Raw genomic sequence first — 71,864 nt, 5'->3', positions numbered from 1 at the left:
ACTTTCTCCCTTTTTTGTCTTCTCCACATAACCCCCATCATCATATTCTATTCCACCCATAGTGCTATATCCATGGCTCACGCTCATGTATTGCGTGAAGGTTGAAAAAGTTTGAGATTAATAAAGTATGAAACAATTGCTTGGCTTGTCATCAGGGTTGTGCATGATGAGAGCATTCTTGTGTGACGAAAAAATGGAGCATGACTAAACTATATGATTAAGCTTGGGGATGCTTGATACGTCTCCAACGTATCTATAATTTTTGATTGCTCCATGCTATATTATCTTCTGTTTTGGACATTATTGGGCTTTATTATTCACTTTTATATTATTTTTGGGACTAACCTATTAACCAGAGGCCCAGCCCAGAATTGCTTTTTTTTGCCTATTTCAGAGTTCCGCAGAAAAAGAATATCAAACGGAGTCCAAACGGAATGAAACCTTCGGGAACGTGATTTTCGGAACGAACATGATCCAGGAGACTTGGACCCTACGTCAAGGAAGCTTCCAGGAAGCCACGAGGTAGGGGGGCGCGCCTACCCCCCCCCCCCAGGCGCGCCCTCCACCCTCGTGGGCCCCACGTTGCTCCACCGACGTACTCCTTCCTCCTATATATACCTACGTACTCCCAAATGATCAGATACGGAGCCAAAAACTAATTCCACCGCCGCAACCTTCTGTACCCACGAGATCCCATCTTGGGGCCTGTTCCGGAGCTCCGCGGAGGGGGCATCGATTACGGAGGGATTCTACATCAACACCATAGCCTCTCCGATGATGTGTGAGTAGTTTACCTCAGACCTTCGGGTCCATAGTTATTAGATAGATGGCTTCTTCTCTCTTTTTGGATCTCAATACAATGTTCTCCCCCTCTCTCGTGGAGATCTATTCGATGTAATCTTCTTTTGTGGCGTGTTTGTTGAGACTGATGAATTGTGGGTTTATGATCAAGTTTATCTATGAACAATATTTGAATCTTCTGAATTCTTTTATGTATGATTGGTTATCTTTGCAAGTCTCTTCGAATTATCAATTTGGTTTGGCCTACTAGATTGATCTTTCTTGCAATGGGAGAAGTGCTTAGCTTTGGGTTCAATCTTGCGGTGTCCTTTCCAAGTGACAGTAGGGGCAGCAAGGCACGTATTGTATTGTTGCCATCGAGGATAACAAGATGGTTTTTTTATCATATTGCATGAATTTATCCCTCTACATCATGTCATCTTGCTTAAGGCGTTACTCTGTTCTTATGAACTTAATACTCTAGATGCATGCTGGATAGCGGTCGGTGTGTGGAGTAATAGTAGTAGATGCAGGCAGGAGTCGGTCTACTTGTCTCGGACGTGATGCCTATATACATGATCATACCTAGATATTCTCATAACTATGCTCAATTCTGTCAATTGCTCAACAGTAATTTGTTCACCCACCGTAAAATACTTATGCTCTTGAGAGAAGCCACTAGTGAAACCTATGGCCCCCGGGTCTATTTTCCATCATATTAATCTTCCAACACTTAGTTATTTCCGTTGCTTTTATTTTACTTTGCATCTTTATCATAAAAATACCAAAAATATTATCTTATCATATCTATCAGATCTCACTCTCATAAGTGACCGTGTAGGGATTGGCAACCCCTTATCGCGTTGGTTGCGAGGATTTATTTGTTTGTGTAGGTGCGAGGGACTCGCGTGCAGCCTCCTACTGGATTGATACCTTGGTTCTCGAAAACTGAGGGAAATACTTACGCTACTTTGCTGCATCACCCTTTCCTCTTCAAGAGAAAACCAACGCAGTGCTCAAGAGGTAGCAGAGTGTAGCCTTGGGTGACGAGACGTGCTTTGTTGCGGACGACTTGACCATCTTCGTCTTGCTTGTTGCGAAACACCCATTTGGTACCAATGATGTTGTGGTTGTTGTCGGGCTTCTCGACCAATGTACACACTTGATTTCTCTCAAAGTTGTGTAGCTCTTCGTGCATGGCATTTATCCAATCCGGATCTTCCAATGCTTCTTCAACCTTCGTAGGTTCAATGCTAGAGATGAATGAACAATGTTCACAAAAGTTAGCCAAACGAGTTTTAGAGGGAGTGATTCTCCCGGTTTGAATATCTTTGAAGATTTGTTCGACGGGATGGTCTCTTGAGACTCGTGCTCGAACTCGTGAGAGCTTTTGCTTGGGTCGGGGTGGAACATCTTCTTCATCATCTTGTCCTTCTTCTTGGCCTTCTTCATTGTTGACGGTGTTGTTCTCTCGTCGTGGTGGAGAAGGAGGTTGATGTGGTTCATCTTGATGCATTTCCTCGTTTTCTCCATATTGATGTGTCCCACTTGTGGATGCTTCCATGTCAACTCTTGGTTCACCTTGTCGTGAGGTAGAAGCTTCCACTTGGACGGACGAGGTACTCTCCTTCACCTCCGTTGGACGAATCTTGCCAATAGACAAGTCTTGGATTGCTTCCGAAGGGTCTTTGTCTCCTACATCAATTGGCAATTGCTCTACTTGCGAGCCGTGAGATTCATCAAACTTCACATCTACCGTCTCTTCAACCTTTCGGGTGAAATCATTGTAGACACGGTAAGTGTGAGAGTTTGAGCCATAACCAAGTAGGAAACCCTCATGAGATTTAGGAGCAAATTTAGAACGACGATGCTTATCAAGAATGTAGCACTTTGAGCCGAATACTCGAAAGTATCCAACTTGGGGTACCGGTGAGGAGCTCGTATGTCGTCTTGCCGAGTAGCTTGTGAAGATACAAGCGATTTGTTGCATGACAAGCCGTCTCAACCGCTTCTGCCCAAAAGTGTTTTGGAGTCTTGTACTCATCAAGCATCGTTCTCACCATCTCAATAAGAGTTTGGTTCTTCCTCTCAACAACTCCATTTTGTTGAGGTGTGTACGTAGCCGAGAACTCGTGTGAAATCCCTTCTTCGTCAAGAAAGGTATCCACATTTGCGTTCTTGAACTCCGTTCCGTTGTCGCTGCAAACCTTCTTGATCTTCACCTCAAATTGATTTTGGGCCTTCCTAGCGAAATTCTTGAAGATCTTTTGGACCTGCAATTTATCATCAAGAAATAACACCCACATAAATCTTGAAAAATCATTGACTATAACTAGACCGAATGAGTTTCCACCGAGACTCTTGTAGGCATTGGGACCAAAGAGATCCATATGAAGTAGCTCGAGCGGTCTTCTCGTGGTCATGATGTTCTTCACGGGGTGACTTTCTCCAACCTGTTTTCCTGCTTGACAAGCACTGCACAATCTATCCTTGTCAAACATAACATCTTTTACTCCAAGGATATGATTACCTTTAATAAGCTTATCAAGATTTCGCATGCCCACATGACCTAGCCTTCTATGCCACAACCAGCCTTTTGAAGATTTAGCAATTAAGCAAGTTCTAGGTTGAGCCTTTTTAGTGAAGTCAACAATGTAAAGATCACCTCTACGTATACCAGTAAAGACCATTTTATGATTATCTCTATGAAACACTTGTCAATCTACTTCAGTAAATAGGACATTGAAACCAAAGTCGGCAAGTCTAGATGCGGAAAGTAAATTGTAGCCAAGAGATTCAACGAGCATAACATTTTGTATGGAGCTATCATGTGAGATGGCCACCTTACCAAGGCCAACCACTTTACCCTTTGAGTTATCACCAAAAGTGACGTACTTCCGAGGGCCGTCGTTTTCAGCAAGCTCACGAAACATATCCTTGTCTCCGGTCATATGGTCGGTACATCCACTATCAAGGACCCATTCCTTTCCTCCAGCCATGTAGCCGCGAAGATTAGCCATAAGACCAAAGTGTCTCATAGACTCATCGAGATCAAAATCACTATCATCATCCTCATCATAGTATCCATGTTCAACATCATCTTGTAATTGATCATTTCCTAAAGAAGGTGATTTATTAGAAGTATGATCGTAATAATGTTCATATCTATGGATTCTAATGACTTCGGAAATGATATTGCTAATAATTCCAACATCTCCTTTGGCACGCATGAGATCATGAAGCTCAAACAGGCAATCATCAAACTTGGGATCACTAGTACTCATCCTATTCAAGGCAATAGACTTATGGAGAATCTCATCTAGATTCTTCAAGGAATAATTTGGTAATCGTTCCTCAAGAAATCTCCATATGGTGTAAGCATAATCAAGAGCAGGTAAGCTAGCAATCAAATTTTTAGGCAATCCTCTAATGATAAGATTGATAGTTCTAAGATTGTGAATCATGTCAAGATCCTCATCGGGAGTGAGATGCAAAGGATCACTAGGGGGAATGCAAGGACTAGTAATGTACTTGTTCAAGTGATATTCATTGAAAATCTCAAGCATCTCATTTTTCCACTCATGAATGTACTCTCCATCAAGTATATGCACTCTACGTCTAAGACTCCCCAACGTAGACTCATCCATCTTCCTCCAAAGGTGTTTAAACCAAAGCAATGGAGACCAATGCTTTGATACCAATTGAAAGGATCGAGAAGAGGTGTCTAGAGGGGGGTCAATAGACTCTTAGCAAGAAAAAGTTGCAGTTTTTAATTTCTTCAAGTTGGGGTGGAGTTTTAGCACAAGTTTAAACATTCACAATACATATCAAGCAAGCATGACAAGAGTATATGAGCAGCGGAAAGTAAAGCATGCAATTTGCAAGAATGTAAAGGGATGGGATTGGAGTGTGCAAACGTAATTGGAGACACGGAGATTTTTGGTGTGGTTCCGATAGGTGGTGCTATCGTACATCCACGTTGATGGAGACTTCAACCCACGAAGGGTAATGGTTGCGCGAGTCCATGGAGGGCTCCACCCAAGAAGAGTCCACGAAGAAGCAACCTTGTCTATCCCACCATGGCCATCGCACACGAAGGACTTGCCTCACTAGGGTAGATCTTCACGAAGTAGGCGATCTCCTTGCCCGTACAAACTCCTTGGTTCAACTCCACAATCTTGACGGAGGCTCCCAAGTGACACCTAACCAATCTAGGAGACACCACTCTCCAAAAGGTAATAGATGGTGTGTTGATGATGAACTCCTTGCTCTTGTGCTTCGAATGATAGTCTCCCCAACACTCAACTCTCTCTCATAGATTTGGATTTGGTGGAAAGATGATTTGAGTGGAAAGCAAGTTGGAGAAGGCTAGAGATCAAGATTTATTTGGTTGGAATGGGATATCTTGACCTCAACACATGATTAGGTGGTTCTCTCTCAGAAAATGTATGCTGGAAGTGTAGGCATGTTCTGATGGCTCTCCCCACGAATGAAGAGTGGGTGGAGGGGTATATATAGCCTCCACACAAAATCTAACCGTTACACACAAATCACCAAACTCAATGGGACCGAATCAGCAAACTCGGTCGGACCGATTTAGTTCATAATGTGACTGTTAGGCATTTCGGTGGACCGATATGATCAACTCGGTGGGACCGATGTGCTAGGGTTAGGGTAAAACCTCATCTCGGTTTGACCGATTACACAAACTCGGTGGGACCGATTTTTGTAATAAGCTAACCAGAGAGTTGGTCAGGCAAACTCGGTGAGACCGGTTACAAATCTCGGTTAGACCGAATTTATTGCAATAGGGACCAGAGAGTTTGCAAGCCCATCTCGGTGAGACCGGGATCCCATCGGTGAGACCGAATTGATTAGGGTTTCTGGCAGTGGCTATGTCAAGTGAAGTCGGTGGCGCCGGATAGAATGTTTTGGTGGGGCCGAGTTTGACTTTTGGTTTGGGACATATGTGGATATGAGAAAGTGGTTGAGGGTTTTGTAGCATCTCACTAAGCATTTTGAGCAAGCAAGCCATTAAGCAACACCTCACCCCCTTTTAATAGTATTGGCTTTCCTATGGACTCAATGTGATCTTGGATCACTAAAAGTAAAATGTAGAGTCTTGAGCTTTTGAGCTTGAGCCAATCTTTTGTCCTTAGCATTTTGAAGGAGTTCCACATCCTCTTGTCCACGCCACTCCATCTGTTGAACTTGTCTAAAATATTCTAGATAAAACATTAGTACAACAAGAGATATGTTGACATTAATTATCAAAACCACCCAGGGAGCACTTGTGCTTTCAAAGACGCTGATTCATGACCAAGTGAAGAGCACTATGTTGGTGGACATCTTGCTTTGGGCCATGAATCAGGCCGACTCCGGCGATGCTGGTCAGAGAGCAAGATGGGCCAGGTACAGGGGGTACAAAGCTCCTCAAGACAAATGTGCCACGACATTCTGGGCTAAGATAGAGGTGGCACTGTAGATCATCACTATGGAGCTGGAGGAGGAAGAAGAAGCGGTGGAGGTGGTGGTCAAGGCGCTGGAGCCAGGGCACCATAGTATGCCAATCGATCTGGACGATGACGAGGATGACAAGAGGGTGCATGCTATGGTCGAGGTTTGAAAGAACTACAAGGTCAAGGGGGCCCGCCGCTCCAAGCACCTCCAGGGTCGCCGCGGCTAGGATTTACCGCTACTGTGTAAGATTAACCTCGAATCCCAATCCTGATTGGAACCCTGAAATCCATCGCTAGTAGGATGGCAATGGGGCATGGGGAATTCATCTATTAGGGGGTGGGGATGGGTGAAAATTTTCCCCATGGGGATATTTACCGAACTAATTTATTCCCCATAGGGTACAACGGGGATGGGGACGATATCCTATTCCCCAGACCCAATACCCATCGGGACCCACTTTTAACTATGATATCGTGGTCAACCTTAAAACATTCACAAAAAACCTTTCCAAAACAAAAAAACTGAAGAAAACCTTAAACCTACCTCACATCCTCATCTCACTCGCCACCATGACCAAGAAGTCAATACAACCTAGATCAGCATGAGCAAGGCAAGGACAACACAATGTATATATGTTGATTATAGTTTGTCATATTGTGTATATTAATATCTATTTATGGGGATGGGGACCCTAATGGGGCCCCGTTCCCCAGGGCATGGGTATGGGGAAATTTCATCCCCAGTCAGGTAAACAGGGATGGGGATGAGATGAAGGGGAATAGATGGGGATGGGGATGTTCTTGGGGTCCCCATAGGGGATTGTCCCCATTGCCATAGTACTCATGAAGAAGTGTTGATCAATACTATGACTATTTATCCTGATTCCCCATTCCCCTAGGACGCAGGTCGAATCTAAACGCGGATCGGATACAAAAATCATAAGCTAGGAGGTGAAAATAGGGCTTACCGCCATTGCCGAAGTGTTGCGGGAGATGTTGGTGATGCCCCTGATGGAGGCCGGTGGTCGCCTTGTTTTTCTCCGATCCGTTGATCATCGTCGCCGGTGTGAGAGGGGGAATGGAGAGAGAGAGCGGTCAGGGAAGGTGAGGGTAATTATTGTCGGTGCTGCAAGAAACAATGTGACGTCTCAAAACGTGGTTCCACGCGTGCAACCGCCATCGCCCACGTGCAAATCGCGGGCCTGGCTGTGGAAAAACTTTTGATTCGACGATTCCCACCAGGCCTGGCCCCAAGGTGCTTAAAGCTTTGTGCAGTGCAGGCCAAACAGTGAACGCAGGTAACCAAACACCACATTTTTTTTCTGTGCGGGCCTGGTTGGTCCTCATGCGGGTAACCAAAGACGTCCCAAGTTGCAACATTGAGCAAACCAATGAAATGATTACCCAGTAGAGCAACAAGAAGCAAATCTTATGGGTTCTTCGGATGACGCGCCCCTTGGTCACCTTATTTGCAATTGTGCAATACACACAACACAATGCTTGTTGGCGGTTTTTCTGAATGGCATGCCATCGATAGAGTACCGACTTCACACCGCAATCATGTTTCACTTTCACATTGTAGGGCATGTAGTGCTTGTGCTCATTGAACCAAACATGCATGTACACGTTGCCAAAATGTCACGACATTTTGCTTCATGCCTTGAAACTCCACACTTATGTCCAACCATGCCTCACACAACAATTCACCCTCCCCCTTCCACCGAGTACGTTTCCACCGTGTTCGTTTCAAAGTAAACAACGGTAACGTCAAAAAAATTGGAAACGACATTTGACCGAACACTTGCCGAGCGTGGTTTCAGCCATGTCCGACATCCACAAAGGGCGGAGGATACCTGGGTTGCGGCCGGATCCGGGGTGGAACAGCGGCTTAGTCCAAGGTGGGCAGGTGAGTAGGTGCGGTGGGGAAGTTCCGGCAAGGCTTGAGCTGCGGCCGGTGTGGTACAACGGCGGCGGCTATGAGGGTGCGGATACGGAGCGCGTGGGGAGGGACGGCATGGGGGTGAAAAAGGCTACGGATAGGGTATTTTGGTGGGCCGGGGGTGTCGGAATTCGACGTGACGAATGTCCTGACTCCCCCAAACCTCCCTAGGTTTGGTTCTGATTTGTGGGATTTCGGATGTAAGTCCAAACAATTTTGATGATCATCATTGGATGGTAAAAATGTCCGGGCTACCAGATCCGAATATTTGGAGACTGATTAATTATCCGCATTGGTGTCTGCATTGGACTATCGACGCTCACTACTCCGTAAGTCTTGGTACAACACTGTCAAGGTCTTGGGGGTTGAACCGGCGTCGCGGAGGGGACTACAACACCGGCCAAGGTGTTGACAAATCAGAAGAGACCATTCTTGGAATAGTTTTCGCCTCCCATTATAAATGAAGCCACAACGCCGAACAATACAAGGCAGTGATGAATCTCTTCTACAAGCAGATCAAGGAATGAACCAAATAGGGTAAACCGCATTGAAAAAACGCACAAGTCCACTACAAATGGCAAGGCCTCGTTGTCGGGCATGAGCCCGAAGACGACGCCATGCCACGACCCAAGGCACATGAGCTTGACGAAATCTCAAAAGAATAACAGCAAAGCGTCGCCGCCGCCGAACCCAAAGGGACAGACATGGGTCCTGGTGGGTCGCCTCTGCTCCGGTCGCCCTCTTTTCGCAAACCTTATGCATAAGGTCCTTGCATGGCCAGATCCATAGCAAGACCACCAGCCCGGGAAGGACTTCATGCCCACCGTTTGGTGGATTTGGAGGTATAGAATGCCGCGGTCTTCAGCATCACACAATTCATCATCATCAGTTTACTTCAACACAATCAAAGCCCGGAATTTGCTCCTTAGACAGTTGGGAGTTGTAGATTGGGAGTATTAGCCATGTCAGCAATGCAAGGCAGCTTCTGCATTTCCTCATCAGGAGAGAAAAATGTGCAAGTGCGAGGTGTTACCAGTATCAGCAACCATAATTCTTATAAGAAGGTAATATAGATGCCATCACTCATAATTCTTACGTAGCTATAATCAGTGTCAGATGTGTATAGTCTCTTTCTGGTTTATCCCCATTGTATAAGGGGTTTCCTACACTTTACCACACATGTATATGTATTGGCCTTTGGCCCTCAGTAAAGTTAGTTGCCCATTCCTAACATGGTATCAGATGCTTAGGTTCCTCTCCCGCCCCCGCACGCTCGCAGCTCCGTGCCTAGCTCCCCCGTCGCCGGCCTCCCTCTACCTCGTCGCCGGCGCCGGCCACCTCCTCCCTCGCCTCCGGCTCTCTCCTTCCCCGCCGCCACGCCGTCTCGCCCCGGCCTGCGCTGCCCCGAGCTCGGCCGCGGCCTGCCGTTGCTGTCCCGCGCCGCCCCACGCCTTCCCGTGCTCGGCCGCAGCAGGCAGCCACCTCCCCGCGCCTCCCCGCGCCCGGCAGCCACCTCCCCGCGCCCGGCCGCGACCTCCCCGCGCCCTGTCGCCCCTGGCCGCCTCCTGCTGCAGCCGGTGCTGCCCAGGGCCGGCCACTCCCACGCTCGCCCTCCCCCCCCCCCGCTTCCTCCATCGGGGCTGGATGGAGCCAGCGCGAGCCCGATCCCGATCTGGATCGGGGTCTCCTGTAGCAGTCTACTGTAGCAGTTGACAAAAAAGAGCTCCTCATGTCTTCTTCGGGCTATGTCGCCGTTCCTCGGTGCTCGGTGATCTTCGATGGCACCAACTATGCCGAGTTTGCGGGGTTTGTGCGTATCCACATGCGCGGTCTCCTTCTGTGGGGTGTTCTCTCTGGCGAGGTCCCCTGTCCGCCTTGCCCTATTGCTCCAGTGGCTCCTACCCCGCCAGCACCGCTGGTTCTTGCTGCTGATGCTTCTCAGGCTGATCGCGATGCGCCAAGGCTCTCGATGATACTGCAGTTGATGCCTATGATCAGCAGATGTCAGCCTATTCGGATGCCCTTTCTGCCTATCGTGATGATCTGTCTGCTTACACTCAGTGGTGCAATGATCTCGTGCTGCTGCTGTTCTTACTGCGAGTGTCCTTCCTCAGTTTGCCTCGGAGTTCATGGGACTTGGCACAGTTGCAGCGATATGGTCTTATCTCTGTCAGCGCTATCAGCCCTCTGGTGATGCTCTCTACCTATCTGTGGTGCGTCAGGAGCATGCACTCCAGCAAGGTGATTCCTCTATTGATGAGTTATATTCACAGTGCTCTGCCATCTGGCGTCAGCTTGACTCTCTTCGGACCGTCATTTGTGGAACTTGTCGTTGCTGTCAGACTACACGGTCCGATTTGGAGTTTCAGCGGGTTCACGAGTTCTTATCTCGTCTTCGCTCTGAGTTCGAGCCTCACCGTGCTCACCTTCTCGCTCGTGGTCGTGTTCCTATCTCGGAGGTACTTGCTGAGCTTCGTGCTAAAGAGACCCGCCTACGCTCTACTGGGTTACTTGTGGTTCCATCAGTGTTGGCCACCCGAGCTCCTCTGCCACCTACTCGCCTCACTGCTCCACCGCTCCTGCCTACTCCTTCAGGGGGGTGGGTCGTCCTTCTTATGCTGAGAGGGGCCGGTCGCGCCGTGACACCTTTTGTGGCTACTACTCTCAGTCAGGTCACCCAGAGTCTAATTGCCGTGAGAAGAAGCGAGACCAGAGGCGCTCCTCTTCCAGTGGGACTCCTGGATCCTCCTCGACCCCGTCACTCACTGACCAGGACATTATGAGGCTCAAGCGTCTCTTAGCTTCCTCAGGCTCTTTGTCGACCGGTTCCGCTGCTGCTGTGACTGCAGCCACTGCCCCCCCACCGCAGGCATCTACACAGTCAGGTACATCTTCGTGGGTTCTGGATTCTGGCGCCTCTTTTCATATGTCTTCTGATTCTTCTGTGCTGTCTTCTCTCCGACCTCTTGATTCGCCTGTTAATGTTCTTACCGCTGATGGCACACCTCTTCCTGTTGCTAGCCGTGGTCTTCTTTCCACTCCATCTTTTTCTGTTCCTAGTGTTTCACATGTTCCTCGCCTCACCATGAATCTTTTTTCCGCTGCCCAACTTACTTATTCTGGTTGTCGTGTCATTCTTGATACTGACTCTTGCTCCATTCAGGATCATCGCACCAAGGCTTTGATTGATGCTGCCCCCCGGCGCCGTGAGTCAGAGGGCCTTTGGGAGGTTGACTGGCTTTGTGTTCCTTCCGCTGCCACCACTTTAGCCAGCTCCCATGCTCTTGCTGCCTCTTCGTCTGCGTCCTTCCATCAGTGGCATCATCGCCTTGGTCACCTATGTGGCTCTCGCTTGTCTTCTTTAGTTCGTCAGGGCCTCTTAGGGTCTGTATCTGGAGATGTTTCTTTACCTTGTACTGGCTGCAGACTTGGCAAACAGACCCAGTTACCTTATTCTACCAGTGAGTCGGTATCTCAGCGTCCTTTTGACTTAGTTCATTCTGATGTATGGGGTCCTGCTCCCTTTGATTCGAAAGGTGGTTACCGCTACTTTATCTTGTTTATTGATGATTTCTCTCGCTACACTTGGCTCTACTTTATGAAATCTCGTAGCGAGGTTCTCTCTATATACAAACGTTTTGCTGCCATGGTTCACACCCGGTTTTCCACGCCCATTCGTACTTTTCGTGCTGACTCCGCTGGTGAGTTTATCTCCCAGCTGTTGCGTGGTTTTCTTGCAGAACAAGGTACTCTTGCCCAATTCTCATGTCCTGGTGCACATGCTCAGAATGGCGTTGCCGAACGTAAGCATCGTCATCTACTTGAGACGGCTCATGCTCTGATGATTGCCGCCTCTCTCCCACCCCATTTTTGGGCTGAGGCTGTTTCTGCATCCACCTATCTCATCAACATACAGCCATCGACTGCTCTGCAGGGTGGTATTCCTATGGAGTGTCTCACTGGTCGCTCTCCTGACTACTCAGCTCTTCGTATGTTTGGATGTGTGTGCTATGCCCTTCTTGCCCCGCGAGAACGCACCAAACTGACTGCTCAGTCGGTTGAGTGTGTTTTTCTTGGCTACAGCGATGAGCACAAGGGCTATCGCTGCTGGGATCCTGTTGGTCGTCGTTTGCGCATCTCGCGTGATGTGACCTTTGACGAGTCTCGCTCTTACTACCCACGTCCTTCTACCTCGAGCTTCTCTGTGGACGATCTTTCTTTTCTTCTTCTCCCTGATACACCCTGCTATGTGCCTCCTCATGTTTTTCCTCCTTCGCCTGCACCTCTTCTTCCTTCTCCTTCACCACCGACACCATCTTCCCCATCCTCCTCCTCCAACTCTCCACCATCATCTCCAGTCCGTCGTCCTCTCTCACCATTTCCTCTTCACTATACTCGTCGCCCTCGTTCTGAGGATGTTTCCCCTGATGCGCCTTCCACCTCTGGTGCACCTCCTTTCACGCCTCCCCCGGTTCATAACCTCCGTGCTCGGCCTCGCCCCCCGCCTGATCGCTACTCTCCTGATCGGTACGGTCTCTCTGTTATTGCTGAGCCCACTTCCTATCGGACTGCCATGACTCAGCCTGAATGGCAGCTTGCGATGGCCGAAGAGCTTGCTGCCCTTGAGCGCTCTGGCACATGGGATCTGGTTTCCCTCCCTTCCGGTGTCCGTCCCATCACCTGCAAGTGGGTCTATAAGGTTAAGACTCGCTCTGATGGTTCTCTTGAGCGCTACAAAGCGCGCCTTGTGGCCCGTGGTTTTCAGCAGGAGCAGGGACGCGATTATGATGAGACATTCGCTCCTGTGGCCCATATGACCACTGTTTGCACTCTTCTTGCTGTTGCTTCTGTTCGTCATTGGTCTATCTCTCAACTTGATGTTCAGAACACTTTTCTTAATGGCGAGTTGCGTGAGGAGGTTTACATGCAGCCACCACCGGGGTACTATGCTCCTGACGGTATGGTCTGTCGACTTCGCCGCTCCCTCTATGGTCTTAAACAGGCCCCTCGCGCCTAGTTTGAGCGCTTTGCCTTTGTGGTGACTGCCGCTGGTTTCTTGCCCAGTGATCATGATCCCGCGTTGTTTGTTCACACATCTCCTCGTGGTCGGACTCTTCTCCTTCTTTATGTTGATGACATGATCATCACTGGTGACGACTCTGACTACATTGCCTTTGTTAAGGCCCGCCTTCACGACCAGTTCCTCATGACTGATCTTGGTCCTCTTCGCTATTTTCTTGGGATTGAGATCTCCTCGACCTCTGATGGCTTCTACATCTCTCAATAGAAATATATTCAGGATCTTCTCGCTCGAGTTGCTCTCAGTGATGACCGCACCGTTGTGACTCCTATGGAGCTCAATGTTCAGCTTCGTGCATCTGATGGTGACCTCTTCCTAATCCCACTCGCTATCGTCACCTCGTTAGTAGCCTTGTCTATCTTGCTGTTATGCGTCCTGACATCTCCTATCATGTTCACATCCTGAGTCAGTTTGTTTCAGCCCCCACCTCTGTCCACTATAGTCACCTCCTCCGTGTTCTACGATATCTTCGTGGCACGATCTCTCAGCGCCTTTTCTTTCCCCGCTCCAGTTCTCTTGAGCTCCAGGCTTACTCTGATGCTACCTGGGCTAGTGATCCCTCTGATCGACGCTCGCTGTCTGCTTATTGTGTCTTTCTTCGTGGCTCTCTTATTGCTTGGAAGACAAAGATACAGACTGCAGTTTCTCGCTCGAGTACAGAGGCTGAGTTGCGAGCCATGGCTATGCTGACGGCTGAGGTGATCTGGTTACGGTGGTTACTTGAGGATTTTAGTGTGTCTGCTGCTACCTCGACTCCCTTACTGTCAGACAGTACTGGTGCTATCAATATTGCGCGTGACCCGGTGAAGCATGAGCTCACTAAGCACATCGGTGTGGATGCCCACTTCGTGCGTGCTGCTGTGCAGGATCAGACTCTCGCTCTTCACTATGTGCCCTCTGAGTTACAGTTGGCTGACTTCTTCACGAAGGCACAAACTCAGGCGCAGCATGCCTTTTTCCTCTCCAAACTCAGTGTTGTTGATCCACCATGAGTTTGAGGGGGGGTGTTAGATGTGTATAGTCTCTTTCTGGTTTATCCCCATTATATAAGGGGTTTCCTGCATTTTATCACACATGTATATGTATTGGCCTTTGGCCCTCAGTAAAGTTAGTTGCCCATTCCTAACAATCAGCAACCATAAATAAGGTAATAAAGGTGCCATCACTCGTCAGTTTTCACCATACATGGACAGATGCCCCAAAAGAAGTCGGCATGTAAATCAGCCACATAATTCTACTTAAGCAGTTATATAGATAATCCTATACAAAAGGGTCCCTTAAGGCCCTGGAATGGACGACTAGCCTGAGTTTCTGCATCAACTGTCAGGTGCTACAACAGACTTAACCTCTTCGGTTTCATCATCCTAGGAAGAGCGCTGCCGGAGTCTGACTCTGAGGAAGAGCTGCCGGACGCTTGAGGCTTCACGCCTGCTACAATAGGCTTAACCTCTTCCATTTCATCATCCGAGGAAGAGCTGCCGGACTCTGACTCTGAGGAAGTCAAAGGGGTTGCCAGGAATGGGAGCTACTTCTGGCTTCACAACGCTCACTGTTTCAGCTTTCATGTCTATTTCAGTTCTAGCTCGTGCTACTTCAGGAATTTCTTCATCTGTTTCATCATCAGAGGAAGAGCTACTGGACTCGGAGGAAGCCTCTGGAGCGTAGATGTCATCGCTGTCTTCATTGTCCGTCTCCTCGAAATACTTCACGACGTTCCTGTGCCTTCTCCCGCGGCCAAGATCCACCTTGGGAGTGGCAGGCTTGAATACTTTTAAATCCTCAACCTTGGGGGAGGGAGGTACTACGTCCTCGGCACCATGAGGAAAGCTCTCGATGCCACCGAGATAACCGTTGCCATCTTTAGTGCACATCTCATCACTAGAAGGGTCTAGCTTGAGGAGATTCTCAATGGCATCGTCATCATAATGGATTGATACAGCTTTAATCTCCTTTTTGTCCTGAATTATCTTGGCTCCATGTAGTAGAATGGACTTCAGCTCATCTGCACTTGGCGGCTTCTTGGAAGAGTTCATTAAAATATTTTCAATGGCCAGCTTCTGCTTAGACTTCTGCAATATCTTCGCTTCAACAGAACATTTTGTGATAAGCTGGTAAACAACCACCGGTCGGGTCTGGCCAATCCGGTGAGCCCTGGACTGTGCTTGCAAGTCCATAAATGGATTGAAGTCTGGATCTGAACACACAAAGGAAAAATAAGTGCCAAGAGGATTTAAGGCGAATGAAGCAGATAACTAAAAACCACTCACCATATATAATTACTCTATCAGCACCAGGCTGCCATAATAGTGAATAATGTTAGTCCAGTTGCACAAAGTGGAAGAAATAAAAACCGATGAGGCTGTGAGTATTAGAATTCATACCAGGTCAATACCTATACCACCAGCACGAGTTGACATCAAGAAAATAAATGTTCCACTTTCAGCGTTGTTGTATTCTTTTATGCTCTCCTGCCTCTCAAAGAGTGTTGTCTGTCCATCAATGCTGCACGCCAACACAGATATATTAAGTGAAAAGAAGAGAGAGAAAAAAATGTCAGCTATACTCTGAAACGACCGAAGAAATATTGAGCACCACTGTAGGATAGGATAAATGTAATCATATATCCATCAGAAGATTGAATGGCAAATGCAGGCCTGATTAATGAAACATACCGTGCATATGTGTATCCCAGGAAAGAAAGGAAGTCCTCGAGAATATCAAGCATCTTCTTCATCTGGGAGAAAATCAATACACGGTTCCCTCTCTCTTTCAATTTTGGGAGCAACTGCAGATTAAGAATTGACGATTATTACATCCAAGAACGAAACATATGGAACAAATAAGCGAGCAACACCTAGATAGGATGCAGTAGTAGGTCAAGGCACCTTCTGTAAGAGTTGAAGTTTCCCTGATGCAGAAACTAGTGATTGGAGAACATCTTCTCCTGCATGTTGTTTAACATCCAATCCTGTAAACAAATACTGGAGAAGGAGAAACAAATTAGCAGGATAAGCGAGACTTAAAGTTAAAATCTATTAGTTTGCAAGAAAACATACTACAGAATGCAGAATTCAAATGGATGACACACTGCACTAAATATGTTATATCGCCACCTCACACAAATCTTTGTCAAAATGTTCCTTATCATAAAATATCAAGACACATGGAATTCCACAAGTTTATGGCAAGAAAGATTCGAGGGAAGTAGATGTAGCCTTCAACAACTAAATGGATGCAAAATCTACCGGATGATTGCAGCATTTTCGCAGTTCCATTAGTACGTTGTTCAGAGAACGCTTCGTACCTGAAAAGGTGCACACAAGATCTGTCAGCCCCAATGTAAATATTACTTGGCTAGCACAAGTACATAAGCCCAATTATAAGAACATTCTGTGAAGTTAGATAACTTGGTTCCCACCACTGAGAGATTCTCCATGAGAAAATGATAATACGGGTAATACTTCAAGGCAAGCAAGTTCCACAAGTCAAAAATGCTGTCGGTGAGCTTCCAAGATTTTGGTGGGATGCAAGGTTTTTGAGTCGCGACTTGGCGAGTCGCCGTGAGCCCTGCGGCTCAGCGTATAGTCGCGAGTCGCCCTGATTTTTGGAAAACGACTTGGCGATTAGTCGGCGACTATACAGAGACTAATCAGCGACTCAAAAACCATGGTGGGATGACCCCGCTTTTCTAGTAGTGTTGCAGTTAAGTGACTGGTGGTAAAAGCACGTACCACTAGAAGGCCATGCTAAATTGAAGGCCTAAAGAAGTTGCATTGGACAGATATCACTCGCTTTGCAAAAAATGCTCTCCTGTATTTAAACTTCACACGCATAATGCCATAATGTTAGCACAAACCAGCCACCTGGAGGCATTGCAACACCTGCATATTTTATGGGTGGAGGCTGGACTACAAGTCGTCGACAGAGACAAACTTATGGCGGCTTCACTAGCGCTAGGGATCACAGGAAGTGACTGTTGCATGCTAGACATCCAGAACTTACTAGCCAGGTTTTGCTGTTCTGTAGCCTAGTTTTTGCTTTCTTGTAGCCCTGTTTTTGTTGCTATAAGTTCCCTTTTGGTTGTTTGTCGCTGACACTAGTGGCATTGTACTAAACAACTTCTCCGAGTGTTCTCTAATACAAAGTGGCACACGTTTATATGCATGGTCAAGAATAACATTAGCAGAAACCAGCTTTATCAAGAGAATTTGATGCAGATTAAGACAAACTGGAAAAGTATATATAAACTAACGATAAATGCAAGTGAAAACTCTTCAACTGACCATCCTGAATAGCACTGTTCAACTCTGAGTAGTTCTTCTCTAGAATATTAATGTAAAGATCTCTCTGAGAATCTGTGAGCGCACACGGAACTTCTACCCACTTTTTTGTTGGCATAGAATCTTTTAGCACATTAGCTTTCAATCTCCTCAACATCCTAGCAAATCAAACATGAAAGAACTAAGAGCCACATCCAAGCTATCAAATAAACAAAGTAAATAACTTCATCGTTAGACAGAAAAATCACCTAGGCTTTAAAATCTCAGGAATGCGGGCAATTTTTTCATCTATTGTCAGACCCCGCTCAGATTCAATTGGTGAGAACAATGGATCATCCTTTGGGTCAGAGAACTCATTTGGATCAATATAATGAAGCAATGAAAACAACTCCAGGACGTTATTTTGGAATGGTGTTCCCTGTACGGCGAAGAAAAAGAGGAACAAGGTCCAACCACATGATCAGATCATTCCAGAAAAGGGCAATTAAAATGCATTTCGATGAGAAGTACTATATGCTATATATGCCTCAAATAACATTTTATTTGGTCTGTGGAATCATAGGACTGGGGAATAACTTTATAAAGCTTACTATTTAAGATAACTATTCCAAAATGCGTACGGGCAGTGTGGAGTTGAAATATTTGCTCCTAAACAACTACAGTAGGCAAATGATTCATTCCCCCAAAAGTCTATAGACCTCTTTCTGATGAATTTTTTTGACAGTGCTCTTTCTAAAAACAAGGAAATCAATGATACCAAGCTGGTATGGACACATCCAAATCGATGATATCACAAAATAAGAGTGAGCCCTTATGGTACACAATATATATCACAGCTAAAGTACAAACTTCCAAGGATCTGAGGTAAACAGGGTTTTCAGTAGTATACTCTGTAATAGTTTGCATTACACGGATGGAATTCCCAGAATTAGACCAGATGGGACAAATCATTAACTTCTCAAATTAGGCAAAAGTACACCTAGGGCTAGGGTATGGAAGACTTACTGTAAGTAGCAACCAGAAATCTGAGCTAAATTTCTTTAGGCAGGATGCAAGATTACAATCAAGCGTCTTCAATCTGTGAGCCTCATCAACTGAAACGAAAGGGAGGTGATGTACGACAGCAGAAATGTTAACTTTCAGGCTAATAACAGAGACAAATTAAGACTAGATAACCTTGATGCAGCTAAAAAAACTTACTGACAATCGTTGACCACTTAATCTTTTTTAGAACTGCTTTATCAATTTGGACAATCTCATAACTTGTCACTAGAGCATCAAACAGAGTCTTCCCTTTGGAAGAGTACAGTTCATGAGCTTGAATACACTTTCTGGAGTCCTTATCTCCTTGGTAAACAACAATACTAAGATCATGTGCCCAGCGATCAAATTCCTAATACAGAGAACATGCATCCAGAAATTACATTTGATACAGTATGAAGAGTTAAGGACAATGTTTTGAGCTCCTTCACTACAAACGTTCAGGATACTATGGCAGAAGATCATGAATGTTATACAAACCTTTTCCCATTGCAGTAGGATGCTCTTGGGAACAATGACCAATGCAGGAGATGTGGTCAGACTTCCCTTGATTATGCGGTTGAGAAAGCAAACAACTTGGACAGTTTTGCCAAGACCCATTTCATCTAAAAATAGAAAAAGAAAAGGAAAAATTTCCATTATTGTCTTTACAATATAAATGAGAAAAGAACAATCAAGAATTACGCCAAGAAACTTCTTCCAAGACATATGCATGCAGTAATTCACAAGTAACACCCTACATCAATGTCTTTGGTAAGAAAAGTAAAAGTATCTCTTCAGACCGGGTTATTTCAGAAGGAACCAAAGTTAATACTTCCTCCGTCCGGAATTAGTTGATGCTTAAACTGATGAATCGGATACATCTGTTTGAGTGTCAACTAATTCCGGATGGAGAGAGTGCCAGATTGCATCGCGATAAATTTGTACATAATAATCATTGTACATAAAAACTCCCTATGTATTAAAATGCATTAAGATGCAAAACTTTTGTTATCTCAAAAAAATATGTAAGAAGCCCTTGCAACAATATTTGAATAATACTTGGGTCATATATACTGAAATAATAGTATAACATACAAGTGCGTCGATTTTGACTTTACAGTTCATGAACATACCAGCAAGAATAACGCTCCTCCTAGATTTGAAATTGTCAAGAATCCATTGTAACCCTTGAACCTGGTAATTGTATAGTGCATTTTCTGGGACCATCACATCAATGTTCATCGGGCTTCGTACAGTATTTTTATGCCTTTGGACAAGCATAGAAACAGCTGATGGCACGCCTTCCGTGAAATACGGCTCCCATGTAGCATCACAATAGTCAAGTCCTTTCCATTTCACGAGGAACTCGTATCCCTCAAAATCTGCATTATTATCAAAACTAGCCAGGACGTCACATAAACCATCATAACCAAACTTCCGGCGGCATGCAATGGCACGATCTACTTCAAACCATTCAGGTTTCCTTTGATCCTCCAAGTATGCCTCTTTAGGTAAGCTGTTGCAATAAGTTTGTATATCCATAAGAAAGAATATAAGAGAGTATTCAAAAGAAGTGGTACCAACACAGGGCAATTTTTTTTTAAAATGGCAAGTGTGAGTTCATTACAGTTCATTATTCATTCAGGTCTTATAGAGTAACCAGAAGGAGAAAACAAATCAGTAGATAGCAGACTTAAACTGCATGTAAAAGGAATACTTGTTTGACTGTTCAAAGATTACATAGATACATAGTTCATAACACACATCAATGAAGAAAACTTTGCCTACATGGACCAACTAGATAATTGGCATCAAAAGGACAGCTTCAGATCTGACGAAAGAATAATAGCAGCAATTATAGAAGGCAAGGGGCTTACGTATTCTTGCTTATGTAGGCTCGTGCTCGTTGAGGCTCAAAAACACGAAGCCAATCAAGTGGAACCTAGAGCATGTAAAATCCAAATGTTCAGTAAAATAATTACAAATTTCACATTGATTGTACTGACATCACATAGACGAAAACCATTCTAACAAAGGAAATATATGTAGCTAACGAGACATGGCGATACATGAGTATGTGGCAATAGGGGCCGACAGCAATGCCAAGGCAGCTACAATAAACAAGAATGTGGCAAGGAGAAAAACAAACCCAGCAGTCGTGATGATGAGAAAGTGAATGCCATTTCACGAGCATTTGATACTGGAAATCTGACTCCTGAAGAATTACCCGTCTGCAACCAACAAGTGTTTGGACCTTTTTTAAGGCATATACTTCCGTCCCCTTAGCCAAGGATGCTTGGTCGATTTTGCAGAGAGGACATTCCAAAGTGCCTCTACTATCTTGCATCAGAGGACTAAGACAGAAGGTGTGGAAGCTACGAGAACAGCTTGTGTTCTGGCACTGGATCAGAAGACAGCTGCCGGCTCCACTCTGTGCACAAAAAAATCACATAAGATTGACGGATACAAGGCGATGAAAAAAACCCAGCTCGAGCAAACCTTACAAAATTCCTCACAGAAATAACATATACCTTACATATTGAGCAAGTAGGTCCACTAGAAGCGCTTTTGCAAAGTTTTACAGTGCTGCGCAATAGCTCATCATCTGGTAGAAAACAGAAAGTTCATGTTATATTATCCTCACAACAAGAACACAGGTACCCGACAGGTCATTAAAAGGCAGAAAAAATGCATGAACGTGAGTCTGCACTGTCACAGCAGCAAGCTACAGCAAGCATAATTAAGTTGGTATAGCTGCAACATCCACTGTTTATTTGTCACTTGAGAACATTAATTCATGAATGGTACATGCATATACAGACACATATAGTAATAGTTATACAAGAGTTTTAGAAATTTCTGTGATGAGTTGGCTGTCAAGTACCAACTGTGCATCTACTGGTGGCATAGTGTAGGTCCTATATGACTCTACTGTTGTCAATATGTCGGATTTTTTATCTTCTGTCAGTTTGTAAGTGTTTGGCTTTGTGCATCTTAGTTATGCAGAGGCTGGGTGTTGCTCATCATGCTTTGTATCCGCTTGATACTACATTTTGAGTTAATAAAAATGCCCTTTATCAAAAAAATACTAATTGTGCATAATATTGGCACCGTAAACCCACCACAAGGGCGATAAACTGACGGTTTTCAACAAATCGATAACTTATTTATACCTGATCCTGAAGATTTAGACGTTGACAAGATGCACAGAGAAGCTTCAGTGCAATTCTCCTAAAAATGAACAGGAAAGATTTATTACTTCATGAAGAGCAGGAGTTAACGGACTATTTTTTTGTGAATTTACATCTGAAACATGATCAGCCTTCTGTTTCTCCTGTAGGCGCTTTGACATTCTTCTGCATGGAATTGCCTTCCTATGATCTGTGGTGATTTCAAAAGTAAAATTTAATGTTGGAGAAAATTTTGTATGGCACATGATCATCTAATTGGCACAGAATAAATACAAATTACTGAATCTTAAAAGATGTGGTAGTGCTTAATCCACTATATGGGTGTGTTCATAAGAACTTAAGTCTAATCAAGAGGGGGCATCTGATCAAATGGTATGGGAAGCTTAAGTGAAGGTTACAAGTTTGAGCGAATTCAAAACCAAATCATGAAATTTATTGTGCAATGAAACAAAGACAATAAGCAAGCATGGTCCTCCATCGTATCATCTTATAAGGATCCTTGGTTATCCGACTTAGTCTTTTCAAAAGAAGAGAAATGCTTCCAAAAGGCTGCTCAATTTACTCCAGAAAAATGCATATGGAGAGTCTATGAAGCAAAACACACAGAAAAGGGAGAATCATGGTAACAAAATGTAAACAAAAATATTGATCACTGTTGTTAGGCCTTTGATGAAGGGTGTAGTTTAGATATTGGAGTGACAAGAGGGTGTTACTTGTAAGAGTGTGCTGCTGTAAAATATCTGTACAGAGAGAGGAAAGAAGGAACTTCCAGAGAAATCTTCAGTCCATGCTTCTTGCGAGTTACTGTAGCTAGGGCGATTGTCCAGCGATTCCAACATGGCATCAGAGCAGGTTGGCTTCCGGGCCTAATTAGCGGCGGTGGAGAGCTGAATCGGGGCGGCGGAGTCTCTTTCCTCTTTCTCCTGGGCGGCGTCTAGCGGGGAGCTGCGTGGGCGGCTGCGCACGAGCTGTGCGTGCGCGCCTGACGCAGGCGTGTGACGCGCGGGAGGAGCAAGCGCGGGGGTCTCGTGGCTGGTGGCGGCGGCCGGCGACGTCGGGGCTTGGCGGTGCAAATAGGCGCTGCTGAGGAGGTGCTGCGGGAGCAGCTGGGCGCGGCTGCGCAGAGGTGCAGTGAGGAGTGTGCGTGTGGAACTGCTGCTGGTGGTGGTGGTGTGCATTGCTAATGCTGGGTTGCTGCTGGCTGCTGCTACTACTGGGGGCTGTGTTGGCTGCTGCTAGTGCTTGCACTTGAGTGCTGCTGCTGCTGCTGGTTGAGGGAGAGAGAAGGACTGCTACTGCTGCTGTTGTTTGCAAGCTGCTGGGGCTCTGTGGTGCTGTGGCAGAGGAGAAGGGGAGAAGAGAAGACTGTAGCTGCCTGAAGCTGAGTTTGCTATTGCGGTTCAGGGCTGCTGCTGCTCTGCTGATTGGAGAGAAGGAAGTGGAAGAAGAGGCTGTGCTGAGGCAAGAGAACAAAGTGCTGTAGAAGAGGTACTTGGTGAGGCAGTTGGGCAGTGAGTCGAAGCTGCTGTGGAGACCTAAAGTGAAGAGGAACAATATGTTGTTTGGTGCAAATTGCAAACAGGGGGAGAATCCGAGGTTTGGAATGAACTTAAGAAATAAGAGTTGCTTTGGATACAATCAACCTGGGCAATGGCCGAATTGGTATAGCAGAAGACGTGTTGTTGGTACTAAGAAGTCTTGGCGACGAGATGGGGATTGGCTTTGTCCAAATGCAAACTGTAGAAATGTAAATTTTGCTTTTCGCAGAATCTGCAATCTTTGTGGAGTTACACGACTAGCTGGTGATAGTGGAACCACACAGCTTGTGAGTGTGAGGATGACTGCAGAAGATATGGTGAAGTGGCAGTGGTTTAAGAAGATGAGTTCGAGTGAAAACTCTTCAAAGGATGTTAGCTATGAATGTTCCTAAATATTTGTGGGCTGAAGCTGTGATGACAGCGGCTTATTTGATGAATAGAATGCCATCCCGGGTGCTCAATAACAAGACACCGATGAGTGTCTCACTGGTGAAACTACATATGTTGTGCCACCAAAGGTATTTGGATGTGTATGTTTTGTGAGGGATCATAGACCATCGGTTGGGAAGCTAGATCCTAGAGCAGTGAAATGTATATTCGTGGGATACTCTGGAAAACAGAAAGGTTATAAATCTTGGTGTCCGTCGGAAAAACGAATGTTTGTAAGCATGGATGTAGTGTTCAGGGAACATGACTCATTCTATGGAGAACCTGTATATTTGACTGATGTTTTCCCAGATTTATATATTAATGATGTTCCAAATGTGGACAGCAAGACAGGGGGAGAGGAAGGAATGGAAAGTTATCCTACTACATCGAATGAAATGGTGGTTGGAGTAATACCACATGAAGAAAGTCATGAAGATAGGGATGTGGGTTCTATAGAAGCAGAACAAGATACATTAGATGAAGCAACACGGTGGCCAAAGCCAAATGAAGAACAAGAAGTTCGGGTGTATAGAAGAAGACACCAAACCGAGAGGGATCGGTGGCCAAAGCCAAATGAAGAACAAGAAGTTCGGGTGTATAGAAGAAGACACCAAACCGAGAGGGATCAAGTGCAGGGGGAGGAGAACAATCCATTGGGACAGAATCTTGAAGTTCAAGGTCAGTCAGACGCACATGATTTAAATTCAAGACCTTCTGAAAGTGATGGTACACTCTCCTCTCCACACGATGACTTAGGTATTCCTATAGCATTCAGAAAGCAGCCTCGCACTACTGCCAGAATGTTGCCTTCGAAATTATCCTCCTATGATATCTCTAATTATGTGTCATATATATCTGTTGGCCCCCAGTACAAGTCTTTTTTAGTATCCTTGGAATCTGCTGCACGTATACCATGTAATTGGCAGGAAGCTAAACGAGATCCAAGGTGGAGACAAGCAATGCTTGAGGAAATGGCTGCCCTTGATAAAAACAATACTTGGATACTTACAACTCTTCCTGCAAATAAGAGAGCTGTTGGCTGTAGATGGGTGTTCACTGTTAAGCAGAATTCAGAAGGTAAAGTAGAGAGATATAAAGCCAGATTAGTGGCGAAAGGTTACAGTCAAACCTATGAGATAGATTATGATGAAACTTTCGCACCGGTGGCAAAAATGAATACTGTTAGAACTCTTATTTCCATTGCAGCCAATCATAAGTGGAAACTGTTTCAAATGGACGTTAAGAATGCATTTCTCCATGGGCACTTGCTTGAAGAAGTCTATATGGAGATTCCTCCAGGTTTTAGTAGTCAGGAAACTGAAGGAAAAGTTTGTAGGCTAAAGAAATCCATTTATGGACTTAAGCAATCACCAAGGGCATGGTTTGGGAGATTTAGAAAGGAATTGTGTTTACTGGGGTACCAACAAAGTAATGCTGATCATACACTCTTTTTTAGGTGTTACAATGGCAAGATTGTTATCCTTATTGTCTACGTTGATGACATCGTAATAACAGGTAATGATGATGAAGGAATATCTAAATTGAAGAAAATGTTATCTAGATCATTTGAAGTGAAAGATCTGGGGTTTCTCCACTACTTCCTGGGAATCGAGGTTGTCTACGGTGCTCAAGGTATTTATCTCTCACAGAGGAAATATGTTCTTGATTTGCTTGCTGAAACCGGGATGCTTGACTGTAGACCAGCTAGTACACCAATTGAACCAAATCATCATATTAAAGCTGACTCTGGGGATCCCATAGATAAAGGCCAATATCAGAGATTAGTAGGGCGATTAATTTACCTTTCTCATACAAGGCCAGACATTGCATATGCAGTGAGCATTGTGAGTAGATATATGCATGATCCCCGGTCCCATCACTTGAATGCTGTACACAGAATTCTGCGGTACCTTAAAAGCTGTCCTGGGAAAGGAATTCTATTCTCAAATCATGGACATCTCGAACAAACATACATGACAACTTCACTCTAATCATACATCTTCAACATACATGATATCGAATGTCACTTGCAACAGAAATGCAAACATATGAAAAAGATTCAGCCTGTATTTGGGCATGTACAGGTGCAGCTGGTGCACAGGGGCCTGAAAATCTCGGAGCCCCCATTTTTTTCTTGACTAGTGGAAATACTACTTACTATTTTTAACTGGACAATTAATGAGCTATAAAAATACAAACTAATGAAGCTTCGATATTAAAAGATAAAATAATTTGATGAGAAATATCTCATGTTAGATACAGTATCTCCACCTCACGTGTCTCTTTTACCCTACTTAAAACTCCCATATCCAGCGCATCAAGGAATAAATTAATCGCATAAACCTAACTCTTGGTGTTCTCTCTGCCATGGATAGTGTAAAGAAGCCATATTGCTCTAATCTTAGAACCATGATGCTGGAAGGATGGGACATTGCATCCTCATGTGCCACTGCCTCGTGCTAAAAGGACGGCACATTTCAGTTAATAGTTTCAAGATTAACCTTTTGGCAGGTTATAATTTGGTGACAGAAAATGTGCTGTGGTAATAAGTAAAACCAATGTTTTTATTATTTCTACATTCATGGTCTAATTTTTAGCCTCGCACTGCGTCCCCATTAATTTCTCACACACTAAGGACATTTAACAAAATAACTCAAAAGAGATATCAGTGTTCCTCCCAAGTCCCAACACACATACCTTCACCATTGCTTGGCATGACATCAGCAGCCTGCACCTCGTCCTCGTGCAACTCAGAAGTTGCGGCACCACCGGCGGCCGCTGTTCGCTTCCTAAGACGCCCGAGGTTCTTTGCGGAAACTATCATGCAGTCATCAGTTGTAAACACAAATAAGGAGTTAGTTAATGTATAGAACGTGAATGGAGCTTCGCGCCTCAAGCGACGAACTTCTAACCACACCTTCCTTCGGGGATTGGCATGGGGGCGCCTCGGAAACATCTGCCGCGCATCCCTCTGCCTGCGTTGCTGACTTCGGCTCATCTGTAAAACCAAATCGCAAGGTTACAGTACCCTTTGGACCCATCGAAAAAAAGTGTTAATCCGAACGAAATTTCGCATCTGACACGGTGATCGACACAGCAGCTGACCGAAGAAAAAAGAACATCTGCCCCCACAAAAATAAAGCAAAGACAAATCGAACTCGCCAAAATGGGGGGTGATTCGTTTCGGATCGGGGAAGCATCGATCGACGCGCCCTGGAAAAATCGATCTGTGCGCGGATACTGCAAATGCCGGTCGTCTCCAATTCCAACCAAAAGAGTAGCTCGAAACTCGCTTCAACTTCCGAGCTAGGACCTACCACCACGTGAATCCGGCTAAACGCGAAGCGAAAATCGCCTAAACGCTCGATTGAAACCAAAATGCAAAGGAAGAACAAGAAAAAAAGAGGAAGAGATCGCGCACACGCGCCTGAAGGCCAGCGGTTCACTCACCATCGCTGATGAGCTCGATCGCCTCCACGCCGCGCTCGTCCCGCGGCGGCCGAGCGGCGGCGGCGGCGGCTCCCCGTCCCACGCCTCCCGCCTCCCCGCGGCATTGCTCGGGATTCGCGGCCCGGGCGGATGGGCTAGGGTTTGCTTGCCGAGTTTGAAACGACGGCAGCGAGGGAGGATTGGGATTGCACACGGGGAGTGTGGGAGGAGGCGCGGGTTTAATAGCGGGGGATTTGATTTTATGCCACAAGTTACTTTGCTCTTTGACAATTTGCCACTAGTTACATAGTAATTGATTTTTTGCCACAACTTAGTTTAGACTTTGATCTTTTACCACTTTTTAACACAAAAATAATCTTTGCAAATGATAGACAAAATAAGTGCACAAAACAGAGGACAACTATACCCTTGTGAGTGTTTGACTCTGACATAGCCCAGCCTCTTCCTCAGTTCTCTCACGCTCCGCCACGGGAACCAGCCCGTGCGCGTGCCACCGGCCTGACCTGGCAGGGCGCCGCGCCGCCACCGGCGAGCACCCACCGCCGTTCCGCCTCCTCGGCCAGCTGCGCCTGCGCCCGAAGCACGCCCAGCATCAACGCGCGGCCATGGCCGCCGGCCACACTGCCGACCCACGCCGCCGTCCTGTGCCACCTCCGGCCGCCTCCTTCCGCGCCCGACGAGCCCCGCCTCCGCGCCGAGGTCGGCCACGCCCGCGCCCGAAGTATGCCCAGCACCGTCGCGCGGCCATGGCCGCCGGCCACACATCTGGCCCATGCCGCCGCCTTGTGCCACGTCCGGCCGCTTCCTTCTGCGCCCTACGAGCCCTGCCTCCGCACCGAGGCTGGCCACACCGCCACCACCTCGAGCCGGCGCCGCCTGGACCGCGCCCGTCGCCCGCCCTGGAGGAGCCTCCATGGACCGGCGCGTCGAGCTGCTCCACCCACCCGAGAAGGCCGGGATGAAGGATGTGCACGGAGCACCGAGCTACTGCTCCTCGCCGGCGCCTCGTGCTGCTGTTGCTCCGGCGCCGCCGTATGAGCCCGGGGACGAGGGGATGGGAACGAGCGACCCGTGCGAGCAGAAGGGGATGAGCCTCTCCCGTTCGTGGTCAATGTGTGGGGCTGGGGTATTCTGGTAATTTTATGTGGGGCCCAACTAACAGAGGGCAAAAAATCAAAGCGCCAAATAAGTTGTGGCAAATTATCAATTACTATGTAACTAGTGGCAAAATGTCAAAGAGCAAAGTAACTTGTGGCAAAAAATCAAATCTCCCTTTAATAGCTCGGGCGCGGTTGGGGGAGAGCGCAGGCGCGAAGCTCGATGCCACTGTTTCTTTTCGGTGAGATCAGCTTACGAGGTTTGGACGTTTGGGTAAACGGCGTGTGGGTCCAGTGTGGTGCGTTGGCCATGGTTTCCCGTGGGACTGGTCCATGGATGGGCGGGGAGCAAAAGTGGCGGGCGGGGAGCGGGCGGGGGAGCGGGGAAGAGAGAGGTCGGCTGCGGGTGGTGATTGTTGGGCTATCGTATAGGAGAAGGTATCCGTGCGGATTATGCGAGGTTGCCCAAAATTAACATGCTGGTGTACAGTAAGTAGGCTTGATGAGATTTTTTGTGGAAATTTTAGTTCTTATAAAAACATCCACTATCTTTTATGGAGATGTTCGAATATGCTGAAAAGACTGAGAGATTTATGTGGTTATGAAAAGTGAAAACGAGCATCGCGTCAGCAATTTTTGTTTACTACCACATGTGTTATGATTATAAACAAGGTACTACTTCAAATCCAACACATATTTCACGCCTGCGCGTCCTTGAACACACCCTGTGTGACGCGTGGGTGTTTTGCTCCACTCAACGTCTTTCCCAAAGTGTCCTCTCCCATTCACCTCTGTTGAGTATCGTGATTATTAGGAAAGCTAGGATAGCATAGGATATTATTTTACCTTTCCTTATACTCCAAAATGATCATGTACTCCTATATATATAATGTTTAAAATATGTACTCCTATATATATATGCCTACTAGGCTCAAGCAATAAAATAAAATATTCCACAATCCCTCTTTATCCCTTCTTTTTTTTGCGGGTGAAAGAAAGATTTTATTTCATCAATTAAGACATAAGTCATTCTTACAAATATCAGGGACGTCTCCTGGTCCCGAACCCAACCACACCACAGTGCGACCTTCTGTCCGTCCAAAGGAGGCTAGATAATGGCTTGCACCATTCTGTTCCTACGAACATGAGATAACTTGAACATCCTCCCTTCCCTCAAAAGCCTTTGAATTTGATCAACCAACATGGTATAGCGAGATCGGTCCCTGCCCGGGCCATTAATCATGTTAAGAGCGACAAGGCAGTCCGTCTCTACTTCTATCGGCATCTCCGTCCATTGCAGGGCGAGGTTGATGCCCTCCATGCAAGCTGAGAGCTCAGCCTCCAATGGTTCTGTACATGTGCGCAACTCTCTACAGGATGAGAAAATGATGTCGCCAGTGAAGCCCCGCAGTTCTCTATCCCTTCTAACATGGTATCAGCCTAACCGATCCAAACCCTAGCCACCGCCCGTCGCTTCCGCACCGCGCGCCGCCCCCGGGGCGGCGGTCACCATGACCGCCGCCGGGGGCCGCGCCGCCAGTACGTAGGGTTCGTCCGCTGGTCATGTGGCTACCCTAGAGAGTCTTTTTTTCGAGCCCTTGCTCCGGGTTTTTCTCTCTCCCGCCGGTCATCTTGATCGGCGTTTTCTTTTTGGTTTCTGATCTATGCTTGATCGGTTTGCGTCGCCCGCCGCAGGCGTTGACCCCTGCGCCTCGACTCCGACATCGGCATCGACTACACTGGTCGCTTTTTCATCAACCGCGTGGCAAGGCTGGACGTGCCGCCAAAGGGACGCCTTTGTGCGTCGCTGCCAGTAGCTCGTCCGCGCGGTCTCCATCGTCGGTCCATATTCGTCGTCATCGCCCGGGACATCACCGACAACGTCGCAATTGACTCCGATCTACGTGTCGTCCCCGCCATGGCGCGTACATCGCCGTCGGTCTGATCAACCGATCATGCGACTGTCTTCGCCCAGCACGTCCCCGAGCACGCGCCTACCACCGATCGAGCAACGGGCTGCCGCGGCGTCGCCCAGTCGGGCCGCAGCGCCGCCGCCCCGTGGTTCTTCTCCCGGCTGCACCGACCCGCGTTACCGCTGCGCCGCCCCTTCTGGCCGTAGTGTCGCGGTCCGCGGTCCACCCCGAGGCCGTTCGCTCCAGGCCGTCCCGTGGATGCACCGATCCTCGCGTCGCTGCTGCGTCGCCCCGTCGGGCCGTAGCAAGCGTGGCACGCGGTCCACGCCGCGCCGTCCCGAGACCGTGCCCGCGGTTGCACCGATCCGGGTTCCGCCGTAGCGCCACGGCTCGCGGTCTCCGCCGCCGCCCCGAGGTCTTCCCACCATCGCCCCGACCTGCCCGCCGCCGCTGCGTCGCCCCTTCAAGCCATAGCGCCATGGCCCGCGGTCCACTCCGCCGTCACCGCGTGTCGACCTCCCATGGTATGCGCCACGCCATCTCCTTCGGCACGGGAATGCCACCGTCCGCGCCGGTCTTCATCACGATGTCGGGTTCCTCGCCTACTTCGAGCATCGCCGCCGCGCTCCTAACCTAGCCGCCGCCGCCGGTACCCTCGTAGCCGCTGCCGCTGCCCGTCCACCTCCTTCGTCTTCGTCCATCACCAGCCCGTCGCTAGCGTTGTCGTCATCTACCCCGGCCACTTCATCTACTCCAACAACCGCGGGCGACATCGGCCCTGCGCCGATTGGCGCCGCAACCGTCGTCGAGTCCTTCTCTACTGGCCTCTCCGACTTCTTCGACATGACGTACAACTCGTGCAGGTCCCTCATCTATGCATGCCCAGTGCTGGCAACATCGATGCGTGCCTTCGTCCACGACGTGTCCCCGGGCCTGGCAAGCCTGGTGCGGCGCTTCGTCAACTTCGTCTTCGTCCGTCTACGCATGCCCGGTGCTGGCAACACCGGTGCGTGCCTTCGTCCACGTGGAGGCCCATCTGTCCCGGTTCGTGTAAGAACCGGGACTAAAGGCCTAGGCATTAGTAGCGACCCTTTAGTCCCGGTTCCCCAACCGGGACAGATGGGCCTTATGAACTGGGAAAAATGGCCCTTTTTCTACTAGTGGCAACCCCGGCGCGACGCATCGTCAACAACGTCTTCTCCCCGGCGCACCACTACTTCGACAGCACTGCGCCCATGACTAACTCGGCTCCTCCTTGCGCCGCGGCTCCACGGCGACATCCTCGACACCGGCTCCCCGACTCGACATCGACCACGACGTTCTTCGCACGACTACCTCAACCACGACTACACCACCCTACGCTCTCAGCTACTTCGACAAATGGCACAAAGGGCTACCGCCTTGCTTGAGCAACCTCGTTGGTTTCCACTCCAGCCACGACTTCCGCGATGCATCGCCCGTTACGAATGTGTGTGGGGGGGTGTCCGTTGGCTTGCCTTCAGATTCTTCTCCAGTCTCACCGTCTGCGTCGCTACCATTGTGACTGTGGGGGGATGTTGAGTATCGTGATTATTAGGAAAGCTAGGATAGCGTAGGATATTATTCTACCTTGCCTTGTACTCCAAGATGATCACGTACTCCTATATATATATGCCTATGAGGCTCAAGCAATACAATGAACTATTCCACAATCTCTATCTATCCCTTCTAACAACCTCCACGGAGACCATTGTCAAGAGTTATGTCGCCAGCATCTACTTCTCCACCACCTCGACACCCTTTTGCCGTCGTGGGTTACTGCTCGACGATGCCGCCATGGGTATCTACTCAATCTCCACGTCTCACTACGAGCATCATCTCCATAAAAGAAACATTAAGTCTCATTGTGCTGCGTCACCTCTTGCTTCTCCTCCCTGTCGAAATTACCCTAGGGCTCATGGTTGATCGAACGGACAAGAAAGGTGCCTTTGTAGGTGATGCATGTGGAGGTGCGACATCAAACCCTGATTTCTTGTATCCTTATCGCCTAGTGTTGGAGTTATTTCCGGCAGATCCCTCGGAAAGGTATATTGGCTAGGCAAGTAGATTGGATGTGAAACAAGGAAGGATTTACCTAAGTTCAGGCCCTCGTGGAAGTGGTAAAAACCTATTCCTGCTCGTGTATATTGCTTGTGTATAGAGGTTACAAAGATCGAGGATTTTAGCAAAAGCCATAAAGTTATGTATCTCTAATCAACTATCCTGACCTTAGCTTATATGGGTATCGGGGTCTAGGGTTACACGATTCTAGTCGGTTGAAGGAGTCCTCCTGGACGCCGGTCATTCTGGCATGTACTCCAAGTTGTCCACATCTTGTTTGCACCCATGGTATAAACCTACCTAGAGGGCCCCATGTTGACCTATTCAGGACAACTTTCGGCATGTTGAGGCATCCCTGGGTCGTAACACCGTTAATAGCTCTTGAACTAGTCTTCAAGTCTGGTTGCTTGCTGGAGATGGAGCCATCTTGATGGCGTTGGTCTTAGTAAGCTTCTCAAAGTCGAAACTGGTTCATCTAGCTCCCTTGAAAAGTAAATTTGCACTGTTAGTATACTTGGGGGATAAACACATCGGCCAGATCGCTTCATCCACCATGCTCCTTGAGCCCGGCCTGCCTATCTGAACGACGGCCGTGCCCAACCTTGGTTTATTGATGTATAAACAGTCGACTTCCACGAGAAAGTTTTCCTGTTAAGGATGGCCGATTTCCCACGCAACACTCAGGAAATTTTTGAAGGCTCAGAGCCTCGGCTGTGGGGGACCTGACCAGGCTCTGACCCGGCTGATCGAACCGGACCATCTCGATCCCGCTGACCACAGGTCAATATGACGTGTGTGTGGAATCATGGGACCCATCCAAGCCACGCCCCATTATTCATCACGACGTAATTGAACGACACGTCTCAAGCGACATGATTATTACGTAACAAAAATGCCTTGATCCCCACACCCATGTGATATAATGGGGAGTGGGAATATCAGTCCTGTCGCGTGTCACAACAGGGTCTGATACGTGTCCGATGTATTCATAATTTTTTATTTTTTTCTAATGCCATTATCCTGCTATTTCCACATACTTTTGTCAACAATTTATATAACTAGAAGATTCCCCGCGCGTTGCAGCGGGAACTTGTGTTATGCATAAGCAAGTTCAAATGGACAGACATAGACTTTTTAGTTAGGCAAGTTCAAATTGGCAGAAATAGATCATGCAACTGCAAAATAAGGAAATAATAATACTTGTTTTACATATATAAGATCTCTATATTTAAGAGTATTACACTGAAACAAAGACATATGTCTGATAAAAAGGATCTATAAAATAGGAGAAGTCATGCCAACATTTTCTTAGAATGCTTAAGTGTTTGCCTTACAATGAACAACAAAGGCATTATGAAATATACACCCATCAGGTGAAGAGGAAATAGAAACACTTGTGGTTTGATTTTCTCCATGATTAAAGCAGTAAATAATAAGCAACACAATTTACAGACTACTCTTGCTAATAGTGAGGTCGACCAAATTATACTGAAACTATAGGTAAGAAAGTCATCATACTTATTGCAAATGCTCCGGAAGAGCGAATCTGTAGTACATACATCATAGAGATGAATTATCGAAAATAAGTATGAAAATAGGCACATCCTGTTTATAAGAGGAAGTTGATTATTATCACCTAAAAGGAATAAACATTCACAATCATGACTTACAAATCTGAAGTATGCAAATAGTAACTTCTTTTTAATTTAAGCACACCATTAGGAATGAACATTGGCACAAGCTACTTCAGTATGATGTCCCTTTCTTATAAGCATTGCATTGAACATGTATCGGTCTCTCTTTTGTTCAGTGTGACCATAACTAATACATTCGAACAAAGAAAATGTTGCAATATCCTTGTCCATTTAGGACTTTGCTAATGAATCAGAAATATCTAACCACCCTTGGTTGTATACTGGGCCAATTACATCCTTATGTTATCTCAAGTGAAGATAAACAGAGCCGCTAGATAAAAAATCATCAGATATCTGCAACACAAGGGATATCTGAGATCAAATTGCATTAATGTGGCAATAAAGTTAGAATGAAAGCACAAGTTCTGCTTGTCTTTAAATTAATAAAGCCCCAACCACGTCTGTCCTTAATCCACTAACCCCTCTTCCATAACGATGAGGCTAGTTGAATGTTACAAACAACAGTAGCAAACCCAACTTGATTACTTAGTAAAAGGAATAATTTCGGCAAACAAAAGACTGGCCTACCTTACATTTTTTACTTCAAGATAATTTAAAATCAGTGGAGTAGCTAAATAGTAGTTCGATCAAAATTTGCAAAGACAAACTAAGCCAAATAAATATATGGTTCAATAGTACTAAAATGAAGAAAGCTTAGTCATGGATATAGGCAATCTTACCCTCAAATATGGTGCAACACCTATTCATCAAGTACTTGAATGGACATTAGAGAGATATCACAACACTGCCAGACAACTTCTTAGGCAAATCAGACTCACCATCTCTAGTATATCGGACAACCCATCCATTAATAAATCTTGGATGAAATTTTATTTTACCTATTTCCTTGGCATTCTCCTTTCAACGTGCTCTTTTCCCCCCTCTGCAAAATCTGAAAACAGAATGGGCATGGAGAAAGTTAAGTTTTGTTGAGTGTACAGATTGATCTTTGTTCTCACGGGAAAAAAATACTATTGCAGAGGTACACTTATAATTCACGGGGAGTATATCTTAAAACACAATACATTGCCAATCATCCACCAGCAGATGAAGGTTAAAAAGAAATACAATTTGTTACCTGAAGAGGGACGACTGCTAGTAATTGCAGTATAACTTGACTGCAATATTGGTGTAGGCTTGACTGCAGTATTGGTGTATGCTTGGGTAGCCAGATAGGCTCAACAACTATCTGAAATCAACAAACACTAATCGCTCTTACGTGGCGGGATTCAGACATAGGAGGACGATGTCGTTAAGGAGGTCACCGTGGTTGTCCAAACAGTCAGAGTAGAGGATGCGACCGGAGAGATACCTCACCTAGTATGACATCTTTGCGGCTGTGTCAGGCCATTACCTTGCCAACCCCTCGCGATGGCAACGGTTGATGACCGGATGAGATACGCGTTGTGAAGAGAAGAACGAACGATGAATTTGGGGATGATTGGATGAAGCGTTGTAGAGAACGGGAGAAGGCATGCTTGATTTTTGCAAAAAACGGCATCCTGACTCGTCCACGATCTGACATTCTGGGTCGCCAGTGACCAAACGACGGAAGGCCCACGTCGCAACCGCGCCTAGAGGCTCGGAGCAGACAAACTGATGCGCCCAGCCCGATTCATCTTGCTCCTCGACGACCTGGGGCAGTAGCAATGGAACCGCGCCCAGGAGACGTCGTATCGGCGGCCGCCGGTCGGCCGAAACAGACGTCGGTTGGCGGCAGCGCGTGGTGGTGGACGGGCGGCGCGCGAAAGCGACAGCGGTGGACATGGCGCGGTGAGCAGAGGCGCTGGCCTCGAGATGCCGGCGGGATTTGGCCGGGCGGAGGAGGAGGCGTACAGGAGCGGTGGCACGCATGTTGGGCATGGTGGAGGCGTGGTCACCGTCGACGTAGCGCGCAGCGGGAGGAGGCGGAAACCGGACGGAGGAGAGGAGGAAGGGCGGCGCTCCACCTCCAGCGGTGTCAGGCTGGATTGGGAATTGGGATCGCCTATGCGGGAGAACCGGCGGTCGTGCACTTGGAAGGCGGGCAGATTGGGGTGCCTTGTGCGGGAGAGTAAATAGCATAAAACTGGCTAGGGTTTCAAAAAACTACCCATTTTTATTTTTTCTCAAATAACTACCAAATGGGTGGTTGGCTGTTTCAGAAAACCCAAATCATCGAATGCTTATCTATTGATCATGATTATGACAGGTCGGACCCGCACCTAAACTCACCGTCAGTTTGACCATTTAGTTTGACCGTTACCTGACGTGTGGGCCCCACACGTCAGTGTCTCTTCCTCCTGCTCTTCTCCTTCCTTCTTCTCCTCCCTCCCTGCAGCCCCGCCTGCGCCAACTCAAGTCATGGCCGCCGGCCACCCTGCTGCCCACTCCGCCGCTCCTTGACCTCCACGGCGACCAGAAAAAACAAAGGTCGGCTCCTGGTGCAGCTCATCTCATCCACCAGTGAAAAAAAAGGCCAGCTCCACCTCCTTCGCGCGGCCATGGCCACCTCCTTCACGCGGCCATGGCTGCCGGCCCTCGCTGCTGCCCACGCTGCCCCCTTCCACGCGGCCATGGCTGCCGGCCCTCGCTGCTGCCCACGCTGCCCCCTTCCGCGCGGATCATGGCGACCGTCTCTGCGCGGAGGCCGGCCACGCCACACGCCAAGCCAGGGAAGGAGCGCCGCGCGAGGAGCAGCCGGCACCCAGGAGCACGGGTCGCCGCCAACCACGCGCCATGGCCAGGGGCTGGGACTCCGGCCGCCGCGCCCAGGGGCTGGGACTCCGCCCGCCGCGCCTAGGGGCTGGGACTCCGCCCGCCGCCTTCGGACTCCATGGCCGCCGTGCCCTGGAAAGAGGGAGAGGGAGAGGACACACGGCAGGGAGCTCACGAGAGGGAGAGGACGCATGACGGCTGCGGCGGCGCTGGAAGGGAGCTCCGCCGCAACGGGAGGGAGCTCCCCGTCGAGCACAGCGGCGGGAGCGCTCCTGTGGATCTTGAGCACGGGAGGGACCCGATGGCTTTTTTCAATTTGTTTGGAGGACCTGATTGCTTTTTTAAGTTTGCAGAGACACTGACATATGGGCCCTAGATGTCATTTAACGGTCGAACAAACGGTCAAACAATCAGTTTTCTTACATGCGGGCCCTAACTGTCATAATCACGATCAATAATAAAGCACTGGACAATTAGAGTTTTTTGAAACAGCCGTCCCCTGACTTGGTAGTTATCAGCGAAAAAAATATTCGGTAGTTTTTTGAAACCCTAGCCTGTAAAGTAGTAGTTTTATGCTATTTACTCTGTGCGGGATGAGCGGCGGCCCCGCGGGAGGGGAAAGTCGGATTTTTTCCACCCCTGTCTGTGAACGCTTATGTGGCACGATAATGACGTGAACAGCTGTGACAGTAGGGATTGGCTGATTTTGCAAACTGATTGATGATGTGGCCTAAAGCTGATGTGGACGGGGTGCATGGTGAGAGAATATGTAGAAGTGGAGAGCAACTTCTTAAGAATGTTAGATTTACTTGGACTAACATATTAATCTAGTGCCTAGTGTCAGTTCTTGTTTGTTGCATGTTTTTTGTTCGTTGAAAAATCATATCAAACGAAATTCAAACGCGATAAAATTTTACGGAGATTTTTTTGGAATATGTATGATTTTTTGGCGCAAGAATCAATGCCCTGGGGCCCATGGGATTCACAAGCTCAAGGGGCGCGCCATCAACCCTCGTGGCTTCCTTAGAGGTTGGTTGGAAGTATCCTTCGGGCGCAAGGAAGCTAATATCAGGGAAAACAATTGTGTGGAACTTTCAACCCGATCGGAGTTACATATCTCCGGATATTTAAGAAACGGAAAACAGGGACGCGAAATAGAGAAGAAAACAGTGAGATCCAATCTAGAGGGGCTCCCGCCCCTCGGGTGCCGGGGAGGCCAAGGACCAGAGTAGGAATCCTTCTCCCATCTGGGGGGAGGAGAAGCAAGAATAATAAGGAGGGGGCTGTCTCCCCCTCCCTCCGATGGCGCCGGAGCGCTGCCGGGGGAACCATCATGATGGCGATCTACATCAACAACTTTGCCGATGTCATCACCAACTCTCTCCCCCTCTATGTTGAAGTGCAAGCTCTCTCTACATGTTGTAAGCTCTACTTGAACATGGTGCTTTATGCTACATATTATTATCCAATGATGTTTTGCCATCCTATGATGTTTGAGTAGATCAATTTTGTCCTATGGGTTGATTGGTGATCGTGATTAGTTGAGTTGTATGTTTTATTTTGGTGTTGTCCTATGGTGCCCTCCGTATCGCGCAAGTGTGTGGGATTCCCGTTGTAGGGTGTTGCAATTTTCTTACTCTTAGGGTTGCGTGAGCGACAGAAACACAAACTTGGATAAGTGGGTTGTTGCGTATGAGATTAAAGAGGACTTTACACTTAAGGCTATGGTTGGGCTTTACCTTAATGATATTTAGTAGTTGCAGATGCTTGCTAGAGTTCTAATCCTAAGTGCATGTGATCCAAGAACGAAAAGTATGTTAGTTTATGCCTCTCCCTCATATAAAACTGCAATACTGATTACCGATCCAGTTATAAACTGCCTAGGGACAAATCTTTCTCATTGTTCTGCAAAAGCTCTCTACTAAAACAACAATAAACTTTTATTATCTTAAAAAGCAATCTTTTTATTTAACGTAAACTAGTTTTATTTCTTGTTCTAGGTAAAGCAAACATTAGTGTGCGCAGAGTTGTACCGGTGGTCGATAGAACTTGAGAGAATATTAATTCTACCTTTAGCTTCTTGTTGGGGTCGACACTCTTATTTATTGAAAAAGCCTACACATGATTTCCTACACTTATGGGTTATCGAGACCTTCTCTGGCGCCATTGTCGGGGAGCGATAGCGTGGGGTGAATATTCTCGTGTGTGCTTGTTGGAGTTATCTATAAGTAGATTTTATTTTCTTTAGTTGTTTTATATCTTATATCTTTAGTAATGGATATGGAACACGAAACACCAAAAAAAATTGTACTTGCTACTGATGGAGATGGGGAACCTCCTAAAATCCTTGATGTTGGTTGTGTGCAGAACATTAAATACTATTTTGATAATCCTGATAAATCTCCGTTCAACTTGATATTGGGAGATACTTTGGATCACCGAGAATACTTTAGGGATTATCGCTTGTCTCAAAAAGGTAAACACCTATGGGATAAAATTAAAATATTGTGTTGGTATGCTTGGAATTTGTGCTTAAGGTATGATTATACTTGTTGCTCCAAGATGGAGGCTCCACACCTTCCCTTTCACAGTGAATTTAATGGCAATGAAACATTGGCGTCTTATGCTGATGGTGTATATAATTACTATGATGAGCAAATAGAAGAATTTGTTGTTTTTAAGGGTGCTTATGAAATTGATTCTTTGTTTGAAATATATGAAAAGTGTGATGATACCCTTTACAGATCTGAGAATTTTGTCGTACTTAAATATTACTATGAAAACTATGATTCTAATGCTTATATTAATGAATTGCATCAAGAAAGTCTCCATTGTCCGAGAAGAGGCTAACATTTTGCAAGAATCTATGAAAGAAGAAATTGATGAAATAGTGAGCTCATTAGATGAAAAAGACGAGGAGGAGAAAGAAGAACAAAAGGAGAAAGAGCTTGTCAGTCACCCGGACCCACCTTGTAATGAGAGTAACTCTTTATCTCATACGTTATTTATTTTTCCTTCGTCCTTACCGATGGGTGAATGCTATGATCCTTTAGATTCGTTTGAAATATCCCTTTTTGATGAACTTGATGCTTGCTATGCTTATGGCCATGATGCCAATATGAATGATGCTTATGGAGATGAGCATGCTATAGTTTCTTATGTTAAGCATGAAATTGTTGCTATTACACCGACACACATGATAGTCTAATTATCCTTTTGAATTCTCACAACTACACTATATCGGAGAAGTTTGCACTCATTAAGGATTATATTGATGGGTTGCATTTTACCATTACTCATGATAATTTTGATGGACATAATATGCATGTTCTTGCTGCTCCTACTTGCAATATTATTATTATGAGAGAGAAACCACACATCCACCTCTCTATGTTTCTAATGCGATAAAATTGCAAAAAACTGCTTATGCTATGTATCAACCCTTATTATGTGTGCATGAATTATTCTTTTATGACATGCCGATGCATATGAGAGTTAGACTTCATTATTATATGATATATGTCGCTTTGTGCTCATTGCTAAATTGTAAATCATTGTTAATTAAAATTGGCTTTGATATACCTTGGGATTCTAGTGGGTCATCGATGCGACCTTCGACAGAGAATCGATGGCCCAAATAATTTTCCCATCTTTCACGATACGATGTCACTTGAAATGATGTGGCGCTCGCGATCTTGTAGATGCAATCACCACAAAAACAACATGCACGCCTTGAATAGGAAGTATGTGGACGATCATCCAAGAATCAGTAGTAAATTAGAGACATCGTCTCCAATCTCTTGTCAAAAACACACACAAAATCCCAAAGCATCTCCACAAACACATACGAAATACCGTTGCCAAGGGAAGATACCCCAGCCTCTAGTTTCTGTTTCACAACCAAAAAATAGGACATCGATAAATGCTATACGTCCGGGCTAGGGAGGCATCGACCGAACGACTTGTTCGGTATGATCACTATCCCCACCCGAACGATCTCATTCGGTACGAGAAGCCCCATGCCTCGAACGGATCGCCCGTATAGGCCTTTGACTTTTTCTGTGAAAACAAAAAAGACATGAAAATCCCAAATTTTTTTTTTCTATGCTGTGACAAACAAAAGCCCAGTTTATTGCTGTGCTTCAACAAGCCCCGTCTTTAAAAGCATAAAATTGCCATTGATGAAAAGAAATTTTTTGCTGCAATGACCCAAAAGAAAAAAGTCATGGCAATTTTCATATGTACATACATGGTGCGCAAAAAAAGGCATTTAAAATTGCCAGGCAAATCATGGCAAAAATGCCATGGGAGAAAAAAACAAAGTGGAGCACAAATTTTCCATGGCAGAAATCATCAATAGTTGATGTTGTGTCATGCCAAAAAATTCAAGAATTTCCATGGCGACATAATTATATTTTAGAAATGTCATGGCAAAAAGATACACATGAATAGAATGAACATTACACAAACTAAATTTTGCCATCTATGTCAAAGCAAAAATTGCCATGGCAATAAAAAGTAAAAATTAATATAGCAAAACTACAAAAAGAAGATTTTTGCCATGGCAATAAAAAGTAAAAATTAATATATAAAAACTACGGAAAGAAGATTTTTGCCATGGCAATTAAAAGAAAATTTGGCCTTGACCAAAAATCATGCATGGCACATCTTTAGGATTTGCCATGTGGTTAATAATCATGATGGCAAAAATATAGAGACACAAAAGTGTAGATCAAATTTCATGACATTGCCATGCGCAAAAAAGAGTATATTTGCCATACCCTGGAGAAAACAAAAATCCATACAAAAATTGCCATGTGATTAGTCCATTCATTTTCGCATAAAATTGCCAGTCATGTATTTAAGAGTTAGTTCGCCATGGTAATTAAGTTAAATTTGCCATGTCAATTAAGTTAAATTTGCCATGGCAAATTGAAGAAGGTAAAATTTGCGATGGTAAAAAATAAAATGTAAAATTGATAAATATAAAATTGTCATGTACGTAAAAGTAAATTTGTCATGACAATTAAACTAGAATTGCCGTGAATGTAAAGTATCTTCGCCATGGCAACAAAAGGTAAAATATGCCATGTTTCAAGTAAATTTGCCATGAATGTTAGGTTTTTTTGCCATGTATGATTAATTAAAATTGTGATGGCGCGATAAAGGAAATTTGCCATGGCAATTGAAAAATTAATTTGCCATGGAAATTTTAAAAGATAATTTGCCATGGTCAAAAATATAGAAGGTAAAAATTGACATAGCAAAAAATTAAAGTAAAATTCCATGGCAATAGAATTGAAAAATGCCATGCCAACTAAAAGTAAAAATGACCATGCTATAACATAAAAAATTGACATGTTCTTAAAAAAGTGAAATATGTTCTATAAGAACAATTGTTTCTTGTTCATTTAAGATGCTAAAAAATGTACTCAAAAGTACAAATTGCCATGGCAAAATTTACCATGGTCCCATGAAAAAGCAAAAAAATTACATTGAGCAATTAAATGGACATGGAAAGTAAAATTGCCATGCATGTACAAGTAAATTTGCCATGGTAATGTACCTGAAACTTGCTGTTGCAAAAAATTAAGAAATAAAAACTTCCCATGGCAATTAAGTAAATTTGCCATGATAATAAGAAGGTAAATTTGACATGGCAAAATAAAAAGTAGAAATTTGTCATGGAAATAATAGTAAAATTACCATGTCTATGAAAGTAATTTTACCATGCTACGGAGTAAACTTGACATGTTGTTGAAAGATAAAAATGATATGAAGATCAAATTTCCGTACATTTGTTTTGGCAACTTTCTTTGTTATCATTTACTAGCATTACATGCATAGTGTATGGAGTTTGGGGTGTTACTATGGCTAACAATGCTAATTTACCATGGTCAGAAAAAATCTTTAAGAATGATGTGTGGGGAAAACAGCTACACTTGTCATGGCAACACATGTTATGTTGCCAAGGCAAGTGTTAATTGGCGTTTGAAAAAAAAATCCAAACTTGCCATGGCAAATCATCTGAATTGACAAGGCAAAACATCTTGACTTTACATGGCAAACAACACATATTAAGTTGTCATGGCAAAGTGTTAATTGTAGTATGAAATAAAACTACAAACTTTCCATGGCAAAACATCTTAAAGAACAACACATATTAAGTTGTCATGGCAAAGTGTTAATTGGAGTGTGAATTAAAACTACAAACTTGCCACGGCAAACCATCTTAATTTGTGATAGCAAAACATCTTAAATTTCCATGGAATACAACACATAAACTTGTCATGGAAAAGTGTTAATTGGAGTTTGAAATAAAACTAAAACTTGCCATGGCAAAAACATCTTAAATTGCCATGAAAAACAACACATATTAAGTTGTCATGGCAAAGTGTTAATGGAGTGTCAAATAAAACTACAAACTTTCCATGGCAAATCATCTTAATTTGCCATGGCAAAACAACTTAAATTTCCATGGAAAAACAACACATCTTAAGTTGTCATGGCAAAGTGTTAATTGGAGTGTGAAATAAAACTACAAACTTGCCATGGAAAATCATCTTAATTTGCCATGGAAAAACTAATACATCTTAATTTGCAATGTTCAACTCATTCTCATTTACTATTAGTTGACATAGTACTAAAAATGACATCAAACATGACCAAAAAATCTCGCCAATGGCCAAATATTATGGATCACCTCATTGATGAACTGATCAAAATTTTACAGATGCTCCAACATGTTCATAATCTGAAGCCTATGACCAACTAAGTGTAATTATGCCTAAACTACAGAGAAATGAAATGCCATATGAAGTGAGAATTTGAAGCATATTGGGCAATTAAAGAACTTAACTATGACTTCAAACTTGCCGGTGAGAAGAGGTTATTTGACATTAGCTCGTTAGATGAGTGGAGAACCCAAGCATATGAAAATGCTAAGTTTTTCAAAGAAAAAGTTAAAAGATGGCATGATAAAAGAATTCAAAAAACGGGAATTCAAAGTGGGTGAGTATGTTCTATTGTACAACTCTTGTTTCAGATTCTTTGCAGGAAACCTTCTCTCTAAATGGGAAGTACCATATATCATCGAAGAAGTTTATCGTTGTAAAGCTATCAAGATCAATAACTCCAAAGGCACTAATCCAAGAGTGGTTGACAAAGAATTAAACATTATATCTTGGGTACACCTATTAATGTTGAAACTAACATTGTTCAAACTATGACACCGGAGGAACACATAAGAGGGACCTTCCAGAACACTCAAGAACCCTGAAAAGGAATAGGTATGTGATACGGTAAGTAAACCGACTCCAAAAATTCCGTAAAAATATTTTCTGTCCGTTTTGGAATATTAGAAAAAATTACCAAAATAAGAAATAGCCGAGGGGACCCATGAGCTGCCCGCGAGGCACCTGGGCGCCCTGGTCGCTCGTGGGCCACTCGTGTGCCTTCCCGAATCCGTTTTCTTCTGGAATACTTGTTTTGCAAGATAAAAATTCATTACATATACTCCTGGATGTTTTGACCACCATATCACCAAAATCTCCTCTGTTTTTGTTTCATGCTGTTTTCTGCCAGACTTCCCAAGCCAGGCATTATGCCTTCTTCTTCCTCCAACAACGTGGAAGGCGATGCTTGGTTGCTGCAGATGGAACTAAGGAGAGAGGGAACCGAGGAGGTCACCATGGAGAAAGATGGAGGAGACTCGATTGAAGTACACCCTCCGGCCTCGGAGAGGGGCACGTTGGCTAGCATCTCCACTACTCCAAACCCTCACCAGGCCATGAGATTGAGAAATGACCAAGGGAATCAAGAGGTACAAGAAGGGCTTCCCCTAGGAGGCCCTTGCACAGGTTATATCGAAACAATTTTCATAATATGGTTCACAATTATGGGGTTAAAAATACTCCTCACATGCACATACCGTCAAATTGGGGCATATCTCGTCCAAGAGAAAGTGATGCAGGAACAAACTCATCAGGGGCGGAGAATAAACATATTATGGCCGAAGTGGAAAAGAATACTGAGCTAATTCGTCAAGTGCTTCGGGAAATTCAGAGTTTGAGGGAGACACTCATGAGCATTATGGAGAACAAACCTACCACCTCATCGTCACCACCATCACCGAACAAATAAACTTGAGTACACAGGTATGGGCACCACCCTAGGATTGTGCCAAGCTTTGGGGAGGTTCCCCCTATCGTATCACCATCACTTTTATTATCTTCACCTATCTTAGTTTGATCCTTAGCTATTTCGTGATTTAGTAGAATAAAAGTTTAGTATGATCTATTTCCAAGTGCTAGTTTCATGATCTATCTATCTATGTAATCAAGTTGAGAGTTATATAATAAAGAGTAGTTGAGTTTTGCTTCTTTACTTTTATGTTTCAATCTTAGCAAAGAAAATAATGAGAAGATCATATGCTAATCCCATGGAAAGTAATGACTTTACATAAATAAAAGTATAAGTGGTAAAATTTGTTGGAAGTTAACAAACGTAGTATTGGTCAATGATGCAATTCATGAAAGATTAATAAGGGAAGAGAAGATTCACATATAAATATACTATCTTGGACATCTTTTATGATTGTGAGCCCCCATTAAATATTCAATGTAAAACTTTTGACGTTGGACAAGGAAGACAACGTAATGAGTTATGTTTCCTTATATTCACATAGAAGTTATATTGTTATGGATCCTCCAACATGTGGTGCTTGCTCAATATCTTTGCTAGCCAAAAAATCCGCACCAAGTAGAGATACTACTTGTGCATCAAAAACCCTTAAATCCGGTTTCATGTCATGAGAGTCCACTCTCTCTACCTATGGATTGAATAAGATCCTTCAAGTAAGTTGTGATCGGTGCATAAAGCAATAAAAAATTGCTCCTAAAGATGTATGATCTTTTATTATAAGGAAAATAAGCTTTGTATGATCTTGTGATGGTAAAGAAATAAAAGCGATTGACTGCATAATAAAGGTTGCTATCACAAGGGGCAATATAAAGTGGCATTCCTTTACATTAAGAGCTTGCGCTTCTAAAAATAAAAAGCGCATGACAACCTCTGCTTCCCTCTATGAAGGGCCTATCTTTTACCTTTATGTATTTACTTTTCATGCAAGAGTCAATAGTGTTCTCCCCTTTTCCTTTTTCATTTTTCTCTTTGCAAGCATCATGTGGTGGGGAAAGATCTAGGCATATATATACAGTTGGATATGAGTGATCATCATGAATTATTATTGTTGACATTACCCTTGAGGTAAACAAGTTGGGAGGCGACATTATAAGCCCCTATCTTCCTATGTGTCTGACTGAAACTTTTGTGTCGTGAGTGTCAGCAATCATAGAAGACTAAATGATAGTTGAGTATGTAGACTTGATATACAAAAGCTCTTATGTGAGACCCTTCCTGAAAATATGATGAATTGTAATTGCCTTGTTGACTGGGAACATAGTTTGTTAGTTTCCAACAAAGTTTATGCTTTATACTTTGTTGTTGTGATGAATTGTTACTTGCTCATGAGAAGTTCTATGATAATATATATTTCTGCTATGATATTGATCATGATGTTACTATGTCTGTATTTTGTTTTTATCGACACCTCTCTCTCTCTAAACATGTGGACATGATTATCGATATTGGCTTTCGCTTGAGGACAAGCGAGGTCTAAGCTTGGGGAGTTGATACACCCATTTTGCATCATGTTTTCCTATTGTTATTTATAATGTTTTTGATCAATATAATACTTTGTGGTGCAATTCTAATGCCTTTTGTCTCTTACTTTGCAAGATTGACATGAAGAGGGAGATTGCCGATAGCTGGAATTCTGGACCTGAAAAAGCTAAATCAGAGATACCTATTCTGCACAACAAATGAGCTAAAATTTTACGGAGAATTATTTGGAATATATAAAAAATATTAGAGAAAAGAAATACCAGAGGAGGCCCACGAGGCACTTGGGCGCGCCCAGGTGGCTCGAGGGGCCCCTCGCCAGCCTCCGAGGCCCATCTTCCCCTATATGATTCCACTTGCCCTAGAAAAATAGGGGGGGGACTTTTGAGATGAAGTGCCGCCGTCTCGAGGCGGAACCCGGGCAGGAGCACTTTTGCTCTCCGATAGAGCGATTCCACCGGGGATACTTCCCTCCGGGAGGGGGAAATCAAAACCATGACATCACTAACAACCCTCTCATCGTGGGAGGACAAATCTTCATCAACATCTTCACCAACACCATCTCATCTCAAACCCTAGTTCATCTTTCGTATTCAATCTTTGTCTCAAAACCTCAGATCGGTACCTGTGGGTTGCTAGTAGTGTTGATTACATCTTGTAGTTGATGCTAGTGGTTTATTTGTTGGAAGATTATATGTTCAAATCCTTGATGCTATTCAATACCCCTCTGATCTTGAACATGTATATGATTTGTGAGTAGTTAATTTTGTTCTTGGGGAAATGGGAGAAGTCTTGTCATAAGTAATCATGTGAATTTGATATTCGTTCGATGTTGTGTTGATATGAATGTTGTTGCTTCCTTTAGTGGTGTCATGTGAATGTCGACTAAATGGCACTTCACCATACTTGGGCCTAAGGGAAGGCATTGTGGAGTAGTAATTAGATGATGGGTTGCTAGAGTGACAGAAGCTTAAACCTAGTTTATGCGCTATTCCGTAAGGGGCTGATTTGGATCTATATGTTTCATGCTATGGTTAGATTTATCTTAATTCTTCTTTCATAGTTGCGGATGCTTGCGAGAGGGGGTAATCATAAGTGGGAGGCTTGTTCAAGTAAGAACATCACCCAAGCACTGGTCCACCCACATATCAAATTATCAAAGTAGCGAACGCAAATCAAACAAACATGATGAAAGTGACTAGACGGAATTCCCGTGTGTCCTCAAGAACGCTTTGCTTATTATAAGAGACCGTTCTGGCCCGTCCTTTGCTATAAAAAGGATTGGGCTACCTTGCTGCACCTTTGCTACAATTGTTACTTGTTGCTCATTACAAATTACCTTGCTATGAAACTACCTATTACCGATAATTTTAGTGCCTGCAAACATTACCTTGCTGTAAACTGCTTGTCATTTCCTTCTGCTCCTCGTTGGGTTCAACACTCTTACTTACCAAAAGGACTTCGATTGATCCGCTAAACTTGTGGGTCATTAGACCCCGGCGCTCGACGGGGCTATGGAGGACGGGAACGGATGTATCCAGAGGTCAGGAACGAGGACGGATTGCCGGAGTTCGGCGATGGACAAACGGCAACGGCGTAAATCTGCGCAACGCAAGAGACAGATGAGAGGGGATAAAAGAAAATGGAGAGAATAGGAGTGGCACGGGGCAGATGGGAAGAAACCTGGTTGTGCTCGTCGGCATTCACCGGTCGTCGGAGGTGCGGGAGCTCGGAGGCCATAGGACAGGGTTCTCGCCTCCCAGGAAGATGAAGAGAAGTGAGTGGAACAAGAGAGGGTGTGGTTGTGTGATACGTCTGCAGCGTATCTATAGATTTTGATTGTTCGATGCTATTATATTATCAATCTTGGATACTTTTTATGCATTTTTATACTATTTTATATCATTTTTGGGAACTAACCTATTAACCTAGTGCCCAGTGCCAGTTGTTGCTTTCTGCTTGTTTTTGGTTTTCTAGAAAATTAGTACCAAATGGAGTCCAAACGCTACAAAACTTTTTGAAGATTTTTTCTGGACATAAGAGACCCTAGAAGCTTTGGGATGAGACCACAGGGTGTATGGGGAGATGGCAAGGCAATCCGAGGTTCCCAGGGGGGCGCGCCCTGTTGACTTGTTGGCCCCTCAAGGCTCCGTCTAACCTAATTCACTTCTATAAATTCTCAAATATTGGGAAACCCTCAAAGAGCCACCCAACACTTTTTATGCCGCCGCAAGCTTATGTTCTTCCGCGATCCATCTGGAGGCATTTTCTGGTACTCTACCAGGGAATCGATCATGGGGGGCTTCTACATCATCCTTGTTGCCTTCCGATGATGCGTGAGTAGTTTACCACAGACCTATGGGTCCATAGCTAGTAGCTAGATGGCTTCTTTTCTCTCTTTTATCTTCAATACAATGTTCTCCTCGATGTTCTTGGAGTTCTATCCGATGAATTTTCTTTTGTAGTGTGTTTGTTGGGATCCGATGAATAGTGGGTTTATGATCTGAATATTCATTAGAAGTAATCGAGTCTTTTTTGAATGTTATTATGCATGATTGTTATAGCTTTGCATTTCTCTCTGATCTATCCATTTGGTTTTGCCAACTAGATTTATTTGTCTTCAGTGGGAGAGGTGCTTTGTATTGGGTTCAATCTTGCAGTGCTCTATATCCCGGTGACAAAGTAGGGGAGAAGACATGCGCCCAGCGCCCAGAAGAGCAAAGCTCATTTTCAAAACAGGGTCAAGCAGCGCATTAAAAAGGGCTGGCCTGTTTGACTTTGTATTGTTGCCATTAAGAATAAAATGACGGGGTTTATTCACATTGATCGGGTTTACTTTATCTACATCATGTCATCTTGCTTAAGGCGTTACTCTATTTTAATGAACTTAATACCATTGATGAATGCTGGATAGCGGTCGATTGGTGGAGTAATAGTAGTAGATGCAGGCAGGAGTCGGTCTACTTGTCTCGGACGTGATGCCTATATACATGATCATTCCCATGAATACGTTATAACTATGCGCTTTTCTATCAATTGCCCAACAGTAATTTGTTTACCCATCGTATGCTATGTGTTTGAGAGAAGCCTCTAGTGAAAACTATGGGCCCCGGGTCTACTTTTGTCATATTATAAAAAACAAAATTCCTTTGCTGCAATTTATTTCCTTTTATTTTGTTTTGCAATTTATCTATCTATCACTACAAGATTTGATCCTTGCAAGTAACGAGTTCAAGGGGATTGACAACCCTCTTGACCGCTTTGGGTGGAAGTATTTACTTTTGTGTGTGCAGGTGCTGTTCACGAGGCTAGGCATGATTGTCCTATTGGTTCGATAACCATGGTTCTCACTGAGGGAAATACTTATCTTTACTGTACCGCATCTCCTCTCCTCTTCGGGGAAAATCTAACGCAGCTCACAAGTAGCACTGTGCGGGTGCATGAGCAGAGACGAAGATGAGGTTTTCTCGTCCGTTCGGTTTGGTTGTTGCCCGAATGAGGATGACCTGGCACCATCTCATGTCAAGATTCGGGCTCTGTAAATCGGATGGTGATTCAGGCGTTCGGGCCGGGGCGTAATTGCCTGACGGTAGGCACTTATCGTTTGGGAAAAATAATCCCCCGTCACATGAGGCGCAACCTCCTTTTATTATGGTGCACGCAGGCACACATACGCTACCTAAGCCCAATCGGTTTCCTACTAAGTTGGTTACCAAACAGGCATAGAATAGAGAAATATTTGGACTCTCTCCCCCTTTATCTAATGACTAATTAACCAATTTAAAAATCCGGCAAATTGATCACAAAAAGCTAAAAAAACAAACTACTACTCCATCCTATAATGTAAGACATTTTTGGAAGCTAAGGGAGTAGTACTTTGTCGATACGTAACAAGTAATTGAAGGAAGGAAATACTTGACTTCATGTGATCCTCGCATGAGAAAATGACTTTGGCGAGACACCGAACGAAATCTAGCTATGAACTTCAGTTTGACTTCATCCCGTGCACCCACGTGAATAGGAACTTTCCCAACAAATTACTTTGCACCTTCCTATTTCTATACCTCAATATGCTTGGCACTATCCTCTCGTTGACGCTGCTGAAACCAACAATGCCATCTTCTCTTTGATTGCGCCTAGCAGGAATCAAATATGGAGTAGAGACATGATGGAGATCAAATGCATTTTTCTTAACACCATTAGATATTACATCAGGGCCCACATCTTTCCCCCTCTGCTAAAGTGAAACCGTACTAGGCTTCGACCTATACTTCGCAATTTTTTCTTAAACACTTCGACGGTACACCTTATATCATCTGCATATTTGAGAAGAATGGCATGGAACACACCCCTATGCATAAAGTGTACCTATTTGTTCGTCCATGATGAAGAGCGTTAACGTCATGCTACCACGAACGCCCCAAAATAAGGTGACAAACATGTAGTGGCATAACATCGCATTCCACTTTAACAACATAGCCATCAACAGAAAAAGGCATCTTCACCTATGTGTTACTTTCACTTTGCCCACATCATTTATGCACCACATCCTTGCTAATAATGTTGCTAGCACTGTCCCTCCGCTGTTGTCCTAGTTCAACAATGAACTTGTCATCTCGTTGGACCTTATGTGCTAGCAAACTCCCCATATCAAATTGAGGATAACATAGTATAGTATCATCATCACCTCTTTTGGTTTCATCCTCTAACTTAGGCGTCTCATCTTTAGATTCTGAAATATATTCGCATCAACAAGTAGAACCCTTCTTTGATTGGAACATTCATGCTTCATGTGTTCACCTCCACACCATGGCAAATAATATTACGATGATGAGATGATGTCGCACTAGATGAAACCGGAGAAACCTCCTTTGGCGTAGTCGTCAGTTTACTCTGTTCAATGCTTCCCAGCCTATAAGAAGGATCCGGTTTAGCACTAAACCCACCATCAATAGGAGAAGAACAATGTCGCCCGGCCCACTGTTGCAAGTTGGACGAGTCTATGAAGCTTGCTTCTCTAATACCCAACGTTCAACATGCTCCGCTTGATGAAGTAACTCATGAATATCATTATATTGCATTAAATCAACATGATCGCAGATCTTTTCTTCCAGCCCCTCAAATAAACGTACCATGACCGTCTCTGCAGACTCTTGTATAGCTGTAAGGATCATCAAAACTCGCATCTCTTTGTAGAATTCATCAACTAATTTTGTACCTTGCACTAGACGACGCAGTCTACTATGAAGATGGTGAGTGTAGTAAGCAAGCACAAAACATTCCCTCATGATTCGCTTCATGTCAGCCATGTTGCTGGTCGCTCGTGAGTACAATTTTTATTATCCCACCATAAAAGAGCATACTCTGTAAATTCCATTAACACAACACGAACCTTGTTCTCTTCGGAGTAGTTGTGACCATCAAAAATCTGATTTACGTGCATTTCCCACTCCAAATATTTCTTCGGGTTAGAACAACGTCCCAGGAATTCAGGTATGGTTATCTTGATTCGACCTAAACCATCATCCTCCTGAGCAGCATTGCCACCATGGTTGTGTCGCCGCCCAGCATGGCGGTCAGCTTCAACCTCATGTAGTGGTCGGTGAGGTAAGCCTCCACAAGCATCGGAGTCCTCGAAAAAATAACCATCATCATCATTGTCGTGGTCACAATGTCATCATGGTGAGCAGGACTGTCGGGGTGCCACCTCTCTTGCCTGAAGGCGTTGAACTGTTGCACTGAGTCGATTAGGACTCTTGGTCACCACCTGTAGACTATCAATGCACTGTCGGTTGCTGGTAGTCAAACGCTCGTTCAACCTAGATGGCTACACAAATCATCAGTTATCTGAAGATCTACCAGAAGTCCGTTACCCTCCTCATGATCAGATTTATTATGCTGTGAGCTCATCATCTATCAAACAATTGAATCAAATAGCAAGAAAAAATGGTACCATGATCAACCTTGCTCTGAATACCACTTGACGCGAGCTTCGACAGATAATCGATGGCTCGAATAATTTTCCAATCTTTCACGATATGCTGTCACTTGAAACAGTGTGGTGCTTGCGATCTTGTATATGCAATCACCACAAAAACGAAACACACAACTTGAATAAGAAGTACGTGGATGATCCTCCAAGAATCAGCAGCAAATTAGAGACAGTGTCTCCAATCTCTCGCCAAAAACACAAAGTAACTCCCAAAACTTCTCCACAGACACACACGAAATACCGTCGCCAAGAGAAGGTACCTCATACGTCTCCAACATATCTATAACTTTTGATTGTTCCATGCTATTATATTATCTGTTTTGGATGTTTAATGGGCTTTATTATGCACTTTTATATTATTTTTGGGACTAACCTACTAACCGGAGGCCCAGTGCAAATTGCTGTTTTTTGCCTATTTCAGTGTTTCACAGAAAAGAATATCAAACGGAGTCCAAACGGAATGAAACCTTCGGGAGAATCGTTTTTGGAACAAACACAATCTAGGAGACTTGGAGTAGACGTCAAGGAAGCAACGAGGCGGCCACGAGGTAGGAGGGCGCGCCCAGGGGGGTAGGCGCGCCACCCACTCTCATGGGCCCCTCGTGGCTCCACTGACCTACTTCCTTCGCCTATATATACTCTTATACCCTGAAAACATCCAGGAGCACCACGAAACACTTTCTCCACCGCTGCAACCTTCTGTACTCGTGGGATCCCATCTTGGGGCCTTTTCTGGTGCTCCGCCGGAGGGGGAATCGATCACGGAGGGCTTCTACATCAACACCATAGCCTCTCCGATGATGTGTGAGTAGTTTACCACAGACCTTCGGGTCCATAGTTATTAGCTAGATGGCTTCTTCTCTCTCTTTGATTCTCAATACCAAGTTCTCCTCGATCCTCTTGGAGATCTATTCGATGTAATACTTTTTGCGGTGTGTTTGTCGAGATCCGATGAATTGTGGGTTTATGATCAAGATCATCTATGAACAATATTTGATTCTTCTCTGAATTCTTATATGTATGATTTGATATCTTTGCAAGTCTCTTTGAATTATCAGTTTGGTTTGGCCTACTAGATTGATCTTTCTTGCAATGGGAGAAGTGCTTAGCTTTGGGTTCAATCTTGCGGTGCTCGATCCCAGTGAAAGAAAGGGAACTGACACGTATTGTATTGTTGCCATCGAGGATAAAAAGATGGGGTTTATATCATATTGCTTGAGTTTATCCCTCTACATCATGTCATCTTGCTTAATGCGTTACTCTGTTCTTATGAACTTAATACTCTAGATGCATGCTGGATAGCGGTCGATGTGTGGAGTAATAGTAGTAGATGCAGAATCGTTTCCATCTACTTGTCACGGACGTGATAACTATATACATGATCATGCCTAGATATTCTCATAACTATGCTCTTTTCTATCAATTTCTCGGCAGTAATTTGCTCACCCACCGTAAAATATGCTATCTTGAGAGAAGACACTAGTGAAACCTATGGCCCCCGGGTCTATCTTCCATCATATAAGTTTCCAATCTATTTTATTTTGCAATCTTTACTTTCCAATCTATACCATAAAAATACCAAAATTATTTATCTTATTATCTCTATCAGATCTCACTTTTGCAAGTGGCCGTGAAGGGATTGACAACCCCTTTATCACGTTGGTTGCAAGGTTCTTATTTGTTTGTGCAGGTACGAGGGATTTGCGTGTAGTCTCCTACTGGATTGATACCTTGGTTCTCAAAAACTGAGGGAAATACTTACGCTACTTTGCTGCATCGCCCTTCCTCTTCAAGGGAAAACCAACGCATGCTCAAGAGGTAGCAAGAAGGATTTCTGGCGACGTTGCCGGGGAGATCTACGCACAAGTCAAGACATACCAAGTACCCATCACAAACTCTTATCCCTCGCATTACATTATTTGCCATTTGCCTCTTGTTTTCCTCTCCCCCACTTCACCCTTGCCGTTTTATTCACCCTTTTTCGTTCGTCTCTCTTCGCTTGCCTCTTTTGTGCCTGTTTGCCCTGATGGCCTTGCCTAAAAGCGTTGATCTTCACCTTAGAAGGTTGGTAGAAATTGAAAACAACGTTAGAAGCTTTGTGTCTCTGCAATTTGAGCATAATAATTTCTTCAGAAATGAGCTTAAAGAACAGAAAAGTTTTATGGAGTACATGAATAAAGAGCTTGATGATATGTCTAAGGAATTTTATGGTTTGAAATCTCAGTTTGCTCATCTTGAAAATTTAGTAGGCCAAATTTCGGATAAGCAAGCCACCTTAGTTAATAAGATGGCCGCTAAACCGGAAGATCTAGAGGATAATAAGGATGAAGATCTAAAAGTGATTGATTTTTCTCCTATTAAATCTTTGTTTTCCAATATGAATCTTGATAAATACGAGACTGGAGATGAGTCAACTTTAGTTAAAAGGCGTCCCAATGATTCAGAGTTTTTAGATCTTGATGCAAAAATTGGTAAAAGTGGGATTGAAGAGGTAAAAACTTTACATAGCAATGAACCCACTATTTTGGATTTCAAGGAATTTAATTATGATAATTGCTCTTTGATAGATTCTATTTCCTTGTTGCAATCTGTGCTAAATTCTCCTCATGCTTATAGTCAAAATAAGGCTTTTACCAAACATATCGTTGATGCTTTGATGCAATCTTATGAAGAAAAACTTGAATTAGAAGTTTCTATTCCTAGAAAGCTTTATGATGAGTGGGAACCTACTATTAAGATTAAGATTAAATATCATGAATGCTATGCCTTGTGTGATTTGGGTGCTAGTGTTTCCACGATTCCTAAAACTTTGTGTGACATGCTAGGTTTCCATGAATTTGATGATTGTTCTTTAAATTTGCACCTTGCGGATTCCACTGTTAAGAAACCTATGGGAAGGATTAATGATGTTCTTATTATTGAAAATAGGAATTATGTGCCTGTAGATTTCATTGTTCTTCATATAGATTGCAATCCTTCATGTCCTATTATTCTTGGTAGACCTTTCCTTAGAACGATTGGTGCAATTATTGACATGAAAGAAGGAAATATTAGATTCAAATTTCCGTTAAGGAAAGGCATGGAACACTTTCCTAGGAAGAAAATTAAATTACCTTATGAATCTATTATGAGAGCCACCTATGGATTGCATACCAAAGATGATAATATCTAGATCTATTCTTGTTTTTATGCCTAGCTAGGGGCGTTAAACGATAGCGCTTGTTGGGAGGCAACCCAATTTTATTTTTGTTCCTTGCTTTTTGTTACTGTTTAGTAATAAATAATTCATCTAGCCTCTGGTTAGATGTGGTTTTGTGTTTTAATTTGTCTTTGTGCCAAGTAAAACCTTTAGGATAACCTACGGTGATAGTTAATTTGATCTTGCTGAAAAACAGAAACTTTTGCGCGCATGAGATTAGTTTTCATAAATCACAAAAACGTGATTTTTAGTTGATTCTTTTTCAGAATATTAATAAAAAAAATTCTTAGGACTTCCTAATTTGGTAGAATGTTTGGAGTTCCAGAAGTATTCGGAAGTTACAGATTGCTACCGACTGTTCTGTTTTTGACAGATTCTGTTTTTCTTGTGTTGTTTGCTTATTTTGATGAATCTATGGCTGGTATCGGGGGGTATGAACCATAGAGAAGTTGGAATACAGTAGGTTTAGCACCAATATAAATAAAGAATGAGTTCATTACAGTACCTTAAGGTGGTGGTTTGTTTTCTTATACTAACGGAGCTCATGAGATTTTCTGTTGAGTTTTGTGTTGTGAAGTTTTCAAGTTTTTGGGTAAAGATTTGATGGATTTTGGAATAAGGAGTGGCAAGAGCCTAAGCTTGGGTATGCCCAAGGCACCCCAAGGTAAAATTCAAGGACAACCAAAAGCCTAAGCTTGGGGATGCCCCGGAAGGCATCCCCTCTTTCGTCTTCGTCTATGGGTAACTCTACTTGAGGCTATATTTTTATTGACCACATGATATGTGTTTTGCTTGGAGCGTCTTGTATGATTTGAGTCTTTGATTTTTAGTTTACCACAATCATCCTTGCTGTACACACCTTTTGGGAGCGACACACATGAATCGGAATTAATTAGAATACTCTATGTGCTTCACCTATATCTTTTGAGCTAGATAATTTTGCTCTAGTGCTTCACTTATATCTTTTTAGAGCACGGTGGTGGTTTTATTTTATAGAAATTATTGATCTCTCATGCTTCACTTATATTATTTTTAGAGTCTTTTAGAACAGCATGGTAATTTGCTTTGGTTAAAATTTTAGTCCTAAAGTGATGAGCATCCAAGATAGGTATAATAAAAACTATCATATAAAATGCATTGAATACTATGAGAAGTTTGATTCTTTATGATTGTTTTGAGATATGAAGATGGTGATATTAGAGTCATGCTAGTTGAGTAGTTGTGAATTTGAGAAATACTTGTGTTGAAGTTTGTGATTCCCGTAGCATGCACGTATGGTGAACCGTTATGTGATGAAGTCGGAGCATGATTTATTTATTGATTGTGTTGGGGAAACGACACCTATGGGAGCACGAGGTTTTGAGAAGAACAGGTTTAGGAGTCAGAACACGGTTCGTTTACCCAGGGTCAGGCCGCGAGGATGCGTAATACCCTAGTCCTGCTTTGGTGTGTATTTGAGAGAGTTCTTGAGCTCTCGAACTAGCTATGATGGCTGCGTAGTCCAAAAGAGCCGAATCCTTCTCCTGTATGCCACGGGCCTCCTTTTATAGTCGAAAGGGGCTGCCACAATGGCATACAGGAGGTGGAAAGGCCTACAGTACTGCGAGCTTATCGCCCGTATTACAGGACAAGATGCATTTAATGCATCGCTTAGGTGTCCCTTAGTTTTATCGAGGACGGGAACGAGGCCCGTCCCGTACGTCGCCGCCTCGCCTTGCTTCGACACGCGCCCAGGCCAGCGATGCATGTGGCGCCATGTAGGCAGGCAGGCAGCTGAGGTGGCGCAGTGGTAGGGTCTTCATGAAGATCTGCATGCCACCACCCAGGTGCTTGCTGAGTTGGCTCGGAAGCCGCTCGTCGCCACGCAGGCGCTTGCCCAGCTGGCTGGGCGGGTAGCTGCATGGAAACGGTGGTGGAGTCTTGGCAGATGAGGGCCTGGCTGCGGCCCCATCCACGTCCTCGGCGGGGGTCTTGCCGGGGCCCCGGCAAGGGCCTTGCCGCGGCGTCGTAGTCGTCCCTGGCAAGGATCTTGTCGGGGGTCTTGTGGCTCTCCTCGGCAAGGATCTTGCCGAGGGTCATCATCTTCTGGTCCTCATCTGACTTTGTGTATCTATGATCTTGACAAAGATCTTCATGCCACCAAGGAGGTACCTCCCGAGCCCTTGTCCCAACGTGGTTGACTACGTTGGAAGCCGTGGGCTCAAGGGTGGCGCACTCCGCTGGTGTTGGGTGAGCTGCCCCGGCAAGGTTCTTGCTGGGGCCGCAGAGGTCGCCCCGGCAAGGGCCTTGCCGGGGGAACCTGCTTCGTCCTTCTGTTCTTTGTGTCTCTGATCTTGGCGTTGTTTTGTTGGTCTTGTGCTTCGGCTTCTCTCCTGCTTCCCTTCTCTGCCCTGCTAAGTGTGGCCGTGGCGCGCGGCTCTGACTGCCCGTGCACAAGTAAAGGGGTAAAAAAAGGAGAGCCCCTACTTTTGTACTCCGACAGGAGCCCCCGGGCCTGGGCCACACATAAGCGCAACGCGTTGTTGGGCTAGTCCTAGAATGGTGCACGGGCAGGCGGGGCGGATTTTTACCATGGTAACTGTTTCGTCCGCTGCGCTTCCCCACGACCCGCGTTGAACGCGCGACATGGGGGGGGGGGGGTCGTGCGTGACGTGGGGGTCATGCGCGGGGCGGTCTCCGCACGCATGCGTCATGTCGTGGTTAATGGGAAAGGAGGCGGCCCACGCCTTCCCCGTAAAAAGGAATAACTGCGGGCGCGCTGCTCGCTTTATCCCCCTCCTGCGTCTTCTCCAATCTCAGAGCCGCTGCTCCCCTTCGTCTTCCTTTTCGAGCTTTTCGCCCTTGCTCGCCGCCGCTGCGTTTTCGCTGTCCTCCGCCCCTCGCCTCTCGCAGCCACCATGGCCCCCAAATCCACCAAGGGCAAGGGAGTGGCCAAAGACGCCGGGGCGACGGAGCCGCCGGAGAGTGAGTTGGCGGCGCGGCGGACGCAGCTCGCCTACTTCCCCCCGACAGTCGACGTGTTCGAACTCTGGGAGTGCTTCAAGCCCCTATGGGGGTGCAAGACAGGGGGAGAGACGACGGGGCATCCAGCCACACGTGTCATCCCCGCCAATTGCGCCGAGACCACCCCGAATCGGTACCCATTTTTTGTTGACTACTTTTCTTGCGGCCTCTGCCCCCCTTTCTCAGATTTCTTCAGTGATGTCATGCATACCTATGGCTTCTGTCTTTTGGATTTTACTCCAAATGCCGTGGCGTGCATGGCCCTTTTCGCCCATCTCTGCGAAGGGTTCGCCGGAGTGCATCCCAACACGGCGCTCTTCCGCCACTATTTCTTCCCTCGAATCCAGAAGGGAGGCGCCATCTCTGGTTGCATCGCCTGGATCCCAAGGACCCAGGAGAAGAAGGCATATCCGAAGGGCGCCCAGAAGGAGAGGTGGGATGAGTGGCGGAGCCGGTGGTGCTGGATTGAGGAGAAGGACCCGCTAGATTTTTGCCGGGTTCGTGACGCGCCGCCGGTCCGTAGAGATGACTGGAGCGATGTCGATGTCAACGACAAGAAGCTCACGGTCGCCACCACCAGGATTCTTCGTCTTACCGCGGCCGGGCTCACCCTCGAGATGATCGGAGCCGACTTTCTTCGTCGCCGGATCGCTCCGCTGCATAACAAGAGGAGGCCAGCCTGGCTTTTCACGAATGCGGCTGACATAATGCAGCTTCGCCCTGGCCTGGATAATAACTTCACGATGATGGGGCACGCTCACTTCTAACAGCGGCTCTTCCAGCTTGACGTGGACCGCCATGGCAAGGTCGAGCGGTCCGGCAAGGCTGCGAAGGCTGGCAAGGTCGCCAAGGGGCCTTTGTTTGGGTTGCCGGTGGGGGTGGTCCCGCTGAGCAATAACTCGCGCCGGAGCGACATCATCGCCATGATGCCGGACTTCAACGCGCACGGACTGGACCCAAGTTGGGTCGAGCCGGAGGAGGATCAGGTGCAGGAGTTCTTTGACACCTTGCACGAGGGATATGTTGTTGCGGAGCCGCGACTCATCCGGGACACCACCCAAGCAGAGCTGGACTATATTGCTGTCAGGGCGGCGGAGGCGAAGCTCGCCGAGGAGGATGGCAGCGCCGGTGGTGTGGAGGACAAGGCTGCGGCGGCCGCGGAGGAGAAAGAGCTCGCCCAGTGGGCGGAGTCCGCTGGGGCGACCAGCGGCGCCAGCACTGGGGCTCCTCTCATCGAAGATGTGGCCGACGAGTCACCGGAGGAGGAGGCCGAGGCTACCGATCCTCCGGCCACGGGGAGAGGGCGAGTCTTGCGGTGGGCCAGCTCCGGCGAGCCGGTCCGGCCTGGCAGGGCTTGCGGCCACAGCCGACCCCGGAGGAGTCCGTGCGTCAGACAAGGGCCGCGGCGGCGAAGAAGCTGGTGAAGGCCGCGGTGGCGAAGAAGAAGGCAACTGCTTCTTCTTCATCCAAGCGTGTCCAGACTCCACCTTCTTCCCCTCCTCCGACGGATGTTGATGCGGAGATCGTCTTTGACTTTGGGTCCCTCAGCCCAAGGAGGAAGAGGAAGGCAACAGAGGAGGAGGTGGAGGACAAGTAAGTATCTTGTTCTTTTTCACCATCTCCATCTCCTCAGACCGTGTCGCTTATCTTGACTTGTTCTCATCTTCGCAGGGACGTGGAGACGCTGGCCCAGAGGGTGAAGAGGGCCAGGGCTTCGGCAAGTGGCCAGCCCCCGGCAGGCACTTCTGGCACACCACTGGTGGTGTTGAGCAGCCCGGACAGCAGCCCCCAGCGTAAGCTCGCCACTTACCCCTCGTTGACGCGTGTTGGGTGTATGATTCATTGGTGCTGACCCTGTCGAGATCGCAGGAGGAGGACAGCAGCAGCAGGAGCCACCGAGGGCCACCCCCAACGTGCCGCCCCCGTCGACCACGCCGCCCCGAGGGGCGTCCCCGGCAAGGGCACCAAGAACCGAACCCATGCACATGGAGGAGGGGGAGGTGAACCTGGAGGCCGGCGGCTCCACCTCGGCGCCAGATGTTGGCGGGGAAGGGGCTACTTCTTCCCAGCCTGGCACGGTTGAGTGATTCGCCTCCTGTCTCTCTCTTTTTTGTTCTTCTTTCTAAAACTTTTTCTTGGCCTGGCCTTATCACCTCCTTGATATCCAGATCCTCCCTCAACGGACAAGGAGGACGTAGACACCGTCATCGCGGATGTCGCCAAGGAGGCCGCGGGGAGGCCAAAAAGATTGCCACCGAGGAGGCCGCCAAGGATGCTGCCGAGGACGCCGCCAAGGGGTCTGCCGGAGAGCCCGACAAAGCTGCTGCCGAGGAGGCCGACAAGGGGTTTGCCGGGGAAGCCGGCGGGGCCGCCGCCGAGGAGGAGGTGGTTGACGAGCAACCTTCCTCCTCCACTGCCTCAGGCCCCGGCAGGTATCCGAAGGTGAGTGACGACCTGTTCGTCCACCTCCCTGGGACGTCGAGCACTAGGGCGCCCATTGAGGGAGAGGTGTTCGATGAGGTGGTGCTTGCCGCTGCCGGGCTCGAGGTCGTTGACAAGCCGAGCGCCGGTGGCGACGGATCCCAGGAAGAACGGCTCCTCCAGGCTATGGGCGCCAGCTTCCGGAAGCTCCAGGCGCTCCACCGCACCCGCCTGGACAAGGCTAAGTCCAGGATGGCAGTGGCGGAGAAGGCGGAGGCGGACCTCCAGAAGCGTGTCGCCGAGACGCAGGATTGATTCCGCTAGGCCTCCGAGGAGCTGAAGGCCGCCCAGGATGAGCTGGCCAAACGCGAGGTGGAGCTCACCATGAAGCGAGCCAACGTCGAGAAGGCCCAGGAGACGGTAGAGAACCGGGCTGCCGCGGCCGAGGCCGCTCGAACCCAGCACTAGGCCGTGCTGAACTCCCAGGAGGAGGACCTTGCCGCACGTGAGGAGAAGCTTGCCGCAACGCTCCGCGGCAAGGATGAGGAGGTGGAGAAGCTCGTCGCGCAGCGGACCCAAGAGCTGGAGCAGAGGCATAAGGAGGCACTCAATGCCCAGGCTCTGGTTCACGCCGGCAAGGTGAAGGAGCTGGAGGTCGAGCGGGACGAGCTAAAGGAGCAGGCCCAGAATCTGGCGAAGGAGAAGAACACGCTTAACGGTGCTCTGATGGAGGTGTAGGGTGCTTTCGTTGGCAAGGCCGAGCAGCTCTCCAAGGCCAACGAATCCATCAAGGACCTGAAGCTGAAGCTGGAGGGCCTTGAGGGGATGTTTTCAGAGGCCAAGGCTCGGGAGGAGACCCTGGCCAAGGATCTAGAGGCCGAGAAGCTGCAGCGGAGGAACGAAACCGCCAACCACAAAGATTTCATGGAGGGCAAGAATCGCTGGATCAGCCGCCTCGAGGACGTCGCCGGCAGGATCACCACGCAGCTGGCTACCATGGGCGTGCCAAATGTGAGGTACGCCCCGGATCGCAGCATGACTTCCAACGCCAGGTTGACCCTATTCTTCGAGGGCGTTCTTGGAGCCCTGGGGCATCTTCACTCCAGCAGGGCGGCCTCACTGGCGGATGAGGCCCGGCGGCTTTGCCAGGGCGCCATGACCAAGGTCCTCACCAAGCTGGTGCACTGGAACCCCGACCTCGACTTCGACGCCGCGCTGGAGAGCTTGCCGGAGGATGCTGACCTCGCGGTGCTCAAGGAGCGTATCAAGCCCATCGTCAGTCACATTGATGGAATCCAGAGGGTGGAGGGCCAGCGCCGGGATTCATTCCGTTTCGTATCATCGCTGCAGGTTCATGACCAAGACAATTTCTATCTTGGGATAATTAGATTTATGCCCCTAGTTGTGTCCCACTCGTCTGTTTTACCCCTAATTCCCAAAAGTCACCGGTTCTGTCCAAACCACTTTACTCCTCTTATGCTTTTGCCCTTTGCCCGTTTGACCGTCAGTTTGAAAACTTCATAACTAATTCATACTAAATCAGAAAAATGCAAATAAGATACCAAAATGTTCAGAAAAACATCACCTATAAGTCAGTGTCATTTGCATTCATGAAAAAAGTGTTGGAAAGTGCCCATCCGAGTTTTAGCTCTTATGGTACCACCATGAATAGTAAAATCTAAAAAAGTTCTAAAAAATTCAAAAATAATTTGGCGGCAAAGAATGACAAATGTTTTAAGTGCCTGCAAAGTTTCATTAGGGAATAACATTCGTGGGTGCCGCGGCAAAAAAACAATCAGCACTCCAAAATAGATTATTTTTTCCCACGACTTCCACGAATGTCGTTCCCTAATGAAACTTGGCAAGCACTTAGAACACTTGTCGTTCTTTGCCACCATATTTTTTTGAATTTTTTGAATGTTTTTAGTGTTTACTATTCATGGTGGTATCAAAAGAGCTAAAACTCGGATGTGCACTTTCCAACACTTTTTTCATGAATGCAAATGACACTGACATATAGGTGATGTTTTTCTGAACATTTTGGTATCTTATTTGCATTTTTTTAATTTTGTATGAATTAGTTATGAAGTTTTCAAACTGAGACGGTCAAACGGTCAAAGGGCAAAAGCATAAGAGGATCAAAGTGACTTGGACAGAACCGGTGACTTTTGGGAATTAGGGGTAAAACAGACGAGTGGGACACAACTAGGGGCATAAATCTAATTATCCCTTCTATCTTTAGTTAGAACCGCAGCAACAATTGATGTAACATAACTCTGCAGTACTTTTGAGACGATGCATGTTATTTTCCTGTTCAACCCCTCCTTTGTATATGCACCCTACGTTAATCGGGTAGGCTTGTTGGCGCGTATACCCAAGATGCGGTGCCTCGAGAACCGATCCTCGATAGATTGCCGGGTGTGCTTGCTGCCAGGCAAACCACCTTACCGTTCTCAATGCGGCTGCTCGAACTGTCGAGCTTGACTCGAGTCAGAATCGAGAGCCTTGCCAACTGCGGAAGGCTACCCTGCCGTTCTCGGCGCAGCAGCTTAAGCTGTTGAGAGGACTCGAAACAGAGCAAGGGCGTTGCCAATAGCGGGAAGGCTCCATTGCGTGCAGGTTTTCCATACAAAGAACAAAATTTCCGAGGGGAATAACCTTATATAAAAAGGAAATATTTAAAGTTCGGCATGACTTTGCTTTCCTGTCGCCGCGCGGGCGCCCTTTGCTTTTGCAGACGACGTCGCCCGCTTGGTTGTCTTCTTCCTTGGAAAACATGGCGACGAAGAACCGCTAAACTAGCTGCTAAACCAGATTCTTTCAACTGCACCCCCTACCTGGCGCGCCAAAGATGTCGGGGAAATGACACCTATGGGATCACAGGAATCCCTACCACGGTTGGCGGGGCGCGAGGTTGTGAGAAGAGCAGGTTTAGGAGTCAGAACACGGTTCGATTACCCAGGTTCGGGCCGCGAGGATGCATAATACCCTAGTCCTGCTTCGGTGTGTATTTGAGAGAGTTCTTGAGCTCTCGAACTAGCTATGGTGGCTGCATAGTCCAAAAGAGCCGAATCCTTCTCCTGTATGCCACGGGCCTCCTTTTATAGTCGAAAGGGGCTGCCACAGTGGCACACAGGAGGGGGAAAGGCCTACAGTACTGCGAGCTTATCGCCCGTATTACAGGACAAGATGCATTTAATGCATCGCTTAGGTGTCCCTTAGTTTTATCGGGGACGAGAATGAGGCCCGTCCCGTCTGTCGCCGCCTCGCCTTGCTTTGACACGCACCCAGGCCAGCAATGCATGTGGCGCCATGTAGGCAGGCATGCAGCTAAGGTGGCGCGGTGGTAGGGTCTTCACGAAGATCTGCATGCCACCACGGAGGTTCTTGCTGAGTTGGCTTGGAAGCCGCTCGTCACCACGCAGGCGCTTGCCCAGCTGGCTGGGCTGGCAGCTGCATAGAAACGGTGGTGGAGTCTTGGCAAATGCGGGCCTGGCTGCGCCCCCATCCACGTCCTTGGCGGGGGTCTTGCCGGGGCCCCGGCAAGGGCCTTGCCGCGGCGTCGTAGTCGTCCCCGGCAAGGATCTTGCCGGGGGTCTTGTGGCTCTCCTCGGCAAGGATCTTGCCGAGGGTCGTCGTCTTCTGGTCCTCATCTGACTTTGTGTATCTATGATCTTGACAAAGATCTGCATGCCACCAAGGAGGTGCCTCCCGAGCCCTTGTCCCAACGTGGTTGACTATGTTGGAAGCCATGGGCTCAAGGGTGGCGCACTCCGCTGGTGTTGGGCGAGCTGCCCCGGCAAGGTTCTTGCTGGGGCCGCAGAGGTCGCCCCGGCAAGGGCCTTGCCGGGGGAACCTGCTTCGTCCTTCTGTTCTTTGTGTCTCTGATCTTGGCATTGTTTTGTTTGTCTTGTGCTTCGGCTTCTCTCCTGCTTCCCTTCTCTGCCCTGCTAAGTGTGGCCGTGGCGCGCGGCTCTAACTGCCCGTGCACAAGTAAAGGGGTAAAAAAGGAGAGCCCCTACTTTTGTACACCGACAGATTGTCTTCCTTATGTCTGGAGGTCGGGATCGCGCGATGGTTAACTCCTACCAACCCTTCCCCTAGGAGCATGTGTGTAGTACTTTGTTTTGATGACTTGTAGATTTTTGCAATAAGTATGTGAGTTCTTTATGACTAGTGTTGAGTCCATGGATTATACGCACTCTCACCCTTCCACCATTGCTAGCCTCTCTAATACCGTGCACCTTTCGCCGGTATCATACACCCACCATATACCTTCCTCAAAACAGCCACCATACCTACCTATTATGGCCTTTCCATAGCCATTCTGAGATATATTACCATGCAACTTTCCACCGTTCTGTTTATTATGACACGCTCCATCATTGTCATATTGCTTTGCATGATCATGTAGTTGACATCGTATTTGTGGCAAAGCCATCATTCATAATTCTTTCATACATGTCACTCTTGATTCATTGCATATCCCGGTACACTGCCGGAGGCATACACATGGAGTCATATTTTTTCTAAGTATCGAGTTGTAATTCTTGAGTTGTAAGTAAATAGAAGTGTGATTTCATCAGTATTAGAGCATTGTCCCAAGTGAGGAAAGGATGATGGAGACTATGATTCCCCCACAAGTCGGGATGAGACTCCGGACTAAAAAAATTAAAAAAATAAAGAAAAGAGGCCATAAAAAAAGAGAAAGAAAGGCCCAAATAAAAAAATGAGAGAAAAAGAGAGAAGGGACAATGTTACTATCCTTTTACCACACTTGTGCTTCAAAGTAGCACCATGATTTTCATGATAGAGAGTCTCTTATTTTGTCACTTTCATATACTAGTGGGAATTTTTCATTATAGAACTTGGCTTGTATATTCCAATGATGGGCTTCCTCAAATTGCCCTAGGTCTTCGTGAGCAAGCAAGTTGGATGCACACCCACTTAGTTTATTTTGTTGAGCTTTCATACACTTATAGCTCTAGTGAATCCGTTGCATGGCAATCCCTACTCAGTCACATTGATATCTATTGATGGGCATCTCCATAACCCGTTGATACGCCTAGTTGATGTGAGACTATCTTCTCCTTTTTGTCTTCTCCACAACCACCATATTCTATTCCAGCTATAGTGCTATGTCCATGGCTCACGCTCATGTATTGCGTGAAAGTTGAAAAGGTTTGAGAATACTAAAGTATGAAACAAGTGCTTGGCTGAAACCGGGGTTGTGCATGATTTAAATATTTTGTGTGATGAAGATAGAGCATAGCCAGACTATATGATTTTGTAGGGATAACTTTCTTTGGCCATGTTATTTTGAGAAGACATGATTGCTTTGTTAGTATGCTTGAAGTATTATTATTTTTATGTCAATATTAAACTTTTGTTTTGAATCTTTCGGATCTGAACATTCATGCCACAATAAAGAAAATTACATTGAGAATTATGCTAGGTAGCATTCCACATCAAAAATTCTGTTTTTTTTCATTTACCTACTCGAGGACGAGCAGGAATTAAGCTTGGGGATGCTTGATACGTCTCCAACGTATCTATAATTTTTGATTATTCCATGCTATTATATTATCTGTTTTGGATGTTTAATGGGCTTCATTATGCACTTTTATATTATTTTTGGGACTAACCTACTAACCGGAGGCCCAATGCAAATTGCTGTTTTTTTTGCCTATTTTAGTGTTTCGCAGAAAAGGAATATCAAACGGAGTCCAAACGGAATAAAACCTTCGGGAGAATCGTTTTTGGAACAAACACAATCTAGGAGACCTGGAGTGGACGTCAAGGAAGCAACGAGGCGGCCACGAGGTAGGAGGGCGCGCCCAGGGGGGTAGGCGCACCCCCACTCTCGTGGGCCCCTCGTGGCTCCACCGACCTACTTCCTTCGCCTATATATACTCTTATACCCTGAAAACATCCAGGAGCACCACGAAACACTTTTTCCACCGCTGCAACCTTCTGTACTCGTGAGATCCCATCTTGGGGCCTTTCCCGGCGCTCCGCCGGAGGGGGAATCGATCACGGAGGGCTTCTACATCAACACCATAGCCTCTCCGATGATGTGTGAGTAGTTTACCACAGACCTTCGGGTCCATAGTTATTAGCTAGATGGCTTCTTCTCTCTCTTTGATTCTCAATACCAAGTTCTCCTCGATCCTCTTGGAGATCTATTCGATGTAATACTTTTTGCGGTGTGTTTGTCGAGATCCGATGAATTGTGGGTTTATGATCAAGATTATCTATGAACAATATTTGATTCTTCTCTGAATTCTTATATGTATGATTTGATATCTTTGCAAGTCTCTTCGAATTATCAGTTTGGTTTGGCCTACTAGATTGATCTTTCTTGCAATGGGAGAAGTGCTTAGCTTTGGGTTCAATCTTGCGGTGCTCGATCCCAGTGATAGAAAGGGAACCGACATGTATTGTATTGTTGCCATCGAGGATAAAAAGATGGGGTTTATATCATATTGCTTGAGTTTATCCCTCTACATCATGTCATCTTGCTTAATGCGTTACTCTGTTCTTATGAACTTAATACTCTAGATGCATGCTGGATAGCGGTCGATGTGTGGACTAATAGTAGTAGATGCAGAATTGTTTCCATCTACTTGTCATGGACGTGATGCCTATATACATGATCATGCCTAGATATTCTCATAACTATGCGCTTTTCTATCAATTGCTCGACGGTAATTTGCTCACCCACCGTAAAATATGCTATCTTGAGAGAAGCCACTAGTAAAACCTATGGCCCCTGGGTCTATCTTCCATCATATAAGTTTCCAATCTATTTTATTTTGCAATCTTTACTTTCCAATCTATACCGTAAAAATACCAAAAATATTTATCTTATTATCTCTATCAGATCTCACTTTTGCAAGTGGCCGTGAAGGGATTGACAACCCCTTTATCGCGTTGGTTGCAAGGTTCTTATTTGTTTGTGCAGGTATGAGGGATTTGCGTCTAGTCTCCTACTGGATTGTTACCTTGGTTCTCAAAAACTGAGGGAAATACTTACGCTACTTTGCTGCATCACCCTTCCTCTTCAAGGGAAAACCAACGGATTCTCAAGAGGTAGCAATACCCAGGCCTCTAGTTTCTGTTTCACAACCAAAAAAATAACCCCCACCCCCCGTTACATGAGGCACGCAACCTCAGAAATTAATCCTATACGACCTGGGTCGTACACTCCCCATTGCTAGACCCTGTTCTGCTGTTGACACTTGGCAATACCAATCTCAAAGCACCCTTGTTCTTTTCCATCTTTGATTTATCTTTCTCCTCTTTCTCAATCCTGCCGTGGAGCAGCTCTAGAACAAACACCAATAGCAGCCGGAGCACATTGGAGCACTCTCTCGTTGCATCCCTCCACCCCAATGTCTGGCCTTCGCCATAATTATTGGGCCACTTAAACATCACACATCATTCTTCACGTTCATGCTCTCAACACTAAAGAAGATTAATCCCCATGGTGCGCGTCTGACGGCTCAGAGTTTGTCACCATGAACGGATGCACGGCATCACTGAGCAGCTGGACTGGCAGCCATTGTGCCATCTCGCACAATGACAATAACGCACCCTCCTGCTCTGCAGCCGCCATCGTCCGTAGAGGAGAGCTCGTGAAGTCCATCACCATGACTGGTGACACCGCGTAATGGAACAGCTGCATGGGTAGGCTCTCAAAGTATTGTGCCTGCAGTAGTCCAGCGAGGAGAACGTGTCGTCATGCGGAACAGCCACCGCCGGTTAGAGGTCTACAGAATCTAGACTGCTTGTTCTAGGATTTGAGGGATTAGGAACGCCTAATTGTGGAAGAGAGGAAAGATGGAATCATGATTAAGGCTAGGTTAGTGCTTTGAGATTGATGTCAACACGTGTCGCAAATCAAAGTGGGTCTCACCGGCCAGCACCCCCACCCCGCGGGCGCCCCCACCCCCACAGACTGGAGCTCCCCCCCACTCCCCACTTGGTGAGCTTCCCCCTCCCCAGTACTACATGGATGGATGAATGCTATGGGTAGATATATGTATGGATGCTATGGGTGAATAGATGGATAGATGCATAGATGGATGGATGCTATAGGTGGATGTATGTATGGTTGAATAAATGCATAGATGGATAGATGAGTCAATTAGATAAATTTTGACGTTGTTGTACGGATGGATGCTATGGGTGAATGTATGTATGGATTTATGTAGTAGTTTTTGTAGTAGTTTTTATGTAGTATTTTTGTATTAGTTTTTGCAGTACTTTTATGTATTGGTTTTTGTAGTAGTTTTTATGTATTCATTTTCTATTAGTTTTTTGTATTAGTTTTTATGTATTAGTTTTTATCTTGAGCGAGTGTCAACCATATTTGATAGATGAGAGATATTTTCAGAGGAATGGTACCGACTGTTGTCATAGGGGGTAATGCTTCCTCTGCTCCTCCTTTGTGATCTTTGTAAAGCAGGAGGAGCAGAGGAAGGCGACCATCATCGACAGTTGATAAGAGTTGTTCTTGGAGGAAGAAAAATGACTTTTGACAATGGTGGTCAATCTGGGGGAGTTCGTCCTCTGATATACATTTGCCACGCACGATGGACTCGCCTAGCTTGACCATCACCAAAAGTCGAAATACCCGTGAGAGAGTGTCAACCATATGTATGTGAGAGAGTGTCAACCGACTATTGCCGTAGGGAGTCGCTCTTCCTTTGCTCCTCCTCTGAGATCGTGGTAAAGTAGGAGGAGCGGAGAAAGAGGGACCATCACCGAGAGTTGATGAGAGTTGTTCTTGGAGGAAGAAAATCGACTTTTGACAATGACGGTTGATCTGCGCGATCTCTTCCTGTTATACCTTGATAATGCATGATGGGCTTGCCCAGCCCGACCATCACCGAAAGTTGAAATGTCCGTCAGAGTTCCACCGTATATACCACCACCAGAGAGAGTGTCCACCATATTTGATAGATGAGAGATGTAACCGAATGTTGTCATAGTTGGTCGCTCTTCCTCTACTCCTCCTCTGTGATCTTTGTAAAGCAGGAGGAGCAGAGAAAGGGCGACCATCACCGGCAGTCAATGAGAGTTGTTCTTGGAGGAAGAAAATCGACTTCTGACAATGACGTTCCATCTGGGTGAGCCTTCCTGTTATACCTTGATAACACACGATGGCTCGCCTAGCTCGACCCTCATCAAAATTTGAAAGATCTGTGAGAGTGTCCACCATGATAAATTTGCTTAGAAGTAATCTTTCATGTTTGATTCTTATGTTATTTTTCATTGTGTGATGAATGGTGTTAGCACTAATCGATTTCGTGGCTATGGCTTCCTCTGACAACGCAGCTTCCATTAGGGCCGACTCCGCGGTCAAGGAGAAGTGTGCCGAGGACCTCTTGGTGGCACTCATTGAGAAGAACCCGCAGCTGGTCCTAATAAAGTATTTTGAGGATCTGGCCAAGAAGAATCTACCCACTAAGGAGAGCAAGGACCTACCACCACTACAAAAAAATACACTTTGTGATGATACGTGTTTGTCACAGTAGGTCACGTTTTCTGTCATGCATGTACATCCATGATGATTTTATGACAGAATCAAGATAGTCATACATGTGCTGTCATAGAAGTGTTCCATGACATTACCAAAATTATCATCACGGAAGTGTCCACTTCCATGACGATAAATTGCGCGTCATAGAAGTGCTTTCGTCAAGGGTGACCAACACGTGGCATCCACCGTAACGGGCCGCCATTAAGCTATCGGGTTCCGGTTTGGATCCGATAACCCGTTAACAGCCCGGACCAATGGAGATTTTCCATGTGTAAAATCATCATTGGCTGGAAGAAACATGTGTCGGCTCACCGTTGGGACAGATGTCATCCACTCATTTGACAGAAGGCGCCAATGATACGTCGACACATGGCATGGCCCCAGCAGAGGCCCATTCCTGTGAAAAGGCCGACCCGTTTGACTTGGTCAAAAGATAGCGGGTCGGCCCATGGAAAGCCTGTTAACGTTCTGTTCGCGCATAGCCCATTTACAGCCCGCTAACCCAGGGCCCGTTACGGCCTATCCGAATTAGGCCCAGTAGCGTCATCTGGGCTTTCCAATATGATTCCAGCCCATTGTAACTTCCGGCCCATGTATGGCCCATGACGTCTTTCGGCCCATATGAGGCACTTTGTAACTCTTGGCCCATTAATGGCCCGTGGTGAAACTGGCCCGTAATGAACAGTATATCGCTTTATACCCATTAACGACCCATTATTCCATCGGACCATTTCAAGCCCATGTTATCTTTCAGCCTTCTTAGGGCCCATTTATTCTTGGGCTCATTTCCAGCATTCAGTTACTTATGGCCTGTTACTCGCCTTTTCTGCTTGTGGGCCAAATTCAGCCCGTGGTTACAGTCGGCCCATTTGTGGCCCATTAATCCGTTGGGCCGTTTTCATAGCGTCATCAAATACGGCCGATTAACAACGGCCCACTATGGTCGGCCCATGAATGGATGATTCCAACTCTAGCCCGTTTACGACCCATAATGCGGTTCGTTATTGGCCCATGTTTGGCCAATCGATCATACGGCCCATAGAAGGCCCATTGATGCTACTCCCAGTAGAAGGCCTATTGTTTCTACGGCTCGTAGAAGGCCCATTGTTTCTACGGCCCGTAGGAGGCCCAGGGTCACTATAGTAAATATGTAGCCCATGGTTATTGTGGCCTAGTTTTAAAAAATAGGTTATTGCGGCCACTAGCAAACCGCAGAAAAAGAACTACACTGACTACACGCAAACAAATAAACAAGACAACAAGGAAATAATTAAGCAAGCAAATTACACTAGGCTATCACGACTATTACACATATTACATCCACTGGGCATCAAAGTTCGCCATCAGTGCAAATATAGGGAACAAAGCAGCA

The 71,864-nt window shown here is 45.9% G+C and overlaps 1 protein-coding gene across 5 annotated transcripts; it reads right to left on the bottom strand.

The window, feature by feature from the left end:
• Positions 1–14,381: 14,381 nt before the first annotated feature.
• On the bottom strand, positions 14,382–26,653 carry LOC123080151 (CHD3-type chromatin-remodeling factor PICKLE). Of its 5 annotated transcripts, XM_044503041.1 has the most exons (20): positions 26,637–26,653; positions 26,417–26,536; positions 25,522–25,642; positions 21,866–21,942; positions 21,735–21,792; positions 21,093–21,166; positions 20,711–20,992; positions 20,439–20,503; positions 19,695–20,077; positions 19,060–19,184; positions 18,739–18,931; positions 18,544–18,632; positions 17,787–17,956; positions 17,542–17,696; positions 16,504–16,562; positions 16,144–16,239; positions 15,931–16,043; positions 15,640–15,760; positions 15,526–15,553; positions 14,382–15,452 (listed from the first exon to the last, which is right to left on the bottom strand). In XM_044503041.1, the coding sequence occupies exons 3-20, from the start codon at positions 25,547–25,549 to the stop codon at positions 14,719–14,721; spliced, it is 2,850 nt and encodes a 949-aa protein (XP_044358976.1). In that variant the 5' UTR covers positions 25,550–25,642; positions 26,417–26,536; positions 26,637–26,653; the 3' UTR covers positions 14,382–14,718. The 5 variants fall into 5 exon arrangements, with proteins under 5 accessions (XP_044358976.1, XP_044358977.1, XP_044358979.1 ...); XM_044503042.1 differs by lacking the exon at positions 26,637–26,653 and having other exon boundaries at positions 25,522–25,637; positions 26,417–26,534; XM_044503044.1 differs by lacking the exons at positions 25,522–25,642; positions 26,417–26,536; positions 26,637–26,653 and adding exons at positions 21,223–21,286; positions 22,466–22,977.
• Between the last annotated feature and the right edge of the window lie 45,211 nt (positions 26,654–71,864).

Source organism: Triticum aestivum, chromosome 3D, assembly GCF_018294505.1.
Source record: "Triticum aestivum cultivar Chinese Spring chromosome 3D, IWGSC CS RefSeq v2.1, whole genome shotgun sequence".
Lineage (NCBI taxonomy): Eukaryota > Viridiplantae > Streptophyta > Magnoliopsida > Poales > Poaceae > Triticum > Triticum aestivum.
Note: the sequence above shows the minus strand (reverse complement) of the source record. Positions and strands in the feature narration are given on the sequence as shown.

Coding starts and splice junctions, on each gene's coding strand:
- LOC123080151 (XM_044503044.1), bottom strand. CDS start 22,591: ATGTTGGAATCGCTGGACAATCGCCCTAGCTACAGTAACTCGCAAGAA. Junction 16,240..16,503: donor GAAAATGCTGCAATCATCCG/GTAGATTTTGCA, acceptor CTCCTTCTCCAG/TATTTGTTTACAGGATTGGA. Junction 15,554..15,639: donor GTGGTATAGGTATTGACCTG/GTATGAATTCTA, acceptor CTATTATGGCAG/CCTGGTGCTGATAGAGTAAT.